This window comes from Brachionichthys hirsutus, chromosome 18, assembly GCF_040956055.1.
Source record: "Brachionichthys hirsutus isolate HB-005 chromosome 18, CSIRO-AGI_Bhir_v1, whole genome shotgun sequence".
Classification (NCBI taxonomy): Eukaryota; Metazoa; Chordata; class Actinopteri; order Lophiiformes; family Brachionichthyidae; genus Brachionichthys; species Brachionichthys hirsutus.
The window spans coordinates 1,438,546-1,507,682 of NC_090914.1; the positions used below are offsets into that span (position 1 = coordinate 1,438,546).

Here is a 69,137-nt window from a genome sequence, read left to right on the forward strand (position 1 = left end):
CCGCCACGCCCTCGATACGCCGCAGGGTGTCCTCCTCACGAACCACGCTGATGTCCAGAGCCTGAAACGGGACAGGGAGACACATTCAAATGCGTTTACAGCAAAAAAAAAAAAAAAAGGATGCCAACCCATGGACATAAAAACAAGAGCTACGGGAAACCGTTCCACGCAAATTAAAAATGTTCCAAGTGCAAAATAATGCATGATTTTATGTCAAATGAAAGACTCTCCGATTCTCCCCAACACTTAATTAGCAGCGTTAAACGATTTATTATTATATATAATTGCCTTATTTCTTTTATTTGGGTGGTGTCGTCGGGTGGATTATACAGCTGCGAGTATTCATCAAAAAACGCCAAACAATATTATTCCTTTCCCCATTGCTGAAGAATAACAACAATGACGGGTTCGGTGACCACAAATACGCGACAGGAAGTGAGCCTCACTTGTAAGGCTTTGAGCTTGTCCTCGGCTGGATCCTCCCGCTCCATCAGCTCAGTCAGTTCCTTGCTCTTTGACAGCAGCCACGTCTGGAACCGCTGAACGCAGCCTTGGTACGCCCGGTGCTCCCCGGCGACCTCCTGAAGCAGCAACAGGCGCTCCTGGCGCAGCAGGAGACACGGCCTGGGGTCATTTTTTAGCAGCACACTGTTCAGAATTCAAAGCACACGTCTCGATGGCTAACATGGGAATCTGCAGCGTCTTTGATGTCTGCTGCTTCTGCCGCCTGATTCCTGACAGGAAGGCAACGTCTCCAGTAAGAGCAACCCCATAAGAAACACGAAGGCGCCATTTTAATCAGAACTTTCCAATATGGAGTCTAAACTCCAACTTTACCAGCCGATTTGAACGTGAACATGTGATGGATATTAACCACAAAACGACCAACGAATGTAATGGCCTGTATAATATTTACATTTATCTGCAGGAATGTGGCGTTTCTAGGAGCACGCCACCTGCTGCTGCATCCTCTGACACCCGGCATACAGCAGACTGTGGCTGGACCGGCTCACCTCAGCTCCCTTTCTGACGTCGCTGTAGGCGCCCTGCAGCCTCTCTTGGGCCTGCGGCGCCACGCTGGGGTCTTGCGTTCTGTTGTGCAGCGCTGCAGCCTCATCCAGCAGCCTCTCCAGCAGCGGCGCCTGGCTGTGGACGTTGCTCACCGCCACCCTCTGCTGGTCCACCTGCCAGAGCTTCTCCTTCAACCCCAGCTGATGCTCCACCCTGACGTCCAGACTGCGCTGCTGCCCGGTCAACCACAGCTCGAACTCTTCATGGGCCTTCAGGTACTCGCTCCAGTGGAGCCACACCCACTCAATCCGACTGGGGGGGGTTAAACACACAAGGACAAGTTTTTGGGTAGCCTAATATTTACGTCTGTGCCGCACGCAGAACATTATACACCCTAAAATAGAAATAAACTAAAACCTGTGACAGTGGCTGATGTAGGTGCAGGTCTCCTCCCACAGGCTCTTCAGCTCTTTGAGCTTTGTGTGCGTGTCGTTCTTCAGCTCTTCATCGTCGCCCGTCAGAAGGTTCCCTGCTGCCACCAGTGCCATGTCCAGCTTCACACGACCTTCATGTTGTGACTGGTGGATTTTCTACAACAGAAAAGTATAAACACAGAATAGCTGCACGGTAAAAAAAACAACAACAACATAAGCATTTCACGCAAAAGCTTTTCATTTCCTGTCACTTTTTAGATTTCCGGATTGACTACATGGTACACGCATTCGGATCTCCGTTAGTCCGCCTCTTTCACACCAGAACCTCCGGCGGGCCCCACGCTGGCACTAATAACAGACGACTAAAGCAGAACGGTGAGTCATCCATCGTCTCACTTCTGTCTCTCGGAGTCGGGCTTCGAGGGCATCACGGGGTCCCTGTGTGTCGTCTGTGGCCCTCAGCCTGTCCTGGGTGGCATGCATCCAGGAGAGGGCCCCCTCCAGGCGCTCCATGAACTCCTGCTGCTCCTGTTTCATGATCGGCACAGGGTCTGAAAATGAAAACAGCACAGACATTCACTGATAACAATAACAGCAACACAAAACGTTAGTTTGGAGGAGAGACACTCTGTTGCTGATTTAAGAACTCTCAGCCCAACTGGTTCAGAGGAGGAGGAGGAGGAAGAGGAGGAGCGCCGGCTCGTCATCTCTTAGAGGGAAAACAGCCGGAAAGGACCATGAAACTGAATGACGAATTTCTCCCGACCACAACATTCTTTCCACACAAACGCTCCTTGTATGAAACAGCTTCTTCATTATATTGCTCAGAACTTTCTGGCCGGACTGTGAATGTCTCCACAAGCATGTCAAATATTTATACCAACCTCAAATGATGCATTTTCCTTTGATGACAATGAACCCGCCCAAAACTATAGATTTCGATTTCCGGATTTACGGTTCTTCTCCTCTAGTTTGGCAGTAAGCTAATTTTCACTCGATCTGTTGACTGTGGTTCCTGTACACAATTGTCATACAAGGACGTTTATGAATATTTACACACACGCTAACGTTCCGTTAGCAAAAGGTGAAGATTCACTTGTATATGACAACTGCAGCCCATTTATATTACAGTAGCCTGATGGATAACTTCATGCTAACTGCAGCCCTCATATATTACTGTAGCCTGATGGATAACTTCATGCTAACTGCAGCCCATTTATATGACTGTAGCCCGGTGGATAACTTTATGCTAACTGTAGCCCTCATATATTACAGTAGCCTGATGGATAACTTTATGCTAACTGCAGCCCTCATATATTACAGTAGCCTGATGGATAACTTTATGCTAACTGTAGCCCTCATATATTACAGTAGCCTGATGGATAACTTTATGCTAACTGTAGCCCTCATATATTACAGTAGCCTGATGGATAACTTTATGCTAACTGTAGCCATCATATATTACAGTAGCCCGGTGAATAACTTTATGCTAACTGTAGCCCTCATATATTACAGTAGCCTGATGGATAACTTTATGCTAACTGTAGCCCTCATATATTACAGTAGCCTGATGGATAACTTTATGCTAACTGTAGCCCTCATATATTACAGTAGCCTGATGGATAACTTTATGCTAACTGTAGCCCTCATATATTACTGTAGCCTGATGGATAACTTTATGCTAACTGTAATCTGTGGTAAATCGTCCTTATTACTGTACCACAGAGTCGGAATAGTGACGGGCCAGTTAGCCTTTAGATAGCAGCATTTATACCGTAAGTACGAGTGAGGGACAATAAACGGGATTTACCGCTCCGTCCTCCTCGGTGTTGTTTTCTGTGGACTTCCAGGAAGCTGCGCGACGGACGGCGTGGATCAGAGCCGATTTGCAGCCTGTCGCGGTGCCTTCAGGGACTCGAACAAAAAAAAAAAGTTGATGACTTGTTGTTCTCTGATGGTTAAAATACAGCTTCAGATCTTTCTAACAAGCCCCTGATTGTCTCTGCGTGTAAAGAACTCGGTTTAATAACCCCGTGCGTAAAGTGTGAGATGTTTTCATCAGCATCACACACGCTCTCACGCTCACTCCGCTTGCGCGTACTGCTTAAACCGGAGCACAGCGTGCCAAAATGTCTATCTTCGCTTCAGTTAAAAGCGTCTCCAACTCGCTTCCTGTAAAGTTCCTCCTTTTTTCCGTGCCTCTTCCTTTTTGTTTTAAGTTTCTGATCGCGCAGAACAGAGGATCTCGTGCGCAGAGGTCATTTAAATATCATTTGTGTATGTAAATGAAGGCGTTCAAATGGCTACTCCAACATATGCGCTCAGTTCCACGTAGATTGGGACACACGTAGGAAATGTGCTTGGTTTACGCACGATTTCATACATCTGGATTTTTTTTTTTTTTGCGCAGGACGTTTTCTGGATTTGAGCGTAATCCATGTTTCAGTAGGAAATCCACGTTCAACTCTGTACATGAGGCCCATGCGCATCACCGGACTAACTTGAATGGATGACTTTACGCACCAAGAAGCCGTCCATGGCGCACAGCGCCAGCCGGTAGCCGGTTCCCAAGCAGGCTGCTACTCAGAATGTAGGAGTCGTGTTGTCGAACCATGCAGGCCGCCTCGCTGCAAGGTTTGTTAAATGCATTTGTCCAGATCAACACGATTGATCTGTACATTGATCGAATGGTTCATTCTTTACATCACACCATTACAGAAAGCAGCAGAAAAAGAAGAAGAAGATACTTCAGAAAAACATGACGCTGTCAGATAGCCGCTCTCATTTTATTTTAAAAAGGACAATTCAATAAATTTACATTCAGCAAATCCTACTTCCTTGTAATTGGGACGTTTGGATGAAATTGACTTGATTGAAGATCTCTCATCCGGGAGGCTGCTTCAAGTTCTTCTTCAGAGCTGAAGAAGCGCTGTTGCCCCACAGCAAGAAGGTCACAGGTTCAAATCCGACTTTGCAGCCTTTCTGTGTGGAGTTTGCATGTTCTCACCGTGTCTGCGTGGGTTCTCTCCGGGTTCTCTGGGTTCCTCCCACCACCAAAAAAAAACACGCTGATTAGATGAATTTGTTGCCTTAAAATGCCCAGAGGTGTGAATGATTCTGGTGTGTGAGCCTGCGATGAACTGGCGACTTGTCCAGGGTGTGCCCCGCCTCTCACTGGAATTCCCCACACGCGTTCCGGATGTTCACCAGCGTTGCCTGTTGGGCAGTGGGTGAATCATCCGAAGGAGAGAAACTTCAATCAACGCATATCAAGTTACGTTAATAGTAAAGGTTACAGAAATGCAGAGGTCTGCCCCAGAACGACTTCTACGTATCGTCTTTAAAAAGACGCCAGTAATGATATTGTGTTATTTTTGTGTTTATATATATATATCAAGTATATGTATACCCAGAGTGGGCGGCACCTGAATCGGATTCCCTTTAGGGCATCAGTTTGGCTGCTGATTTTGGTGTGAACACATCAGATCACATCCCTTGGGGGTGACTTTCGGGCAGGGCCTCGCCTTCCTGGTCGGTGGCAGGCCTCTTCTCAGAATCAGTCCCATTTGACATCGTTTTCAGGCGTTGATGTCTCTGGCCTCGGTCCTGACTCAGCAGTACACGGACCAGTATACAAGGTTGAAGAAGATGTACGAGCCGGGGAAAATCATCCGGGAGTATTTGTCGATCACATGCGTGTTCTGGATGATGTTAATGGCTCGCAGGCTCTTTTTCTTCTTCGTGGCGGCGGACTCGCTGCTCACTGACATATGCACCACCATGTGTTCAGGTTTTTCTGAAACCTCGTGCAGCTCCTCCTCCGGCGCCATAGGCTCCTCGGTGTAGCCGGCCAGGCTGTTGGTGTCCGCCTCGCTGTAGGTATCATCCAGCATGGTCATGGTTCTCGTCTGGGAGATGCCACAGGTGCAGGGCAAGGACTGACAACAAAGACACGCACAGAAAAATCATTAGTGGGTTTGTTGCTTTGGAGGAGCATGTTTACGCCCGTGCGTCAGTGCCCGTTGTCAATGGCTTCCTTTGTTGAGCCAGGCTACTACCTTTTCCGTCCTGCTAAATATGGAATTTAAATACAGAAATGTCCAAATATTTCTTAATTTCTGGCATCATCTTTTTTTTGAAACAATCTTTTCATTGATTCCAGGAAGCCTATGGTGGTGGTGGTGGGTTAGGGTTAGGGGCGGGGGCTCGACTGAATTCTTGTTTACTGTCAAACTTCAATATAAATTGACAGAGAAATATTAACAGTACTCATGTACAGTGCCATGTTGTAATTTGCAATGCAATCTGGATTTCCAGAGCCAGCCAATGATCCCGTTTGTAAAGCCCGCCAGTGATCAGCTGCCATCAAATCGCAAATACATCTTGACGCTTCCGTGACACGCCCCCCCTTTCTCGGTCACATTTTTCAAGGATAAAGATATTTTGATGACGAGCAAACAGAAGGGATAAAAAATATTTAAGCGAAATCGTTTTCATTACTCAGTTTGTAGGTTTTATGGCCGAGGAACTGAGAAAATATGCAAAGTGCAGCATTCACTTCAACCTGATATCAAAAGCAAACTAGAAAAACACTCAGCGAGTGCAGATCTCTGCCGGGCAGCTCAGTCCCCTCCTAATTGGGTTTACACCGTCCCCATGGGGATCTGGATCATCATCAAAAGGTTCTAAATTGTTCTTGGTATCTTTATACACCAACCCTGAAAAGTTAAAGTGAATCGGACTTGATGTGTATTTTTAACAGGTTTTTAAAACCAGTAATGCGGTTTTCAATGTTTTTTTCTTACGTCATTCTGGATCTGATCCGGATGAAATTTGATGGTGAGATTTGCTTATTTTCACAAGTTTACTGGCTTATTTTGCGTCTTTGACAGGTCAAGATTCGCAGGCAAATGCTACACAATATTATGATGATGATGATTATTATTACGTTCATATTGCAGTCCTGTGCTTTTTGACTGCATTCAAGTAGCAAACAAACCTGAGATCGCGTCTGCTCTCTGAGCTTGCGCTCCCGGCGGTCCTGCACAGTCGATAGGTAGTTGACGGCGGCATACTCCAAGACAGACAAAAAGACAAAAACAAAGCTGACCCAGAGATAAATGTCCACTGCCTTGATATAGGACACCCGAGGCATAGACGCATTGACTCCAGTGATGATGGTGGACATGGTCAGCACTGTGGTGATGCCTGAAAATAGATAGAACAGCAAGATTTAAATGTGCAGAAAGTGTTACATTCCCAGTGCAAAAAGCACATTGACCTTCATACGCCAATAAACTGAGTATGGCTAAAGTTACAGGGGCCAAACATGGCGCCTCCTGAAATATGATGCAACGTGGGCCATGCGGTCTGTAACAGTCAGCACGGCCTCCAAGATATTCAGTTGAGAAGTGAAAAAGTCAGAGCTGTGATTTAGGTACCGGTACTCACTAATACAACACGCTACTTAGAAGGAACAGGTAATCTGACAACAGCATCAAGTTTGCGGACATCACATCAGCGATTGGCCTCATCATTTCACACAGACATTTTTGACAAGCAATTTTTTTTTTACCCAAGGAAACTCTGGCTGGCACAGCCCGCCGGTCGATCCAGAACGACACCCATGACAGCATAACCATTAATGTGGCAGGAAAGTATGTCTGCAGCAGGAAGAAGAAGATGTGTCGTCGTAACGTGAAGTTGATATACAGACGATTGTACCAGCCTGCAAGCAACACAGAGCAAGAGAACAGTTTAGAGATGGGTGTACTGATAGACATTCAACTATTTACTGTATTCGCTTATACTGGATTTTAATAACTGGTACTGGAGTCATAATCTCCTCGTCCATACACGACTGGATGAAAATACACAAAACATATCTGGAGCCTCACGGCAAGCATGTCAGCATTTTCTGAAAGTACTGCAGAAGATGGAGAGGACTTCAGGTACCTCGGGTCAACAGAGCAGAGTGATGGAGAGAATGTGGAAAGGAGGTGAAGAATCGTGTGCAGGCAGGCTGGAACGGGTGGAGGAAAGTATCAGGTGTGCTCTGTGATAGGGGAGTGTCAGAGAGGATGAAGGGAAAGGTCTACCAAAGAGGACAAGGAGGGAAAATACCATGCTTTAACAATGTGCACCTGTGCTGCTGTAGAAAGCCAGGCGAGACGTGGTGTGGAACTTCTGGATGAGGAACTGTGATAAGGAGATGTGATCATCTGTGCTGAGTGACTCATCCCCACTCTTCCAATACAGCATCAGATCTTCATCTGTGTAGGCATCTGCAGGACAGCACAAGGTCCAATCAGCTCTGACCAGAATGAGAAATAATATACTGTAATGTCTCCCAGCATGTTTACTGTGAACCTTTATGTGGTCTTTATGGCCTGTGATCTTCTTCGTGTATGAACGACTTTGTTATCTTCGCTCAGATAACTGTATAAATTAAATTACGGTTCATTCTAACAATTATAATGACCTCAATCGTCTGGTCTGCAGCCGCTTTTATGCACCTTGCTGGTCACGGGTTTTTGCTAGAGACTATCCAGATGACTACGGGCAAGTGAACACCCCGCACGTTAATTAGAACAGATTAAAACATCTAATGGTGAAGTGCTGTTTCATCTTAATTGGGATGGCGCTTTAGGACAGGTTGTTGGTTTATTTGTTTTATTAGCAGTACAATTAGAACGAGTACTCACAGCTCTCCAGCTCCAGTGAGCAGGACTGAGAATCCAGAGGGAAGCGGCTGAAGTCCATGTTGCAGGCTGCCGTCACCGTCACTCTGTCCAGCAACGGCATGAGCAGACACTTATTTTTAGGTTAAGGTTCATTCTCTCCATATGCATGTGATATCAGTGTGTATATTTACGATGATGCTTCGTTACAAAAGTATTTAAGAAACGCTATTATACCCTATTATGATAGGCTAAAATGTATGTACTGAAAATATTCTGAAAGAAATGTAATCACTGAAATGCTACAGACCTCAAGCTATAGAGGACATGCCCATCAGGAAAGACACGCAGCATGATGTTATCAGTGGTGGTATCATGGATGAAGGACCTCTTAGAATGCACAAAGAACACATCTGGGACCCAGATCTTTTTCACCAGGCGACCATCAAATGTCATGCTCTTGTTGGTGCTGCTGGTGAACGACAGGCGCTCATCCTTCCAGTAATGCCTCAGGTACAGGGTCATAGTGAAGTCCTGGTGGGGTTAAAGGAGAACAGCGTGAGAAAGCGTGTCAAAACCACAGAGATGTGTGAACAATCATCAAACCAGATGACTGACCCTCAATCCATTTATCAATAAGAGGGGCACAAGGAGCGCGTGCACGCCTAAGTCAACAGCTCATTATACACACCCACCAGCAGAGGGCTGTAAAACTCTGAAAACGCTCTGAATGCTACTCAAGCTGCAGAATAAGCCATGAATTTGCCAAATGATTTGAAGGTTCTCCATCATCCTGCTGACAAGCAGGCAAACAAATCAGAAAATGAAGTACGGAATGGAAGAAAAGTCAACAACAACACAGACAGACAGACAGACAGACAGACCTCTTCTTTATGCCGTGTATTTTAATGTGTATTTTCGGTATTAGGGAACTGACAAATAAAGCCACTTTGACATTGAGGTCTTTCAGATCAAGCTTGTGCCTCAGAAAAAATATGCACTAACACTTTCATCTTAAAGGCTACACAGGAGATATTAGATCAATAGTATCTCTCCAGAGCTTCTGCAGGCTTAGATGTTGCCATGCCAGCAACATGGAGTCAGTCTGGGTTGTTTTTCTATCATTAATAAATGATTTCAGATGATCAGATGTGGGGAGCAGAGCAAACTCTGGGCACCTGTAGTGTCTCCTCCCCGGGGGAAGTTTTCTTGTTTGTTTGATTTAGATTTTCTAATAAAATGTGATCCTCACCATGTCAACTTCAGAAATGCTGTCCAGACTCTCCACCTGGACGTCCACTCCGACTGGGATAGCGGGACCTGCAAAAAAAAAAAAAGAGGAACTCGTTAGCAAGCACGAGTCAAAGAATATACTTGGAGAAACATTACAATTAATGCCAGAGTAGGAAATGGTGACAACATTCTTGTCATCTTGGGACAGTCCTAAAAAGGTCAACTATCTATTTCCCCTGGCGTCATTGCCACACTTTGGACCTACTGTTAGGTTAGACAAAGCGTAACGCGTCCCAAGTGGTTATGGAGGCAAAACGTCGGGCTTGGGGGGAGAAGGACTACCGGTCGGCCTCGAAGAAAGTCTAGCAAACCATCCGGGGCCTCAGGAGGGGAAAGCGACGCTTCACTAACACCGATTACGGTGAAGCTGCTGACCTCGAGGGCTGGATGAGATTCTGCCTGAGTATCTCAAGTCTCTGGATGTGAAGGGACTGTCCTGGTTGATGCGTCTCTGTCACATCGCATGACAGTCGGGGACTTCCCCACTTTCCTCATGTCTTTGATGACGCTGCTAACAGATGGCTGCTCCGGCCCCAAACGCCGGTGAGCTGGGTGCGTCACACCCAGAATACGTTGCGATGTAAGCAACAATGGCGACCTATATACGTGCAAAATACGTTTTTACAAAAATACAACAAATGGAAATTATTTTTGACAATTTCATTTTATAGTTGTTTTACTGACAGCAAAATAAAATCATATAACACGCCATTATTTTCGGGGTTCCTTTAATATTTTACGATTCATAGTTTCATGTAAACATTTAATATAGTAATAGTTTTATAGATTCTCAGTACAATATCTAAATATAATAATAATAATAAACTGTAATATATGGTAATAATAATAGTAATCTGAAGTGTAATATGTAGCCTCACAGCGAGAAGGTACCGCGTTCGATTCCGTTGTGTGCTGAGTTTGCATGTTCTCCCCCCTGTCTGGGTCCAAGGGTCTCTCCGGGTTCTCCGGGTTCCTCCTGCTACCTAAAACATGCAACTTATGCTAAACTGTCTGAAGGTGTGTGTGTGTGTGTGTGTGTGTGTGTGAGATTATCAGCATACCGGGTCAAAAGCACACAAAGTATTGAAAAGTAGAAAAATTGGGAAAATATAAATAACCATAAACATGGGACAGCCAGCAGTAAATAGATATGTATATAAGTATGTGTGTAATTATGTATTGCACTGTTGGCTGTTGCTATTTCCCATCCTCTGTCTTCCTGTTTCTCCTCCGCCCCAGCGAGGAGCTGTGCAGTAATTTTCCACACACTATCCTCCTCCTGCAATCAGCTCATCTCTCATCAGCCCTCACTCGACACATTCTCTGCTCATGTCCCTGCCAGATACTCTCCAGCACTCCTGTTCTCATTCCGGTTCATGTGTACCTGCCCCTGCTTGCCTTTGGATTCCACCTGTCTGCGTTGTGACAGGCAGCCCGTGTCTATTTTTATGTTGTATGAACACTGCTCGGCTGCTTTTCAGGACAGCCGTGTACCTCTGGGAGTTGAGATTGCACTTTCTATTCCTCTCACTGCTCCATAAGGTCTGCGAAACTCCGTGTGGAACCGCCTCCATATGCAGGCAATGCACACTGACCACAGAGCTAAAAGCGCTTTGAACCACTTTGCATCATTTAGCTATAAAGTCTGTAATCCAAGGCGATTATCAGAGACGCTAAACGCAAGATTAAAGTCACCAGAGCTTGTAAAATGAGGGGCCGTCGAGGGACCGCTTCATTTGGGATTACTCTACACTCGTTGGGACAATACCGTCAAATGGGCTGCATTTCATACTCCAATAGACTCTCAAGAGTCCTGAAGTAATTGAGTATAAATGTATTCATTAAGAGGTCCAAGAGTAGCAAAGATCAGAGCACCTCTCCTCTGATCAAAACGTTTAATTATACCATCCTTACATGTTAACGTTCAACTGATGATGATGAATATATTTATTAGATAGAATGTTAGAGTACAAGTACAGTCAAACAGTAGCATGTATTACAGTACAAGTACAGTCAAACATCCTGTCTAAGAGGAGCATTTCTAAAAAGCCCTTGCGGTCTTGTTTCCGTTGAAAGTCCTTCGTACATAAATCATCGACATTTAACAATACAAATAAAACTAATATTAAATTACTCAATTGATGTAAAATAACAATAAATTAAAAAGACACATACTATGTACAACGTAGGTGGACAAAAAAAGGGGGGGCGGGGGGGATTGATCCGGAGAGAGTCGTGATGACTATCTCTGTTTCTGCCCCCTGAAAGGTGTATTTTAGGGCCGTTTTGAATGAGGCCAAAACTTTATGATTAATAGTTTCATGTAGACATTGAATATAGTAATAGTTTTGTATAATGCTGAATTAATGTGTGGTTTTATTCAAATATATTCTCAGTACAATAATTATAATATATATATAAATATAATATACTGTAATATTGTATATCGTAATAATAATAATTGTAATATGCAGCCTCACAGCAAGAAAGTACCGAGTTCTCATGCATGTTCCTCCCTCTACCAAAAACATGCAACTTAGGTGACTTGGTTACGCTAAAGAACTGTCTGAAGGTGTGTGTGTGTGTGTGTGTGAATGATTGTCTGTATATATGTGGCCTCTGATGAACTGGCGGCTTGTCCAGGGTGTAGCTTGTGGACAGAGATAGGCTGCAGTAGATCCCGCGACGCAGATAAGCGGTCAAGAAGAAGAACGAATGAATGAATGGATAAATATAATATAAGAACTATTCTTTTAAAAATGTTTTGTCCCTGTCTGTTATTTTTTGCCGACACTAGATGCACTTTTACAGGATCGGTTCTCCTTCCTTTTTGTGTGTCTGTACTCCAGTCGGGACAAAGTGTCATTTGCAGAGTAACAGCTGCCTGGTGGCGTAACAGACTGCAGCCTGTGCTAATCTGAACTGTAAGCAGGAGAACCCGCCACCAGGTTAATCCGGTCATCGCTGCTGGAGTGGGCCTGACACGCAGATAGCCACAGAGCTATGCTAGATTGATGCTCACGCCAAGATGTGAGCAGCTCGAGCTATGTGTCAGTCACCCTCAATGTAAGCCCACGTCTCCAGATGCTATGGAGATGCTGCTGACCAATCCACAGTGAGCACTGCTTAAAACCATAGCTGCTAAAAAAGGAAACAAATTGTGGTGCTTATTTTTGCATTCCTATGACACACATTTGGTCATTATATCGATTATATCTCATTTGATTTTGGCCATTTAAGTTGCTGCAATCAAGGTCAAATGAAAGGGGTGGCAGGGGCTCAGTTGGTTGGGCCTTGGTTTGACAAGCGGAGAGTTCACCGGTTCAAGTCCCGGGCCAGACAAAATTTCAAGTGGATCAGGCGAACTGTCATCTAAGAGATGTGCAGGGATTTTAAATAAATAAGAATTTCAATGGGGACTTTCTGTATGCGTGCAGGACAGTAATGTAATAAGATACCTGCAACTGCACCTTTGAGTTTGTCACCTCAAGTAAATCCTCTCCAATGCCAAGTCTCCACATTTCACGTAAGGCATGCTGTTGCTTCAGTATGCATTGAACACCAGCCCGTAACTTGAAACCAAGCCCATGCATCAAATGACTGACAGAGATTGCCTCCATCTCTCTTCACTGTGGATTAGCATCAAGCTTAATGTGTTATCTCGCCAAAGATTAAGCGCAATAAACCACGTTAACCCCAATCTTCATGCCGTCCGCTGAAAGAGATGCATCTGATTCGGGCCACGCAGTTCTGAATGTGTATGCACTTAAACATTTACATGAACATATTTATCAGAATGACTTTGTGAGATCAAGGGTCAATTCTGATGGTTTCCATCTTTGGACATGCGTTTAAAGTAGGTAGAGACTGCCATGGGCAAGAAGGGTCATGACTGACCCATCACACCCTGGTAATGCATGGTCACTTCAGGTCCCTTGGGAGCCAGACCAACAGATCGGGGAGGCAGAAGGGAGGAGGTCAAAGTATGGAAGGAGAGAGGAGGGACAAGTGCCAAAATAAAACAGGAAGTGGGAGAAACACAGACACAAGACAAAAAAAACTAAACATAACCTAGCATAATTTCCTGGACATGACATAGACCTCCCTTTTTCTGGACATATGTATTTATACCATTTACCTAAAGGATAGTATTTTTAACAGATTTTTGAATCTGTAAATGTTTTCAATGTTATTTATTTATTTTATTTATTTATTTGTTTGTTTGTTTCAAGCAGAATAAAAATTAAAAAACAAAACAAAACAATATAATACCTTTTCGTGTACAAGAAACCATATATCGACCAAAAAAAAACAAAAACCCAACAATATGTTTTAACAATGTTAAAATGTAATGTTATTTCCTAATATCATTCTGGATCCGATCCAGATGAAATTTGGTGGTGAGATAGAGATCCCCGCCCTACATGACTGGGTCAAATCCCATAAGCATCGGTCAATTGACTGCAATGTTACAGAAAATGTCTGATCCATAATCCAAGAACTCTTCCAGATCAACACCAAAATTGTATCAACTGTTCCTGGTAAGATTCCCAACATTTCCTGAATATTTCCTCAAGATCCGCCCACGAGTTTTTGCTGTTTGTCAGAAGCATGCAATAAGTTTGTTGTACTTTATAAAAAGCAACCAATCAAACTGTCCTCGGAAGTAACCAGGGCCTCAAAAGGACTTCAACACACACATAAATATAAGCAAACCCCAATAAATAATGATGTCATTGTGGGAACAGCCCACCTTACCTCCAAACGCTGGCCTCATCGTAAAGTCATGGTCATCCACTTTGAGCAGATGCTCCGTCTTAATTTTGCGAGATTTGGTCACATCTGGGGGCTTCTTTTTCAAGGAGCTGTAGGAAGACACAATTCACCGTCAGAGGGGGCGTCGACAGAGCGACTACACTTTGGTGTAGAAAAGACGAAAAGCTCCGATATTGGAGAATACTGATTCAAAATAGTTCGGAAAAAAGCGGCAGTTTTGGGTTTGTTTTTTAAGAGCACAATAGTCTTATTCTTCTACGATGAACTGGCAGCTTGTCCGGGGTGTGCCCCGCCTCTCCTGGGATAGGCTCCAGCACGACCCGTGACCCGGTAACGGACAAAGCGGTTCGGAAGATAAATGAATGATTAGTCTTATGGACAGGGGTTTAAACCGTCTTAGAATCTGGATGTTCTGCTCGTCACACACACACACACACACACACACACACACACAGAGTTGAGCGGCGAGAGCAGTTTGTGGTGCGGCTCGAAACATCTGTTCAGTATTTTTCCCTCTTATAAAGTTAACTTGTCGTATTATCGCGGTCAGAAAATGTTCCGTCTTTAGGGCTCTGCCACACAGTGGTTGTTGATGTATGATGCAGCGCTAAAACAGTTAGCTCGCCGCACATCGCCGGCGCACCATCTGTCGTTAATCCGGCGAGTTCATCCCACAGCAACTTCATTTCAGTTACACATTTGGAAACCCCTTCAGAGATTTCCTTTCCTGTGGTTGTGCCATGCGTTGATTTTAATCCCAAGAGTTCCTCTGTAACACAGAGATTTGAAGACTGACAGCTGGGCAGTATTTGTGCCGCAGCTCTCTTAATATTCATTTGCAGTTATAAGTGAATTTGTTTTGGTTGTACGAACTCATACACTTCACTTTGTCTAAAAGCCTTAAAGCATATATTTAATATATGTTTAATATTATCAGCCATCTTGTTTTAAGTGATTTACAGACTACAAGTGAGCAGAGCTGCCGCATTTCTTTTCGTTATGTTTTCCCATCCTTCTGTTTGAGGATTGTCGATGAACTCCGCTCGTACTGGCGTGCCCAAACACTTACGCGGACACCACGGCCATGTCGATCTATAATTTCATGCTCCGTCGTCATGCGTCTTTTCTTGTCACTGCCATCCTCACCACTCGCTTTCGCTTATAAAGAATACTCACAGATGCAGCCAGAATCAACTAAATAATGGAAACACATCGCAGAAGACGAGTACGGAAGGCGGTCAATACCTGAACCGAACGAGTGAAGCAGTGTCTCAAAGCAAAATATTGATCTCGGAATGTGGCATCACTCGATATATGCGATCAGCCATAATCTAGAACTGCTTGGTCCCAAAACTTGACATAAAACCTGATATATGCGCCACTGTAGCCAGTCTTTTTTGACAATCTGTGTGGTCCTCCTAAATCTCGAAAGCTCAAAAACCCAGCAGAAAAGCATATTATGAGAAGAAAAGCGTGACGTGTGTCTCCCAGAGACTCACAACAGCGTTTTCTGATCATTCTGCAATCAGCAAAACCAAGTTGACTGTGAGATCCTCTGAGGCCCGTTGGGTTTGAGCAGTTTGTTCTTATATAACTGCACTTCATTTGATGATGATGATGAATTCATCCTTAACGCCTGACTATCATCATTACTGCTTGCTCATTATCTACAACATGTCATCTTCGTTAGAAAGCCATCTAAATCCACCTGTGGCCAAACCTCATTTAATGAACACAAAGTTCACATTTGAATGCTAAGGTGCGGCGACAGTTCCATTTCAGGTTAGAACTTCTTCTTCATTGGTAAAGGAAAATGATTTTAATTATCATACGAGTCCGTAGCATCCTAAACGCATCAGCTCGCTGCTGCGTGAACATCATGAAGACAAATCACAGAATGTCTGTCTTTAACTTACCTGCCATGTTTCTGGGTGTCCACGGTGCCCGTCCATCTCCGCACCCGGTGACCGTGCCTATGGCATTCACCGGTAATGGCCAGACATGGGAGTAAAATCAGTAGTTTGATCATAGAAGGCATCGTGACGGCGCAGATCCACAGGTGTGTCCCTTGGAAGCCCTCGTAATTTGTTTTAATCCAGCAGAATTCAGGTGGCAGCGCATGATTCTCAGCCGAGGACGCGCCTCAGTCCATCATCACTCTCCTCACAAGGCTGCAGGAGAGGGAATGTGTGTGTGTGTGTGTGTGTGATCACACACTGTCTGCACTTATCCTCACGAGAGAGGGGGAGGGCGAGAGAGAGGGAGTGCGAGATAGTGAGGAGGCAGACGGAGACAGAAAAAGAGAGACAGAGGGAGGGACAGGGCGAGGGAGAGGCTGAACATCTGTAGCCTACATACTACCCGCCTCAAAACACCCACCCACACACACACACACACACACACACACACACACACACACACACGGGGGGATTATTTGCAGCCTGGTATGACACAACGGCAGAGGCAGATTATTGGTCCCTGATGTAAATACAAACCTCATCACAGAATCCACCATTTCCACGTAGTGCCAGGTTGAGGCCAGGATTTACCAGTTCAAACCGAGTACTGGTTTGATTTCCAGCTCCCCGCCATCGGGAAGTTTATCACTCGTTTCGGTTCTGCGTTCACACTGTGAAACTTCCTGAGCAGCATCACGTGGTTGAAAGGGCCGCTCGTCGATTGGACAAAGCAGGAGGGGAAATCCCTCCCTCCCGGCCCGGAAAAACAACAGTATGCATGGAGCATACTGTGTTTGGGCCGGTGAGCTTTCACACTGTATACGAACCGAACCCGGATTCACTTGCAAGCAAATTGTTTTCAGGCGGACCAGAGTTCGCTTGTTTGATCTGCACCAGAGTTCGGATGAGCTTTCACACCTGCCCAAACGCAGCGGACTATCCGAGGAAACGAACTCTGGTCCGTTTAAAGGGGACCGAACAGGCGAGTGTGAAAGCAGCTTCACTCTCGCCTATACCACGACCTTTCAGTCACCAACCTCCTTTAAGCTGCTCCCTGATATATACATATACACATATAGATATATATAAAGCGCTTACATGGGGTGTGTGATTGTTTATTTACCATCAACTTTTCTTTTCTTTTTTTCTCGGATGAGCTCTTTCAGTGATGTAAAATAAATGATTGCATAGGAGGATTGTTCCAGTCCTTGAAACAAACACATGACGCAATACGGAGTGTGTGTGCATTACGAGAGTGTAACCACGAGAGTGTATGCCACAGGGGACTTTAGCCTCTCTTGGGTGGCTTCAGCCTCCAAACCACAGAAGACGGGCACAGACAAGCTCACAGACAGCCACTAGAAATAGGACTTGTGTCCGTGGGCGTGGGTTAACGTCTGTAAGGGAGAGGCCACTCTGATTGGTGGCAGTTCGGAGTTAGGATGGGGCTTTTAAATTTCAAGTTTAACAGAAATATTTGAGTGATGTGTAAATGTTTATCCTGCCTGTGGGGGTTGTAATTCACAAAGCACAGGGTCAACAGATGAAGTCTTTCATATTGCTGTGTCGACATTCATTCTGTTTAATTAACTGCCTGTTAAAGTCGAGAGATTGGCCGAAGCTTTCTGTAACGGTGACAGCACTACACAAACGATGAGTAGCAGACAGAAAGTAGTACAGGCATGGAATATAAATCAGGATCTATTAAACACTCGTATGGCTGCAGGGACAAAGGATCTTCTCTTAGTTCAGCACACTGAGATGTGTCTCTCACCTGTAGGCGCATCCAGTCTGCTGCTCATCCTGAGTGAGTTTAGCCCCCTGCATGAAACACAGCGTGCCTTCTTTCCCAGATCGCCGATTCACCTGCATGTTTTATGACTCATTCTGTTCCCCGGGAGGCAGCAGGGTGACGCAGTAGTGCGTGGGTTCTCTCCCGGTTCTCTCCCGGTTCCCTGGCTTCCTGCCACCACCAGAAACATGCAAAGTAGGTGAATTGGTTACCGATTAAGCGGTTCAGAAGATGAATGATCAGTCTGATAGAACACATACACTCACACAGCATGGCACTGCAAACCTTCAGACTTCTCTTGAAGAAGAAAGAGGTGGCTCCGCCCCATCTTGTACATCTTCTCTGTTTTTGAAGACCAAATGAAGTCAAGATTCTCATCCATGTACTTGTACTTGGATGCATTAATGACCTCGCCATCCATGCCAAACGTTTTAAGTGCCAGAATGTTGTCTGTTCAATTCTCAGTCGGGTGCGTTTTAAGCCTTCCTTGAGCAGTCACGGCAACAATACAAATATTCTGCATGCACAAATATTCGCCCGACTTTTATGACTATGAATAATGAGGACACTAACTGAAACTGCTGCAAAGAAATAAAGCAATATCACAGACAATGCTTTCTGCACACCTGGTATAAGCTCACCTTCACAAGGGTAGACAGACAGCACGCTGGGTTTATTCATATTTTATCACTTATACCCGGACCCGAGGTGTTGGTACAGTTTACAGGAGAATCGTAAAAGAAAAGCACCTCAGTAAAACAGATGCTGGATTCGACTAAACACTTTCTTATACTCATTCAATGTCGCGTCTGTGGGCTGAGAATAGCTACGGTGATTGGAGTACCACGCCCATCAACACACACATGTGATGGAGATTATGTTGTTTGCAACCTTGGCCACCCCCCCCCCCCCCCCCCCAGCAGAGCCATAACAGGTAAATAGTCACTTTAGGTCAGATGTGGCCTGCTGAGGTTCAAAGCTGTGGTGCCTCAGATGACTCAAACTGGTCCAGAGTAGCCTCACCGGGCCCGAGGGGGGGCCTCGTGACCGACCACGCGTGTCCCCGACCAATATTACACAGAGCACAGAAGATACTCAACAAAGCATTTTGGAAACGCACTTGAAAGTTAAAAGAAAAAAAAAGAAAAACAGGTTACCTGTACTTCAAATTAAGAAATGTATTTTTATTTTTATGGTAAAATTACACAAATTGAAGAAATATAATGCAATTCACAGTATTTAACTAACTTGTAACACAAGAGTAATAAACGTGGGATTACTATTATATATTTTTTGGCATCCCATAAAGGACATGGGAACATGAGGAATTATTTTTGTTGCTTACTTTTCAATATTTACCATTTGTCTGTCTGTCTGTAAATGTCTAGGAGCGTTGACATGGTGGTAGTGGGCTGCCAGTGACTATTTGTGACAGTATGCAGTACTGCAGTACTGCAGTACGGTTGATCAGGTCCCTTTTCAACAGGGTCTGTATTTTTGACAAGAAGTCCGGAGTGATCTTTTCTATTTTGAGCCCTCTATTTGAAATTATTTTTATGGAGGAAACCTGAAAACAGGTGCAAGGATTGTGACCTTGTCGCTCTGTGACTTTCGACTGCAAGTGTCCCCTGGACATTGTTTAGCCGAATGTGAGGCGGCAGGGATGAGACAATCCCCGAGGCTGCTGTCCTCTACTCGCAGCACGTGAGGGCAGCAGTGGGCGAGTTGGGAACCGGAGGCTATATGACATGTAAAACATGCTCTCACAAAGCTCAGCAACTATCCTGCCTGTGAATCTGTGTTCCCGCCCCCACATATGGGTTGAACCCTGGTTAATGGCAGTAATAGAGCATGCGTACCAGATACTGAATGAGGTTTCACCATCGGCCTCACCCTACTCATCAGGCGGTTTTGCCATAAGTTTATTGAGGCAGAAAAATAATCATCGTCGATAACCTCCCATATTCAGGCTAATGCTTTAATAACAGCGGAAGCTACTGCCCTTCTGGCCTCTCGGTACCCGTCCCTGGGCAGATCGCCGTGCCAACCAGACCTCCCGATGCAGTGTGTGTGTGAGCGTGAGAGTGGGAGAGATCCACATATAATGTCAAAATGGCTTTGACCTTTGACGCCCTCCCAATTCTGTCCTCTCCTCTCCCAATAAATAGGATTATATTAATTAATTAATTATTAACGTAATATAAAGAATATAATATCATATGTAACAACGTGACTCACTGAAGAATAACAGAAATCCTTAAAGTTTGGTCAGTTGACAAACAATTTTTTTACCAAACCAAAACCAATGCATATACACACATATACATATTTTCAAAGCCTATAAAAAAATTACATTTGTCCTTACTTTTGGTTTCTTAAAACATGCTGCTCTTCTCAAGTCAAATAGTCAAACTAATGCGATAATTTGACACACTTATATTATATTATTTATAAAAATGATATATTAGAATCTCTCCCTCTCTCTCATTCCCCACCCATCCAACCGGTTCAGACACTATGAGCCTTAGGTTCTGTCCAAGGTTTCTGCCTGTTAAAGGGAAGTTTTTCCTTGCCTCCATTGCCAAAGTGCTTGCTCTTGTGGGTCACGTTGTGTTCTGTCTTTGCCTGCAATAAAGTGCCATGAGACAACTTTCTGTTCTGATCTGGCGCCTTAGAAATAAAAATGAATGGAATTGCCTCCTCATGTCTCCTGTCTGCACAACCACCTGGTCCTTGACACTTTTTTGATGGGTTAAGTTCTGATGTCAACAAACAGACTCGACAAAGTCTCGCCCTTGCGGTCAGTCAAGCTGTGGTTGCATTGGGTTATGCCTGTGGTTGCATAACCCAATGATCCTGCTGGGACAAGGGACGTTTGACCTGATCGAATGAAATCAATAGTTCATTGACTGTCAGCACAGATGGAAACCTAATCAAAGGGCCTGCAGGCACGGCTGGTCTTTTAATGCAGCCCAGCACCAGTACTACAATTCTGTTTTGAACTTGGCCTCAAGGACTACGAGGAATTTGTAATAGTTTCAGTCTCCGTATGTGCAGTCTACAGAATTTATGAACATTGTGAAGACATTTACAAGAGAAAGATCTCCGACTGATCAGCTGTACTCCATCAGTGGGGCTTGCATACTGTCTACTACAGTGTGTATTAATAATACATCTTGTCTGCTACAGTACATACTATTGCATACGCCACCAGTGTATACTGCACAGTGTCTAAAACGGTGCACAGTCTCTTAGGGTGTACTGTGTAGATTTATAGATGAATGGTTGTCAGTATCTTGAGGCTGCGCCGCCCTAGAGGCCGCTGGAAGTGAGACAAGTCGAGAGGTTTAAATTTAACCAAGGCACTGACTAGCTGTCACACTCCATCCTTGGGGACCGGAGGGTGGCTGGTTCAAGATTAATCACAGAGTGGAATGAAGGCTGATGTCTCTCCCTCTCTCTCTCTCTCTCTCTCACCCTTTCTGTCTGTATTCAGCCCTATACGTGAAGAACATGCTTGTATTGAGTGAAAGAAAATGTCCCCATGTGTGATAATAAAAGGATGGAAAGTCACCTGATAATCTTAATATGAGCATACAATTCTTTTTTTTACTGTATTTATTTATGGAAATATATTTTCCTCAGTCAGGGCAGCACAGTGGTGCAGTGGTTAGCGATGTTGCCTCACAGCAAGAAGGTCACACTTTGAATCCGACTTGGGGCCTTTCTGTGAGGAGTTGGTATGTTCTCCCGGTGACTAGGTGGGTTCTCCGGCTTACTCCCACCATCAAAAACATGAAATTTATAACTTCTCCAGATTATAATGCTTCATCGCTGCTAAGTACTCTTCTATGCCCATCTAATCCAAGTAGGAATCATCACTGCAATACTCTGTTGGATTGAATTTACACTGCAAGGTCCCGGGCATTCACTAATGCATGCAAACGAACTGGCATGCATAACCCCCCCCCCCCCCATTCCAAATGTAAAACTGATTGCAAGATGGGATTGAACCAGCAGCTTTTTATTCAAATGTAATTTTGATATGTGATATTGATGCCACCGGTTGGAGTTGGCACTGTGTTGCTGTAGGGAGGGGGGTTGGGGGTTATTGTCCAGTCAGGAGATGATCAATGCTCACATCCTGTGAACCCTGCATGTAGCACGGCAGAGAGCTCACCAACACACCAACACGACAGCACAGCAGTGGGATGTGGACTGGACTATGGGACGAGTACAAGAGGACCCTCATCACCTCCATGGGGTAGCCAAAAAGACACGGTTGGCTCCTGCGATTCAAATACGGCCGTGATGAAGTCCATGTGCAAAGAGGGGGACTCACCAGTAACAAGTGCTGTAAGTGCTGATGAAATGCGACTGCGTTTGTTTCTCTTTACCCCAAACCTTCTGACGGAAAATGACTTAATGTGCACCATTCATAGTTACTACGTTGTTACTACGTTGTTACTGCGTTGTTACTGCATCGTTACTACGTTGTTACTACAATGCTGCACAGCTGAGGTTTGGTGCCGGTTTGAGACTCTGGGTTGTCTTGTGTTTTGCACATCATTATTAAACAGCAGCATATTTGAAAAGAGGATAGTAACACAAATCTCAAATGATTTACTTGCAACATCACCAGATGTTTTGATCACATTGTTTCGGAGCGCGGAAAAGAACAGCTGTGGCTCAAACATCTGAGATGCAATCATATTTTTAGGAACTAACCGTCTCCAAATAGCTTCATGCTACAGTCAACCACAGATTATACAGTAATGTCTCCTAAAAGGTCACATTTTAGTCGATAGGATCACAAGAATCCAAGGGCTCTGTGACAGCAGCCATTGCTGCGTATGCCCTTAAACACAGCCCATGCAGTGAACACCGAATCTCACCTTCGTCAGATGATAATTCTGATATTCTCTACATCCTCAACCTCTTCATCGTTTCCTTTTTCCGGAATGCCATAATCCACATAATCCCTTTGTTGTAAATAACGTGCATCACAATGTCAGACAACAATTCAGCTTTTCAATTCTTAATATTTTTGGGCCTGACCAGGCTTTTGGTTCCGTGCCTCACTATTTCATTATGTAGGCTGTGCAACACCGAATTACAGTTACTCCACTCAAACATAAGCCTGAATCCTTGAACACCTAATTTTAGGACAATAGGAGTTCAATGCCATCGGTTTTACGAGACATGCAGGTTTGGTGGCGCAGTGGGTAGCATTGTTGCGTCACAGCAAGGTTGGAGTCCTTTCTGTGCGGAGCTTGCATGTTCTTTTCGTGTCTGCGTGGGCACAACGGATTTCTCCCACCTCTTAAAACATGCAGCTTATAGCTGAACTGGTTAGGTGGGGCTCATTCTGGTAATATTTAACTTGCATTCAGCAAAATTCAGGCTGCCTAAGAATTTATTTCACAAAGCCGACGGTGTTTATCTTTCTCTCCATCTAGTCACACCATTATAGGTACTAATGTGCCCCTTCACTATCTTGTATGCAGACACTGCATTTCTTATCAACTCAATCCAATGGCATCCTGCAAGCATAAAGTAAATGCCCTATGGAGGTAATAAGAGAGAGATTATTGAAAGGGTCCAAAATAAATTTGTTTTGTTTGGAACATTGACCCCAATTTCACCTGGATCTGTTTCCTGAGGTATTAAAGATAAAACGAGGGAATCTGAGACGACACATAGAACAGGAGAGCCTGAAAATACTGAGGAACCAGAGAGGATGTTCTAGCAGAGAACCGTCAGAGCGGCAGGAGCTGATCAGGTGAGACGTGGAACAGGTGCGACTCGATGCCTCCGCAGCTGTGCAGGGCAGAATTCAACCTGCAGCAACAGTCACCATAGCAACCCTCACAATTAGGATTTTAATGTTGAATTTTTTATCTCCTGACCTCATTCTGGATCAGATCCAGAATTGAATTCAATGCATATTTTACAAGCCTTCATCATAAATAAATGGAAAAACCGGATCACGACAGTATCCGCATTCCGCATCCGATCTGGATTAACTTCAGTGATGAGATAGAGCCCCCCCCCCCCCCCCCACACACACACACACACACACACACATCGGTCAATAATCCACCGAGATATTGAGGAACAATTTTTGAAGATCCATTGACTGCAATGTTACAGAAAAATTGAAAGTAATCCAGAATCCAGGATCAACACCAAAATGTATTCAACTGTTCCTGGTCGGATTCCCAATATTTAAATTGTAAATGAGAAAATCCGGATATGTTTGAGTACTTTGAGTACAAGTGCACCCCCATTTTTCTACTAGGGGTGCACTTAATACCAGATTTATTGTTTGAAATGTTGCACACAAGCGCTCATGATCTGCACTTCCTGTGTGTTTCTCCACAGTTTGACGACATGCTACTCTGATGTGGTGAGAAGCTGACCATGGGTGACTGGAACCTGCTTGGCAGCATCCTGGAAGAGGTTCACATTCACTCCACCATTGTGGGAAAGATCTGGCTCACCATACTGTTCATCTTCCGCATGCTGATCCTGGGTGCAGCCGCTGAGGACGTGTGGGATGACGAGCAGTCGGAGTTCGTCTGCAACACCGACCAGCCGGGCTGCAAGGCAGTCTGTTACGACGGCGCTTTCCCCATCTCCCTCATTCGCTTCTGGGTTCTGCAGGTGATCTTTGTCTCGGCGCCCTCGCTGATCTACATGGGACATGCCCTCTATTGCATCCGAATGCTGGACAAAGAGCGGCACCGCAGACGAGCCCAGCTGAAGGAGGAGCTCGACGAGGCCGAGTTAGCGCTGGAAGAACATAAGCGCATAGAGAGGGAGCTGAGGCGGTTGGATGAGCAAAGGAAAGTGAAAAAGGCTCCTCTTAGAGGCTCCCTGTTGAGAACCTACGTCATCCATATCCTGACACGTTCGTTTGTGGAGGTCTGCTTCATCCTGGGCCAGTATATACTCTATGGGGTCCAACTGAAGCCACTTTATAAGTGTGAGCGGCTGCCTTGCCCCAACAGCGTGGACTGTTTCATCTCCAGGCCCACAGAGAAAACCATCTTCATGGTCTTCATGATCGCCATCGCCGGCGTTTCCCTTTTTCTTAATATTCTGGAAATTTCCCACCTGGGAATCAGGAAAATCAAGCAGATACTGTATGGAGAGAGATACACAGAAGATGACAGTTTGATTTACAAGTCCAAGAAGAAGGCATCCTCGCCACACCTCTGTGTGATGAGTAATGTGTCGCCTCACAATGGGCCTCTGACTCAGACCTTCAAAGTGATTCCAGAGGTAGACATGAAGCCTCCTCAGGACGGCACCGGGCCCGCCAAAGTGCACCAAAACACTGCAAGACAGAACATCTCGACTCATTTAGGACACAGTCCCATCTATATCTGCCCTAATCCTAGGTCTATGTCGGGCCAGAACTTTGGCTACCATGCCCCCCAGTCCCATGAAGGTCCAGAGATCCATACAGCCACAAAGGACCACAATCCAGGCTGGGTTTATGCTGGATCCATCGTTGAGGAAAGTACAACAAGTCAACATGATGACCACAATGAGGTGGGACACCCTCATCCTGGTCACTTTGAAGCTCTGCTGTCAAGTTGCACCTCAAGGCCAAGCACCATCAGAGGCGTGGTGGAAGATGAGCAAAGGGATTCAATAGGAAGCGAGTTCCTGATCTCCAACCCCAGGAAGGCCAGCTTCATGTTCAGGTCGCCCTCTGAGAGCTTGTCCTCCATCAGTCGCTCCGCCAGCTCGTCCCTACATACCTCCGAGGAGTCGGACGAGCTGGGCTCCCTGCAGAGGGACATGCCCATTATGCCACCAGCTGGGGGGAGAAGAATGTCCATGGCAAGTAAAGAGCAGAAACAGTTCTTCTGAAAGAGAGGGAGAGACAAAAGAAAGGATTGAGAGAAGCCTTTAGCCTGAACATTCAAGTAGCATGTTACCCAACGAGTCAGGGAACGAAGACTTGGATAGAAGAGAAAAACATTCGCGTTCTGTCCTTTCAGTGGACGCATTAACTTGGAGTCCGTGTATCTATTGGCTATTTGGCAGACATGGCACAGACAGCACAACAAATGTTTAACATCTGTGACCACATACTAACAAAGATATTATAAATCAAAGTTTCTTAACAATTCTCACAATTTATAAAATTACGAATTGACTTGAATTTTTGATATCGGGCATTTCCTATGCATGTTCAAATTATATATCTTCATTCACAAATACAAATCACTACAAATGACAAAAAGTACTCTAAATCAATTGTGCATTCACTGAATGCTCAAAGATGATTAATTAACAATTAAACTTCCAACAGACTTGTGTCTAATATTACATTCAGTATTCTACAGAGGTACTCAACGATTCAGGATTCATAGAAATACTTCATTCACTTTTAACTATTGAATAATGCTAGGTTATTTTGTTATTTTGATGTTTTTAAATAGTACATTAGTAGTATTCTATAATTGAATTACTCAAGTAGCAAGGTTGACGAGCTGTGTTTTTTGTGTGTTGTGTTTTTCAGAGCATGTTTCTGGATATATCCTCAATCATGAAGAAGTGACATCATAGGAATGACATCATGGCCATAGGAGTGAGATTCCCCCGCCGGCTCACAACACAGAAGAAACTTTATTAATGATGCATCAATCAACATTGATCCTCCATGAAAGTCCCATGGAAGTACGTCCTCAGTTCGTGTTGAAGCACCTTATAGTCCTGTCTGTGAGGACAAACAAGACAAGTGAGGACAAACCTCCTTCCTTGTGTCTGATTTCTACATGATGCACTTTAAACAATGTATGCTGAGGCTTCTGTGACACGGACCTTAGAAGTCTAAAATACTTTTTTACAAGTTACCAGACTTATTAGAATATGTGTGTGTAATAACATTTACACACTATTGTTTTGAGGAATTATTATACATTACAGATTACATATGATTTGTAAGCAAAATAACAATCATTTGGTGAATAGATATTTAGTAAAAAACCAACACAATGACATGTACTCATGCTTTTGTTTTTATTTACCCCAAAATAACAATGAAATGCCACAATAACCCAGAGTACAGCATCCTTTACTGTATACTGTCACTGCAAACTGAAAGACCTGATCTCAGGAAGAAACATTTGATGCAACGCCACAGTCTCATTGGTCGTTTTAAGTGTTTATCTTATTCGTCTCTGGGTTTTGCTCCCCGAGAAATTGAGAGCTCCTCAGTCAATTCATGCTTTTAAAACTGGACTTAAAACCTTCCTTTTTAGAAAATAATTTCCTTAATTCTTTAGGTCTATGCTTTGTAACGTTTTTTATGCCTGGCCTATTTCTGTTTTTATATGATGCTTACTTTGTTTTTTTTTTACTTGTTTTATTTTACCTGTAGCACTTTGAGATTCCTCGGAATATAAAGTGCGTTATAAATTAAATGTATTATTATTATGATGAAATTTAAACATGGCCAGATGATCGCCGGCACTGCAACGCTCAATGCTACATGTGATGCCATAATATGAAACCCACTGTGGTCAAAATGTCATTAAAGGGACTGAGAAGCTGTTGTCGTAGTCACACTAGTGCTTTTCTTTGCCATCAGTCAGTGTCAATGTGCAGAAGCCTTTCCATCCGCCACAGTGAGCATCATATCAGTTCTTAATCCTGTATATTTATTTATCCTTTATCATTAGAGTGAATCTGAAATCACACACTATAGATATTTTATGCCAACTGTTCAGCTACTTCTGCTCGACTCTGATGACTCTTGCTGTTGTATACTGAAGAATGTTTGTGCCAAAAGGTCAGAACAATTCTGATTCATTCATGTCTCAATTTGATATTTTGTCAAGTGCGAGATCCGATCAAATTCAGGAAAATCACAGAAACATATTTGTCAGTGCCATGGAGTGCACATTTCATACATATCTATTTTATCTTTTAATTTACTTATTAAACATTTTTGGTGTCCATTTGTGATGAGGACATTAGCGGCGAGAATGCTGCCACAGTAGCCCACGCAGAGACAGAGTTCTCACCTGAGGAGGCAGCCGGTAAGACTCTGAAGGTAAGAACGTTAAAGCCCGACGCGTTGAGGCGCAAACAGGATTGTTTGGCAGGACTCTAAAGGAATGTTGTTTAGAATGCGTTAAAGAAAATACTGAGAGTTATTTTTGAAGTGATAATTTTCAGATGCCTAAGCAAAGATGGCCTTCCTTTGATTGAGTGACTAATTGATTGTGTCCGGGAATCTCACATGGGACGAAATAACATGTTGGTTTGATTCAAATATCCAAGTTTGCTTCAGACAATCGTTTTTCAACATCACAGTTGGAGCGGCCGTTTGTTTTAGATTAATTCATTTGATGAATGAAGCATATGCTTCTGTCCAGTATGAGGAAGGATTTTGTGGTCAAGAAAGTGGACGGCTGGACGGATGCTCGTCTCATTGAGGCGATGGATGACTCCGCTGTGAGACTGGCAGCACTCAGCCCTGACACATGCCGCACCATTGAATTTTCAGCAGCAGATGAATTTGGCATGTCCCTAAATCAATATTCGTCAGCGTGGATGTTGGTTTGTCAGGAGAAATGTATAATTTTGGACGGGTGAATGTAAAATGTATTTAACACCAATATGTGGTACAAAATATATTCAGTATGTGTTTAATAAGATAGCGGTCATGTTAAATGTATGAAAACAAGTTATACGTATTTGCTACTCATAGACCATAATAATCTAAAATGGAATTTTTAAATCTCCGTTTCATTTATAGCTCTAAACTAGTCACCCAGGTAACTGGCTCATATCCTGGGTGTGTCGAACTTGCTTTGTTCTATAGGCCCCTGGTCACATGACACAATACAGACAAAATACAATTAAAAGAAAAAGTTGTTTTATTTAGTAACGACATAACTATATCTGCAGTTTATACCATTTAAAATGCTTAATCTATAATATACTGTACTGAAAATACTAGTTCTACAACTACTACTACAGAGACTGCTGTTGGAGTACAAGGACAAAGTAAAGTAACCCACTGCCATGGAAACAAGTGACAAATGATCGTTCAGCCAACTAATGGGGTGCAGAACAGCACATATAATTCAGTGAAATGCAACCGTGGGTCAAAAGGAAATATGTGATTAAAAAATAAAATAAAATTCTTTCTTTCAAAATGTTTTCCTATAAAGATTTTCTTCGGCTGTCAGACGAGACGTGCAGGACTCGCTATATAACGGTTTCAAGTGACATTAGCCACACTGGAAGGTCCTGTCTTTATAATATCACCCCCCCCCCCCCCCAAAAAAAACCTATACAATCTGAACTTTTCAATAATTCTAAATAGAAAATAGAAATCACTGGCCTCTACATGTCTACTTGAGACTGGATCAATAATACCTTCATCAAATGCATCTCCCACAGTCACATCGATTTAATTTAAGACAACAAAATGTGCTTGTATTTATCTTGAAGTCAGTCACTGATATATATTTGCTGATTGGGTGCATTCAACCCTCAGATTTCCAAAAAGAAGAAAGTCACATTTAAACCTCATTTCTTATTGGGAGTGTTCAATGAAATAAATATTTTGTCAGAAATTACTTGGTCAATCACTTCACTCACCCACAGTTTCAATACCCAAAAGTGAAAATCATGATTATTTGCTACGACAATGGACAATCAGGAGAATGTTCTGGAGCTGCACAGTGTTGTCTGAAACACCAGAAGTACCATCGATGGATACTAGTAAAAAATATGACACATAATAAACATATAAAATGCTTTTATACAATATCTACACTTCCATCGCAGTAACTTGGTTTAATTTAGTCTCATCTACCGACACGTGCACATTCGAGCTCATACGCCGTCAAGAAAGGCACACGCTAAAACTTCCAGGTCAGAAACGGATTCAGTAAGACAACAGCAACACTTTGTGTACCTCGACGATATGCACAATTCTCAAAGAGGAAGCTATAAAGAACACAAAGCCTTCCAGAAGCAGAACTATCATGTCTAAGTTCATGTAAGAGTACGTGTAAGGTACAGTTACTGTATAAAGTACCGTCCAACCCCCCCCTCCTCGCACGGCACCCCACAGTTAACCGCTATTGTTTGTCTCGAAGGTAAAACTCATTAAAACCACATTTTAAATTACAGTAATACTGTAAATAATTATTTATATCATTTTGCTGGAATGGATTACATTTTCTGATTTTTTTCTTCAATGGACAAAATCGATTTGACATACGAGTAATTTGGATTACAAGCGTTGTTTTAGGAGAGATTTTGGTTTTTGTTTTATGTCCCTATGTGTGCCTGAAGCCGTGGGCCTTCACACGATTTTGTCATGTTAGCGTAACGATAATAAAACTCTTGAATTATACTAGTATGTCAAGGTCTTCCTGTACTTTGTTTACAAAGACATGTGTTTTGTTCGTTTGTTTAAAACCAGTCTCCTTCAGGTGCTGTGATGAGAGATCAGTGGTTGAACTGTCGAAGCTTTGAGAGTCAGGAGAAGTTCAGATCACACAATGAGAATAAAAGCCAGGGCGAAACACAGGCGAGTTTAACGCCAGCCTACATGCCTTGGGGCGCATCCTCTCAGAGGCATTCACATGCTGTCCAGAAATACGCCCGAATCAGTTTGAAGGATTGCCACTACTTTATTGTAGTGCCAAACTGAAGTTTAGCGTGACTTGGAATCCTGTGGCCCTGCACTACCCAATCAAGTGCATGGCGATCCTGATTTTACAGTGAATTGGACCGCGTGCCGAGTCCTGCCTCCCGGTCTAGCTCTGGTGCTGCTCACTCTTGATCAGGCTCAGTTTGCTCCTCAGGCCCTGATGATGGCTCATCAGGCTGCTGTTGTCCTCCAGCAGCTTGCTGTGCTCCTGAACGTGTCTGGATGAAGTGTGCTGCTCCTTCTGCTCCTGCTCCAGCTCGGAGACCAGGTCCTGTCTGAACGGGGGGGGGGGGCACAGGCCCTCATTACTGTCAGAGAGACGCTCTCAACAGGCGGCAGCGTGTTATCTGAAGTGTTAGCATCTTGTGATGTGTAGCATGAAGGGAGTTTAGATCTTAAATTAACCCTTTAATACTCTACCAGTGAAATGTTTGGACACTCGTCCTCATCTAATGGTTTCAGGATTATTTACATTGTAGAGATTCTCACTGAAGGCACCAAAACCATGAATGAACTATGAATCGGGAATTATGTCGTAAACCAAAAAAGGGAAATAACAGGTTTAAATTAATTAATTCTCCTTACTGCTTTATCCGAAACCGTGTCGCAGGTATTGCTGGAGCCTATCCCAGCAGTCTACAGGTGAGAGGCAGTTTTTATTGTATTTTAGATCATTTAAAATTAAAACCCTTTGCCTTGATTACTTCTTTTCACACTCTTCGCATTCTCTCAATGATCTTCATGCGGTAGTCACTTGAAATGGTTTTCCCAACAGTCTTGAAGGAGTTCCCAGAAGTGCTGAGCACTTCTTGGCCCCTTTGCCTCCACTCTGCAGCCCATCGCACCCCATACCACCTCGACAGAATCTGTGACACTTTTGAAATCATACAAACAATTGGGATGTGCTTACTTCCTCTGAACGAGAATAGCAATCTCTGACTGGACCTTCAGGAACTCCTGGGCCATCCTGATGTGCTGCTCAAACACAGCCATGGACTCCTTGGAGTTTGGACACGGAGCCAGAGGCTGAAAGCACACGCGGTCCACAGACTTGCTCAATGTTCCACAACAAAATCACATGTCGGCGTCAAGAGAAGCTAATGTTCCCATCAAAATACTCGTTCAGGCTCACTCGCAATACCCATCTCTCAGGTTCACAATAATAATGGTAGACAAACATGTATTTTACCTGTAGCTGGTGATCCAGTTTGAGGTAGGCTTTCATAATGCAGTTATCCATACCATTGGCAGCTAGGGACACAAAGATTAGCTTAGTGATTTAAAGTGGACACAATATCCAAAGAGGCTGGCCTGCTGAAGTAGGAGTATTCAGGCACTATGTTGACAGTAGATGTTACCTCTCGCCTCAGATTGTCCATTCCTGCCTACCTGTGGAACTCAAAGCCATCGTTAGCTCCGACTGGCTGCTCATGGTCATAGGATTGGTGCAGTGGGTTGAACTTTGGAAGGATCCTGGTTGACTATCTGTACTGGACACTCTGGACAGAGCAGTGTGTTGTGTACCAGCCTGAGGAAGAAGAAGAGAAGATGAAATGATGGAGAACAGATGTAGCAGCGCAATTGTGCCATCTAAATGTGATCACCTTGTAGGGTTTGAACTGTGACGGGAAGCTTTTCAGGGTTTCTTCTCTTCCAACAGTGTTTCTGCATTGCGTGTTGCTGTCACTCCTGTTACTGGTGATCGTGTAATCATTCAAGCCTGACACAAATAAAAGACAAAAACTCTATCTCAGCTTGCAACACATAATAACTGAACAGACATGGAACCCCTAGTTAGGAGACAGCTTCTTATCACCTGTGCTTGTGTCTGAAGACTGGTGAGGCAGCTTGAGTGGTTCGTCTGAACCTGGGAAGTACTGGAATAAACAAATACACCAAACAGCACATTTAGAAAAGAGTTTTTTACAATTACTTACACCTGTTGACTGCAAGTAATCATTAGGAGACAATACACTGAAGCATGATGTTAATTTTGTTGGTGAAGGAAAGGGAAAAAAGACAAATAACTCAGAAATTGGATGTCAACAATGACTTAACAAAAATTACAACAACGGAAACAAGACCGCAATGGCTTTTTTGAAATGCTCCCGTTAGACAGGATGTTTGACATTCTATCAAATATATTCATCATCATCATCATCATCATGTCATCTGTACAGAAACAGATGTGTACCTTCATAAGATGGCTCATGCTGTTCTTCACCTCCTCCATGGAGGGTCTCTGGTTGGGTTCTTTGTCCCAGCAGCACGTCATTAGTGTCTCTATTGGCTCTGGAAGGTCCCTGATCAGAGGAGGTCGGGTACCTGCATCGCAGTGAAGTCCAGATGTAGATCAATGTCAGAAATGTGCACCCATATCACAGACTCAGAAGCAACTTCAAGCTCCAACTGACTATTTATACAATGAACTTAAACTTGAATTAGCAAACAGCAGGTCTGTAAAGGCCTCCACTTTTTGGATGACCATATCATTGGATGCTCAGAAAAGTACAACCATCTTTTAAAATATCACAGCTTTCAATTGCTGATGCAAAATGTTTTATTCTGTTGCATCTCATTTCATCAAAAGAGGACCAAAGAGCAAATCAAGGGAGCAGCTGGGGGTGGCCAGTGCAGGGCTTCGCTCACCTCTGTGGACAGCCCACATTATACAGAACGCAGAACCACCAATCTCATCAAAAGGTTTCTTGCGTGTGATCACTTCCCAGAGGATGATGCCCCAACTGAAGACGTCACACTTTTCACTGTAGTTGCTGCCTGGGGAACGCATACCAATGTTCGTCATTACTTTGAATATCAATTACTTAATTCCTCTCAGACCTGAATATAATCTAAATTATGTCCTACTTTGTACAGAATTTCAGAGCGAATGCAAATATTACAGATCCTATTCCACAAACACGGACGGAACCAGAAAGGGGATTGAAGCTCGGGTTTGTGGCTCACCTTCGAACACCTCTGGCGCCATCCAGGCCGCACTGCCTTTATTATTCGTCATGTAGGTCTGGATATCACACGCGGTTCCAAAGTCACAAATCTTCAGCACAGTGCCACGAGACACCAGGAGCAGACTGAAACATGCAGGGGACAGGGGTTGCCCATTTAAGGAAATACGGTGAGGAAATCCATCTCCTGAGGAAGTGGAATGTTGTCTATGAACCTGACGCATCAGCAAGCATGTTTATTTGCTCTGGAAAAAACAGCCGACGCCCTCCTGTTCCCTGGCATGTTACAGGCCAATCAGAGTTCCTCTGCCAAGAGGAGGGTTTTACTATGTACCAACACCAGCAATCATAACAATAGGAATAATTTAAGCAATACTACTACTACAGTAAAATGGGCATCACTTTAATCATCCAATTTGATGTCAGCCCATTCAATTGTTTGCTGTGGCAGGAAGAAGAAGTGGAACCTCGGTTTGTGAATTCCTCGTTTCACCAACAAATGGCTTTTACAAGCACAAAGTAAGAAGCTGACAACCCGGCGAGTAACATCTCTGCAGACCTTTCACCTCCCGGCCACAATCCCAAACTCCTCCCCTCTGGTCAGCGTTACAGACCACCCGACACGAAAGCAGTTTCTTTACTGCTCCAATGATGAACTCCTGAATACTAATGCTATGCAACTAGTATTGCATAGCATTAGTATTCTACCTCATCTACCTCACCGTTTACTGTTTCATTTAAACCTCGTCTTTTTTCCGGCGAGTCACAGAGATTCCTTCTTTCCGTGCACAGACTTGGCCAATGAAGCCGATTCGGATTCTGCTCTTCCAGAAACTCCGTGGTGTGAAGCTGAAAATCGGAGTCTTACTTTGGTGGCTTGAGGTCGCGGTGGATCAAGGCCTTTGGCTTCATGGCATGCAGGTAAGCGACTCCTTGTGCACATTGCAGACACCAGCTCATGGCGTGGGCTGCTGTGTACTGAGGCTGCGCTGCACTGTGCAACACTTTGAACACATAAGAAGCAAAAAAAAAAAAAAAGGCAATCGGAGAATTCTGTGAATTTATGATCAGATCCATGGTGCTGTATAAAACCATACATAACCGTAAATCCACTGATTTACATCTAGAATTATGCTTTGAGTCTGAGCAAAGTGTTAAGGAATGATAAATTGGTCATCTATGCAAATGGATGGAATTCATTTAAGACGTTGAATGACTTACGGTTATATAAGGAGCCACATTCTGCGTACTCCATGACCAGACAGACCTTAGAAGACACATCATGTTCAATTACTGGTCAAGACGTCTGCGCTAACAAGAAGCTAATCGGCTAAAATAAAGTTTATTTTTTCTTGTGTGTCAGTTTTCACCTTCATAATTTGGTTTTGGTTTTTAAAACGTTTACCTTGTGAACAAATACAAAGTGAAAACTAAATTTGCAGCTCGTCACAAATCAACCAGAGATAAGCCTCCTCGTTTCCCTGATGCTATCTGGGGTACAGTTTTGTGTCTGAACGACATAGAAGGTCCTAAACGGCATGTTTGTGGAGGCGGGAAGACGCAAGAGCATCAGGAGAAAACCCACACAGATGGGACTCGAACCCGGTACCTTCTCTTGCTCTGAGGTGACTGCACTACACACTACGCCACTGTTTAAGACCAATGCATAAATAAATGGGGGAGGTTACCCAGACCCAGACTTATTTGCCATTGTGGTTTCCTAAATGAATGAACAGGGACAGTCTTTAGTAAACTTACCGGATTATCACAGGAGCCATAAAGTTGAACGATGTTGGGGTGGTTTACCCGCGAGAGCTGGCGGAGCTGGGCACAAAGAACAAAGCATGGGTACGATTGATCCCTCAATGTGGAGCAGCTGACCACTGCAAAGAGAACAACGGTACCTCAACCAGGAATGCATTCCTCTCATTCTCACTATCGATGGTCTTGATGGCCACATCCTTTCCTCTCCATATAGCTTTATAGACAACTCCGAAGGTCCCTCTGCCGACAGCCTGGACAAAGACGCCATTATTTTCCTTTTTCATTTTATTCATATGCATAATAATAAACACAAACAAAACATCACAAAGGCAAATAATGGTGCAGGAGAGGAAAAGAAGCCGAAAGGGCTCATATAAAAATCCTCCCCTCAATTTCAAATTAACTAAACAAAATCAATCAATATATATATAAAACAAAAACAAAAAAAAGAGGAATAATCTATAAATGGCCATACAAGCTGACACAAAGCCACTAATGCCGTTAACCATTATTATTCTATTAATAGAACAGAAACAGAATGTAAAACATTCATTTGACGTGAACTCCGGTTTGTTTTTATACGCGTTTTTACGCGTATAAACTCTTTCATTTCTACCGGAGTGGAGAACGAACAGCTCTCCTCCTCTCACTGCTTGTGTAAGAACTTCTTCCCCAGCAAACAATGCGCGTACTTGTTTTTTTTGCCACCTTTGTTGTACTGGATCCAGTTTACGAACTGTCTCTACTCCAGAACAAAACGCGTAAACGCGTCAGCGCGCAACTTCGCAGAGGTCCAGTGGATCTGCAGCTCGGATCTCACGTCTGACCCGTTCTACGACACAAACGCAGCGGACACCACCGAAGCTTCTTCTTCTAGCAGAGCGCAGCTAACGTTACCGGAGCTCCGCGCCCGGTCGTTCCTCCGTCACTCACCGCTTCGACGTGGATGTCTTCATACTGGATGTCTTCGAACAGACAGACCGCCGGAGTCTCCACCATGGCGGAAGATCGGACGCCCTTCCTGGGCGAAGCTGTTCTCGGGGTTAACGGAACGACTTCTGTCACCACGCACGCAAGGAGTTTTTTCCGCGTTCACGAGGAAGTCGTAGCGAGCGTCGATGGGGCCGGGCGACGCCGACGCGTCGGCGCATGTGTGGAGCGCAGCGGCGCGTCGGGTGTGCGCGTCGCTTTAAGACGGTCACGTGACCGGCACGGCCGCAACGGGACGCGTCTCTGCCCAAAAAAAACAATCAGGGATCAACTTCAAACGCAAATCTTCTCTTCTCTTCGAGCCATCATGGAGCCTGAGAGAAAGAGAAAGGAGTTTTATGTCCTTGTTCCGTCCTGTTCCTCCCAGGTGCCGCTTGATCCATCAGAATTCGAGCCCAGTTCAATAATGAACAGATCAATAATTCATATTATTTTGTTATTACGCACGCGTTGGACCAGCAGAGCTTCCTAGTGAAGGACTGACATCCCCTCAGTGTGGTTGAGAATGAGGCGTTCAGGGAACTGCTTCTTGTGTCTTGACAAACAGGAAGGTTTTTATTGGAAATGTCTCGAAAAGTAGTTTAAATATCCAATTAATTTCATATTTAATCTAAATATATTGATTGGAATTGGAATGAGCTGCTGGGCGGAGGACTGGGAGTGCTTTTCCAGTTCTCGTTATTATTATTATTCATGTTAGAGTTCATGGAGGAGGAATATCGGTCAGCCTCAAAGCAACACTGGTTGCTATGGAGACGCGGGAGAAGTGACTGGGAATATGTTTGGGTGGTGAAAAAGAATACTTTGGGGATCTCTCTGTGTGCCATTGAGGAAGAAGAGGCTGAAGAGGCTTTATTGTAGAAAAATGTCAGTCGACTAGATGAACTGATGTAACTATGGTAACTGTCTGGACTAGATGAACTGACTTAACTTTAACTGTCTGGACTAGATGAACTGATGTAACTATGGTAACTGTCTGGACTAGATGAACTGATGTAACTATGGTAACTGTCTGGACTAGATGATCTGATGTCACTATGGTAACTGTCTGGACTAGATGATCTGACTTAACTTTAACTGTCTGGACTAGATGAACTGATGTAACTATGGTAACTGTCTGGACTAGATGAACTGATGTAACTATGGTAACTGTCTGGACTAGATGATCTGATGTAACTATGGTAACTGTCTGGACTAGATGAACTGATGTAACTATGGTAACTGTCTGGACTAGATGAACTGATGTAACTATGGTAACTGTCTGGACTAGATGATCTGATGTAACTTTAACTGTCTGGACTAGATGAACTGATGTAACTATGGTAACTGTCTGGACTAGATGAACTGATGTAACTATGGTAACTGTCTGGACTAGATGATCTGACTTAACTTTAACTGTCTGGACTAGATGAACTGATGCAGCTTTAACTGTCTGGGATGTGCCGGCTTCGTGCATTACGCTGGTCTTCAGCGCCACCAGGAGGAAGTTCAGAGACATTTTATTTTAATCATGATATGTGTTGTTTTTAACTCCAACATAAAACACATGTTAAAGATTGTCTCCTTTCACTTTCCGACGAGAACATCTCAGACCAGAACAATTTAGACGAGAACAGCAGCAGACATTAGTTTTCAATACTGATGGGAAAAATATATATATAAAAAAATCTGAAAACACAAAATACACCACATTGTAAAATTAGCCAGTGTTGATGAAATATGAATCAAGTTACGCTATTTTATTTTATATTTCAGAAGTCTTCCTTTTGTTGGAGAATGTCTAAATATTCCAGAGGTTCAACATTACTTTATTTATTCCCTTGGGTAGATTGTTTTTTTTTTTGTAGAAAGGTTTATAGCATTTAACATCCATTTCAGAAACACACCATGAGATACTCAATCGAGTATCGCGACCACAAAGTGCTCAGCGTTCCAAAATGCACCAATGCAGAAGCAAACGTACATAAAAAGACGATAAAAATAAAGAAGATGTCCCACTGGCATCTCCTTACTGGTTCAACTTGGTCACTGGACTGGTCTCTCTCGCCCGACATCAAAGTTTTCAAAGCGATGCCTCTGTTGTGTTCTACGCTTCATTTTGGACAAGTCCTTATCAAACACCTCTCCAGAACGCAGAGCTGACACCAAGTCGTCAAACTCGCCGTCCCCCTCTTCTTCACGGAACTTCCTTGCATTTTTCTGCCAAAGAAAAAAAGAGCATGATATAAATTGTTTGTTTCAAACTATGAATGAAAGCGTCATTAGCTCCAGTCACTAAAACTAGTTCTTGTGAAAGCAGTGCCATCCAAAAAACACATTTCTAATGTATGTGGAGAAAGTGTGGAAGAGTTTTCATTCATCTGAAGACTGCGACCAATAGAAAAGCATGATGTATTCATCATGCCATGGGTCTTGGAGACGAGCGTTTCCCAACCTGCGCCTCAATGAGCGCACGTCTCTCCTCTTCCTCCTTCTGCCTGGCCATCATCTTGTTTTCCAGTGCAGCCTCTGTAAAAGTGGCAAGGAAAGTGCCGAAGATGCCGAAGAACACATCTGGCTGCAGGTTGGTCAGGTCTTCCCCGAAGTGCCCGAGGGCCTTTACGAACTGCAAGCACAGACACGATGGGCGACAGTCAGCATTTCATTTGGTTGACAGGACAAATGAAATTTAAAACATTAAAGTTTCTTTAAAAGAACAAAACAAATTTTTTTTATTATTATGGGGAAACAACAGGACCTTCATGAAAACTGAAACTGAAATGTCACGTTTTCAACCCAAGCCCAAAAATAAATATAGAATAGAAAACACTTTATTCCACTTTTATTACATAATGTACCAAATTATTACATTTTCTTCATTGCAAAAAGTTTAACATCCGCATTTTGTAATAGCCGGTGCAATATGTAACAACTTTTTACAAAATGCGGCAAACTTTATTACATATTGCATTCAAGAATTTTGTTACAAAATGCGGTGCTGCAGACCACTAAATTTCATGATGATCTTTGGAGACAGAATATAAGACGGGTAAATATGCATCAGTGCTTTCTGCACCACTCACCCTTTCTTTGGCCTCAGTGAGCGACTCCTCTACATCGGAGAAGCTGAAGGAGGCGACAGCCAGGAACTGACTGACCACAGATACAAACTTGTCTGCAGGATCGTGAAAGGACTGCGTCTGCTGGTACTGCAACTCCTGGAGAAGGACGCACACGCAGTCAGATTGAACGAGACATACTGGCACAGATGTCTTTCACAAATGTGTTTTTTTGTGCTTTTCATAGCATAACATTCACAGGCCATTAGTGATGTTACTCAGATGATACTGAACAGACAAAGATTTCTACTGAACCCACTCACCGCCTCAACGGTCTTCAGCCCGGATCTGAGAATCGCAATGTCCTTCTCCAGCTCTGTCATACTGGAAACAATAAAAATGGAGTCACTGTCACTTGAATCAAACACGGTAAATGTAACAGTGTTGCTGTGCGGTACCGGATTCTAAAGACGTAAGGATTACCCATTTATTTTTCACGAGCATTGGTTGATATTGAAGCTACTTTTTCCAAAACTCTCCCTACAGTCTGCGCTCTAACATACATCTCAGCCAAACAGTTCATTCGGATGCACAAAAGTCAAGTCACCTTGTAGGCTTTCAGCTGCAAACCTCAATCAGCTGTTTGGAATGTTGTTGTTTTTTTTTGATGCCCTCCGAGTCCTACACATACTGTGTTTCAATGTGGCTGCTGTGCATTTAATAATGTGCCACATTAGTTTAATGTTTCACAAGTTGTGGGCTGTGAGAGAAAAATATGAATGGACAGCGTGTGTGTGTGTGTGGGTGTGTAAGTGCGTGTGGGTGTGGCCTTGCCTGTGTGCATGCTTACTTGACTTTAGCAGCTTCTGGAACATTCGGTAACTCTTCATTCAACGCTGCCGCATTGGGGAAGTTCTTTTCCAGCGCAGAGACAATATAGTGGAGCAGAGTGAGGTTTCTACAATGGCAAGACACAATGAGGGACAACAGATACAAATTATCTCGAAGATGCAATCTGGGACATCGAATGGAAACATTTATGTTTGAATTGTATGTTCTCTGTAAAAATAAAATACACTAAAAATGAAAAGAGACAGTAGACAAATTGCACGTGTTCCTAATACATGAGTGAAGATTTCTGATGATTTCTTGTGTGACATTGAATACAGAATAGTTCTCAACCAGAGATCTGTGGTTCTTTCGTGTTTACATCTCACAGCTACAGACATGGAACCATGACTCTATTATATATGACTATATTGCTAGTTTATGCTAAAATGTATCATGTCAAAATGTGGGGAAAAAATATCTAACCAATATGTCTGTACCCTGATGCGTAACATATAACCAGATTATTTAACAGCCCAACTAATAAAATGCAATAACATTTATTTAACCATTGTTTCACCAGGAAATATCCGACTGAGATCGCAAACATTGCGTCTGTGGTACTCTTCCTTGGCATAAAACCATACTGCTTCTCGCAAATACTTTTTTCTGTCCTTAATCTAGCCTCAACCCGCAAAGTGCTGATTCATACTTGACAAAACAGATATGTTACCTCTGACAGCAGCCCTCAGAACCCTCAAACTGAGATCAGCCAATTGTCGAAATGTTTAAATGAGAAATACTTATGATGAAATATGTTCTTATAACATGTACCTGTCAATGCTTGACTTGGTGTCAGATATCTTGTTGAGACTAGCCATTTTAAATCCATAGGCATTTCCTCGCTGTCCTCTGTTCATATAGTTTCCAAGGGCTAGAACCACTTCTAGGAGCTGACGCAGTGCATTGCTCTGTACCACCTCCCTGGATGCCAGATTCAGAGCTGAAACCACACAGAGAATATCGTATGTTCACAGACAGCACTCAACATGTATTTTCTTTATTTCTGTATTTAAAACAAAATTAAAGAAACTTAAAGACAGACATGTATTAATCGATGTTTCTTTGGTGCAAATGTAACCATCTTATCATGTGCACTATTGAACCTTTTAGATAAAACACATCACCTTTAATTTTAGGTTTGATGTCAGCCAATCTCTCAGCAAACAACTTCTTGAAGAAGAGACACTGGAGCCTTTGGTGATAGTGGTTGATTCTGGTGAAGACAGAAAACACTCATGAGCATTAGTCGATCTGCAATGAGTGGCGAATCTGTTGGAAGATATGCACAACATTCCATAGTAAATATATCACCACATGCCAGACTACGGTGGCCTGGACGTGCAAAACACATTTCCACCGGCCTACACAAGACAAGTAGAGGCCAATAAACGATATGTTCTCCGTCAATCCAGCTAAGGTCTGCGCTCAGTGGCAAAATCACAGCAGACCCGCCCGGGGCTGAGACCGAACAATCCTGGAAGGGTTATGGTCACAGAAGAGCAACATCCCAGAACATGACCCAGTAGTCATCACAACAGCAGATATCCAGACAAGCGTGTCCAAAATGAAGAGCTGGACAACACAACCAGGTTGCGGATATAGCGTACAGGAACATATGTACCGAAATCGGACTGGAGAAATCAGAGTCAAGATGTGGGACACATCCTAAAGTGGTCGAGAACAATCAAGCCAAGCTCCTGTGGGACGTCCAGATCCAGACGGACAAACTGGTGATGTCCAACCAGCCTGACATGGAGCTGGTGGACAAACATAAGAAGATAGCGGTAGCGATAGACATAGCAATCCCCAATTATAGCAGCATCAGGAAGAAAGAACACGAAAAGCTGGGCTGAAGGAAGAGCTGGAGAAAATGTATGGAGTGAAGGCAACAGTGGTGCCAGTAGTGATCGGGGCACTAGGGGCAGTAACCCCGAAGCTGGGTGCATGGCTCCAGTAGAGCGGGGCACTAGGGGCAGTAACCCCCAAGCTGGGTGCATGTCTCCAGTAGAGCGGGGCACTAGGGGCAGTAACCCCCAAGCTGGGTGCATGGCTCCAGTAGAGCGGGGCACTAGGGGCAGTAACCCCCAAGCTGGGTGCATGGCTCCAGTAGAGCGGGGCACTAGGGGCAGTAACCCCGAAGCTGGGTGCATGGCTCCAGTAGAGCGGGGCACTAGGGGCAGTAACCCCGAAGCTGGGTGCATGTCTCCAGTAGAGCGGGGCACTAGGGGCAGTAACCCCCAAGCTGGGTGCATGTCTCCAGTAGAGCGGGGCACTAGGGGCAGTAACCCCCAAGCTGGGTGCATGTCTCCAGTAGAGCGGGGCACTAGGGGCAGTAACCCCGAAGCTGGGTGCATGGCTCCAGTAGAGCGGGGCACTAGGGGCAGTAAACCCCCAAGCTGGGTGCATGTCTCCAGTAGAGCGGGGCACTAGGGGCAGTAACCCCCAAGCTGGGTGCATGTCTCCAGTAGAGCGGGGCACTAGGGGCAGTAACCCCGAAGCTGGGTGCATGGCTCCAGTAGATACTAGGACCAGCGTCCGACATCTCCGTCCAGTCTGAGCGAAATAGCACAACAAATTGAAGGAGAGAGGGAGCCATTGTGCCTGGCTGCCACTCAGGCTGTGTAATTAGGGTTATATTTACCTGCTCATATCATACAGGAAGCGATCTGCTTTTTCTAAACGATCCAGCTCATGCTTGTGTTCCTCTAGAAGCTCAATGTCACTCTTCTCTGGAACAAACTTCAGGAGCTTCAAAGACACAAAGGACATAAAAACATACAAGGTGATGAGTGCATTTCATTTATCAATCAAGTAGATGCCTCAAATAACCCTAAACCTAAGCCCAACCTTAACCCTAATCAAACTAAGGTGCTGAAAGCATTGTACATCAATGCAGCTTGACTGTGTACAGTACAGCAAATCCTTTTTTTTCATTTCACTTGAAGTATTTTCATTTAAATTCATTACATTATTGTGGCAGATCAATAGATCGATATATAACAAAGCTTTATTCAGCAATGGCTTGCTTTTAACAGACATGACCAGATGCACCTTTTGCAGCTCATTCCAGTCATCGCATCTAATAGTGTGCTGTACTTCAGGCACTGTGGATGGCTGGCACTCCCTTTCCACTTAGTAGTGCTGCTGGAGATGGAGAATGTTTATCGTGTGCTGTTTTTCTTTGTGTGATTCTTGGCACCTGCTCCAGCATGTCTTTAGGCAAGTCTTCATGCTCATCCATGGACAGAATGGCATGTCGGATCTCCTCATTGGCCATCTTCAGGCTGCAACACAAACATATCGATTTCATTTTCAATATTACACTGAGTTTACATGCTTAGGCCAGGATGCACTGTCGTTGTGGCGTGTATGTATAGAATCTAGAAATATAATGCCACAATTTAAGAATTTCCGAGGGGTGAAATTCCCCAAGCGGGGCATTGTCGCAGCTGATCATCATCCCACCTTCTTGCCACAAAGTATCTTACTCTCGTGTGTTTTACTCCTTCATTCAGGAGAGGAAGTAACACATTATACTCGCTATGAAAGTACTTTTGCTTCCTGGTTTAGAGCTTTTCTGACGGAGCTGTTTGAGACAGAAATGACGGACGGTGTCCTGCAGCATCTATTTGCTATTTTGACCAAAGACTGGGACAGATATTTCATATATTGACGACCACAACAGAACTGTAACGGTGACTGCTTTTCTGGATACCTGCTTTATTGTGTCCCCCCCCCGCCCTCGTTTAGAAATAGAAGGACTTCAAATATTTTGGTGAAGACTTCTTTCACTTGTTTTTTTTATTATTATTAATTGTCAAGAAACTGATGAAATCAGCATCAGTGCGATGGTCACTCTTCTTGTCAAGCAGGGTAAGAAAAGAATTTCATTAACGTTTTGGTGGCATTATGTGTAAGTTATTCAGTTTATTAGATATAAGATGTAACAGTGGCACAACGTTGTGGCTGAATGCAGTTGAACGGGAACCCCAGAGTAATATGAATAAATACAATATTCGCACGCTTACCGTGACAGAAGAATGTTACAGTTTTGTGCTCGCCGACCATCGATCACTGACAGCTCCTTGACCTTCTTGGAAGTTTGGTCATCTTCAGCAGTCTTCTGTTAATACATGGGCATATATTAGACGATAATAGAACCTTGCAATGCAGGACTGGATACACTGACAAAACTCTTTCTGTCCAGCTCGTGCAGAAAACAAGATAACATTTTAAAGCACCTTATTTATACAACCTCCCCCCCTTGAGCTGCCATTTTATCGTGGGGGGGTTTGAGTGCATTATGATAATGTGAGCTGGGAATGATTTGTAATGGTACCTGTGGTTTCTGGTAAGCTGAGAAGGTCCGCTGTAACTCTTCTAGATCCAGAACTTCAAACACCTTTAGGTCATCGATTTCTTTCCATATTGTTCCTTCTGTCTTGTTCTGAAAGAAAAAATATTTTTGCAACTTCCTTGAAGTCATCAAAGTCAGTCTAGAAAAAAAAAATGAGGACGGGGGCTGAATTATGTTTTGACCTGTAAGCTCTCAGTTCACAGCTCTTTGGAAGGACTAACCTTTTTGTTAACGAGCAAAAATTGGATTTTCAAAAATACTGTTCCAAGTGCTCCAACTAAAGACCCTTGTTATTCAGTCATGTAAATGTTTTGTGTGTGATAAATTTATTGGGGTATTATAGACAATAAACTTAGTTGGAAGCCACAAATTGAATATATTAAGCATAAGGTGTCAAAGTCAAGTGCAATTTTATGTAAAACAAGAAACCTATTGAATAACAAAGGACTGTATTTGATATTTAGTTCCTTGGTCCTATTTGAAGTATTTTGCAGAGATATGGCAATCAAAATATTAGAAATTGCTTTTCTAGTTAAAAAAATATTATTCCCATATAATTTATTTAAACTAAGTGAAAGTTGTTGCCATCTACGTATTTATTTAGATACATGAATAGTAACAACTGTGTAGCCACAAGGCTACAACAATGCTAGTACAATACAGTAATATTTGTATCGTAATAGGTGTGGTAGCAGTAACATTCGAAAAATACTTGTGGTGGTAAATGCACCTCAGGAAGTTTGTTCCAGTTGAACGACTTCATAGAGTTGGAAGGCTGGGGGATATTCTTCTTCAGGGAAACTTGTACTGGAACCCCTGGAGGAGGAGGAGGAAGTGGTACAAATGGAGCCATGCCAAAACCTGGGGGTCCTCCCGGAGGAGGAGGAGGAGGAGGGATTGATGGGTCAACACCAATTAAACCACCAGATGTCACTGGAGGTAGGCCTGGGACACTGGATGCCTAACAGAAGAGCAAATAGCTATTAAATGACCATGACATGAATAATGGATGTGATGCTATCATGGATCTGATCACCAATACATCCATGAGACATATAAAAGTGTGGATATGCTGTAAGAAAGCGCTTGACCCCCTCCTGAATTGTTTTAAAGTGTATTTCAGACTGATCTGCCTGATTGAAACGTAAACTTAGCCCAAAGGCCACCTGAGTAAACACAAACTGCAATGCATAACCTAAAAATGCATTCATCAAAACGAAAAGGGATTCACCAAAAACCCAAATCACCAGTGTAAAAGTGATCTTTGGCCAATTTAGCCACTAGAAACTACCAAACTGTTCATAACTGGTTGCAGCTGGACTCAGACACTCTCAGACATGATTACCACTAGTACAGTTCATCACTAAATTAGGCCCTTTTAATGAAATGATTGTTTAGTAGGCCTCACCCCCAACTCCCGCAGATTGCAAATCTCAACATCAGCATTTTCCCCTTTCCATAGTATTACAAAAATCTGATCCGTTCAAAACGCATCATTGGTTCCAGGCTTGACTATTAAACCGCCTTATCAGGGTCTACAAAGAATCTCCATCTGATCCAAACGTCTGCAGCTCACATACTGACTGGAACAAGAAAAAGAGATAATATTGTTCCTGTTCTGGCTTCTCTACTTTGACATTATTGAAATCCAGATTTAAACCAATCACAGCATTCAATAAAAAAGAGCATTGAGCACACAACATGGAGTGTGACGTTAAGGGGATGCTTTGCTGCTTCAGGACTTGGAATGCTTGTTATGTTGAGGGAAACATGAACTTATTAGAAAATCCTGAAGGAAAATATAAAGTTAGTTCGTTAGCTGAAGCGCAAGAAGCCACGATGCAATGATCCCAAAATTAGAAGCTCCACCGCTAAATGGCTCAAATAGAATTAAGATAATGGTCTCGAGTGACCTCATCGAAGTCTGGAGCCAAACATCACTGAGATGTTGTTGTGTCATCTGAACAGATCAATTCATATTTGCAAAGCCTTCTATGTTTTTGAACTAGAGCACATCTGAAGAGAAGAGTCAGGGTTTTCTCCTGTGATGTCAGAGACGGGTCTCGATTTGAGTTTGAGTTTATTTAAGCTATCAGATGGGTTTGATTTAGTCGTTGAATTCCTTTAAACACTGGTGATGTTAAATTACGTTTATTCTGAGTGACATTTAACCAGATGACAGCACAACTCAATACTTTGCCGTGCGCTTACAGTGCTGAGTCGCTGCAGCTCAGCAGACAGCTCTGCTGCTTGTAGCTTAGCTTGGCTGTGGCCATTGCTCTCGCGTTCCAGTTGGTTTTTTGTTTTGTTCAGCATCACCATCATGTCTTCCTTCTCCTTATTCCTGGTCTCACACTCACTTTCTTTCTTTTCAAAACTCTGCAGTAATTTGTGATGTTCTGAAAAGATGAGAAGAACTTGAATGTTCATTTTTCCAACCATACATTTTTCATGTTATTGTTTCATCCCTTTCATGTTTGTCTTAGTAAATATACCGGTAGTAAAACAAATATCATAAACTGGTACTTTTTTCCTACTTCTATTATGACTGCTATGAATATTACTTCAATTAAAACTTCTACGTATTACACTCATGTTAACAGCTATCATGAGTACGAACAATGTATTTAAAGAGAACTGGCACGCGAAGGTCGCTAATTCCCTACAAAGTTGTATACCGGTAGTTCTCCAATGATGAAATCCTACTTGCAAACATATTGAGTGTGTATTTACCTTTTCTCATTTTGTCAGCTTGTTCTTTCCATTGTTTGACCTCATCTTCCTTGGCAAGCCTAAAGACACATGAATGTGTGCATGCACACACACACACACATATATGGTCACAAGAGTTCCATGATTTGCATCTAAACTACTACTACTTCTGAGTGTGTAAGTGTGTGTGTGTGTGTGTGTGTGTGTTCTGCTGGATCTCAGCTGGCGACTGGCGAGAGGCGGGGTACACCCGCATCGCAAGGGCACACGAAAGACAAGACAAACTTCCTGTTACAACAAAGGGTCACTTTGAAAAGGTAACGTTAAACTTCCACGATAGAAAGTCTGATCCAACGGCAGTGTTTGAATTTCATCTGTCATAATTGCTAAATGAAGAAAGTCAAGAGGCAATGAAATGCCGGGCAGACAGGATCTCTTGGCACTTACATGTGAACAATACTTTTAACGTTGAAGTCCTCCAGCGGCGCAACATCAAGGTTTTCCCCTTTGTCTGTCTGAAGGACCAGCTGCTGGACTATCCTGTCTAACAACGCCCAGTTCTGAAGCGAGCCACTGCTCTGCATAACTGCAGACACACAGAGGAGTCAGCAGAAGGAAACTTTGTTCATGGATCATTCCATGGTGGTAGCGTAACGTCAAAATAGAGCATCTTACGTGGCATCTTTAGGCAGTGCTGCAGTGCAGACAGGAGGCAAGGGTAGGCATCGGTGTGGCTCAGACTCCTCTTGATCAAGTCAAACATTTGGCTTGCACTTTTAGTGTCAATATGGACCTGAGGCGAGGTACCAGACGACACGGCTTTTAGAATAATTCATTACAGTTAACTTCAGGAAGCAAAGTAATGCTAAAGTGTGTTTAATCACTTACAACATCAAACCGTTTAGACAGCCGAAGTTCATCTTCATTCCGTAACATCTCAAAGAAGTCCAGATGTCTAGAATACATTTATGTAATCAATTAATTCTGAAAGCATCACCAAAACAAAAGTATGTGCTTGTGTTAACACGATTAAGGATCAGAAGAAGACATTAAATGTATAGCATATTAGAGATATTGGCTGAACATGCATAAATTAATCATTTCCATTGACCTGCTCCAGGATTTAAATCTACAAATTAAATTTACCCCCAGAATTAGTCAACTATATCCCTAAAATACTTGTTTCAGCGATTAGGAAGTGTCGTATGGTTTGAGACTCGCTGATGACCGTTCTACTTGTACATTCATGTCACATTATTGATTATGCAGAATTGCAGCACTCTTCGGTGCACTCTTTGTACCTATCCAGGGTGGCATTCTCATGGGCGTGCAGTTTGTCAATGACCGGCTGAATGCCCAACATCAGAAACTCATAACGCAAATGTATACGGAACTCCAGACTGGTCTGAAAGCACACAATCGGTACGAAATATATTGTCAGTATTACAGCCACATTTAATATTCATCAGCAGACCTGAGTGAAGAGTCTTCAGGCGTAACTGTCCAAAACACATGACTGGGCTGTAGCAGTAAAATGATATAAAGAAACTGAGCAACAGTACAGGTGGTCCTAACTTAACGATGGAGTTACGTTCCGAAGACCCCGTCGCTAAACAATTTTGTCATTAAACAATTTTGTCATTAAACAATTTTGTCATTAAACAATTTTGTCGTTAAACAAAATTCCCGTTGATTGACAACTTTAAAGCGCGGGCAAGTCTGTTAATCTCTGCTCAAACTGTTACCTCCATGACCCGGGATCCGATAAGTGGATGAAGATGAATGGATGGATGGATGGTACCATAAGTACTGACTACCATCAACCATTCAAAAAGACTTCATTTCTAAAAGTGTGTTTTTTTTTCTAACTAAATGTAATCTAATCTTTCTTTAATGGGAGACACAGATTATCTTTACCTCTCCTGCTCCCTTACTGAGCACAGCATTGATGAAGGACATAATAGCAGTCTTCAGATTAACTTCATCTCCATAGCGGCCTGTTGATCTATCCATGTCTGTCAGGAGTGTCTGCACACAAAACAGAAAATGTGAAAATGATACCATTAACTCATTCACTGCCAGCTGTTTTCCTGCATTTGACTGATTTGTCAAAACCCACAGAATATTGAGTATTATGTGATTATGTAAAAGCATGGCTTGTCCTGATGGCACAAGCCAAAAGTGGAAGTTGAATAAGAATGGCAACCATCATGAACTGATTAAGATGTTTTTAAGTTTCAATTCATTCAATCTGTCTTCATAAAAAATCACTCCCCACCTAGTTCCACTCCCGAGAACCATCTTCTATTAATCCCAAAATATCATTATCCAGTTGCAATATAGTACTGAAGTACTATATTTTTATTTTTATTGTCAAAGGACCAGTCACTCTGTCCCCGTATCATTGACTAAACATCGAATGGAACAACAAATGAGAAAACCAAAGCATACCTGAAAACGTGTTCTCTCTGAGGCAAATGTCTGGTAATGCTGCATGGCTTCTAGGACTTTCCTATGGCCTCCTGGAACCAAGCACACTGCGCCGAGGATCTCCAGCACTGCAACCTAATGACGATTGTTTACTCGTGATTATACAGGACATTTCAGGAAGTCAATGTTTTTCTTATGTGCAGTGAAGTAATGCACTTTAGCAAGTTGTTTTTCATTAAATAATACAAAGGAAAATCTGTATTCTTCTCACAGTATAACACTAGTATTACTATTACAATTTACAACCTTTTGGTGGTGATCCAGATTACTATGTGGATGTGTAAATCTAATGATGAGGGGAATGAGCTGCTCGGAGGAGGTTTTTTTTTTTTTTTTGTCTTGTCTTTTTGCTGCGGATGTACCTTGGTTTTGATGTTCTCTGTGACGAGGCTCTGTGCAATGATATTAATGCTCTCACAGTGATCCAGAACATGAGCTCTGCCCTGAGAGCTGTTCATCAGAGCTTTGATGCAGCCAATCAATGAGGTGTGGGCCTGAGACTCCGTGGTCTCATAGTCCATTGATTTGAGGAAACTCAGCAGACAAGACAGGCCGTCGACGTCAACGAATCGTGTCACAAATCTGTGGGCAATAAGTCAGAATGTCGAGTTACGTTTACTCAAATGGTCATTCAACTTTGGGAAAATGTTCCCGTTTCCAGACTTGTACCTTATTGGCTGTGTCCTCAATGCTGTCTTTAATTCGTCTATGACCTTATGTCTTCCTTGCTCTTCCTCATCCTCCAGTGCCAGCAGAGTCTTCCTCTGAAAAGACAGAAGTTAAAGAACGAATCACTATATGTTTACATTTCCAAATTGTATATATAACGATGGCAATTATACGCACATGTATATCAGAGAAAAGTGCTGAATATGTGTCGTCCACGATACCAACTAATTTTTACAAACATTTATCAAGTTCTGATATCCCAAATGTATTTACATTTACTATTTAAATTTTGATATGTAAATGTTCATCAGAGCAAATTTTGTAAACAAATTTATTAAATATTCATAAGGATTTGGCGCACAGATTTTCTGGGTGAAGTGCACGGACTTTTCCTCAAGATCATCGACATCTGCTTCTGTTGGAAGCAACTTTGCAGATGTTTTTGTGACTGAACACGAGTTAGACTTTAACCACTTTCCTCAGCTGTGTCAGTCATTTCAATTTGAAAACACCCAACATGATTCAGGACGTGTCAAACGGTGTGAAGTCATTTTGTTTGAGTTTCTTTTCAGTTCCTTTGTTAGTGTTTTACAGCTAGATTCCATCTTCTTCAGGAGATTCTGTTCTATGTTGAAGGTCCTGAAATAATATTTATAATATTATATTTTACTATATTAATTGATTTCGATTTTAAAAGTATTATCTTTTAATTGTCTTTTCAATTCCGAACCGAACCATGGAGTCAACTGTGCGGTGCGTTCGAACCACTCACAGCTGCCATGGACCTGAGTTGGTCGATGTAAAACTCTGGGCAGCTGGTGGCTCCGGTTTCCTCCTCTGCCTCCTGAAACACAAGAACACACAGGTCTGCACTGCCATAACTAAATATACCAGACAAGAAATACGTCATATTTGTGTTTTTCTCTGCAGTATTAATACTACAGAGTGCACAGATCCATTAGCTTTTTTATTAATGACAGAATAAAGGAAATCCCAACCTGCACAGATCTCAAATGTTAATTTTAGATAACTGTCACTGTATTATATTGACATTTTCATTAAATCCAGGAAAGGAGAAGTCAATAATGATTCCAGTTCTGTCAAACAACTACTCCTATGTAGATTTATAGTCCTGAATGCAATTATCAACTACTCAAAATATGGCTATCATGAGAACTTGTGACATCACCCAGAGGTTTCTGAAAGGGTTTTCTGATTTTTCTCTAATGCACATTGGTGCAAAGGAAGGAAGCCACTTAGGAGCTGAAGAGTAGCTAACAAGGTATAGAAAAAAATCATTGGCTGCAACATTAGTCGATTACGCAAAAATGCTCAGTCAAATGTAATAAGCTTTCCCCACAGAACCAAGACTCAAATACCTTCTTTTGTGGCCAGAATCAGAGAAATTAACACCAAAGATTAACATTAAGACGCAAATATGAAGCGACCGCCTTCAGTTTGGCGGCTTTAATAAAATCACCATCTCTCACCCCTTTTTTTGTACAGTAGATTTGCCATTTTTTCTCTGCTGGCAAAGCAAACATGGCTGCTCTGTGCTCCTCTCCAAGGCCCAGCTCATCCTGGGGTGGAAGGAAGAATGAGGATGAGGTTGGGTTATAGTTCAGATTGTTAAATGAGAAGAGTTAAAAATGCTCTTTGACTCACCACCAGCTCAGTGAAGATAACGTCCAACTCTTGAGGGGGGGGCAGGGGCAGGGGGGGCTCCATTGCAGCAAAAGCACCAATGTTGTCATGGCAGTGGGTGATCTCTGGTTCGTCGCGTCCTCTGAAGCAGCAAGGAAATAACGAGGACAGGCAGCGCCCCTGCGGATGCTTCACTCGGGATGCCATGATTAGAAGGAGATCCTCTCCAGAAGATTTTACTTGTTAAAGAACAAAACGGTTATTTGTCATTATTGACCACAACAACAAAATTACATTTAAACCTAGTAGGCCCTGGAAACAATCCACACACACGTAGGGGCCCCGTAGCATGTGGCGAAGGCGCCGCTGTGATCGGCACGCCTGGAGCAGTAGTGGGGGGTCGGTGCCTTGCTCAAGGGTATCCTGGAGGTAGCGCACACTCCAGATTTTTGTCTAGGCCAGGACTTGAACCGCTGGTGGTGCTGATACTGGGGCTAGTTGTGATGCGTACTGCAGCATTTCCGATTACAGTTGGTCGGATACTGAAAAAAAGGAGCTCTGATTTCCCTGGAGAACCCACGGGGTCAGATTTGGTTGCCGTTGCTTGCTGCTATCCAAAGGGTAAGAGAAGGGTTCACGCGCCTTCACTTCACTCATTTCCCCCCACCCACCTGTTTTCTGTTTTGTGCCTGGATTGCTCCACGGCCTGCAGCACCTGATCCTGATTCCTTCCTCATCCGCCCTGCTCCACGAATCTCCTCTCCACCATCGCACCTTCACCAGATTATACCATCCACAAGTTTCATGCCCGTGTCTCCTGCTACTTGCTCGGCTGTGATTTTTTGATGTTGTTGTTTTTCATTTCATTTCATTTTTTCATTGAATTTCATTTTATTCATATGCACAATAATAAACATAAACAAAACATTACAAAGGCAAATAATAGTGCAGTGCAGGAGAGGAAAAGAAGCCGAAAGGGCTTATATAATAATCCTCCCCTCAAGTTCAAATTAACTAAACAAAATCAATCAATACAAAAAAAAGGAAGTTAAGTTGTTGTTGTTAGTTTCGGACACTAGCCAGCCCTTTGACGCTCATTTCTTTGAACTTTTTATGAAAGTGAAGACTATTTTCTCTTATCTCTGACCGAGTCTGCACATTATTTTGAGGCCCACTTGCTCGTCTGAGCCCTGACATTCTTTGCAGATATGGTTCCAAACAAGGAAGCTTGAGTCCATTCAGGAACCAAACTGAAGCTCGTTATGTAATTTTTGTTCACCTTGAAGGTGGAAAAGTGCCAAATAAGTGCAATATAGCCAGCCAGAATATGTTCCACTGATGGACACAGCCATGCCACATCAACAGGGGGCATTACTAGAACATACCCCACGATCACAGCAAGCGTGGACGGTCCTGGAAGGGCAGGGTCTTCCTCTGATGGGCGTGGCCTGCATCTGTGAGATCCCTGAAGGTGAGAGAGATAACATTTACACAGATTCCTCCCCAGCAGTCAGAACCTGCTTGGAAGATGCGAGTGCATGGCTGAGAACAGGCTTTACAGCCACCGCAGGTGAACCGATAAAGCCGAGACGGATGGATAGAGGCACATTTTGCTATAGATGAGATTGACTGATGAATATAAAAATTGTGAAAAATTATACTTACCTGGTAACACATCAAAATAGATCGATAATAGACCTGGACGATGCAGTTTAGCGTCTACATTCCTTATTTCGCGTGTTGCTGATAATGCATGTTCACGCGGTGCCTTCATCCGCGTTCTCAGCCTCCGTGGGGGATTTTTGGGTTGGAATACATTTTTTCTGAGGTAGTAGGTTGTTTAGGATGTCCCACCTTGTGCTCTTAATTAAATAAATATCGATACATAAAGGCAGAAATGGCAGCGCCTCCACATTTTGGACATGAACCTGACAGAACTTATCCTGGGACAGACCAGAGCTTGTATAATGGAGTTCAAGCGACATGAAACTCGACACATAAATGCGTAACTGCAGCGGCACAAGATCTGAAGTTGTAGTTAAACAACATATCTCCAAGTTCAGGGATTAACTTGGAGGGGGTGACAGTGAGCTAAATTAATAAACAGCATCTGTGCATAACTGCTATTGCGGTTCAGATGTGTGAGCCTCCCAACATTTAAGAGCCAATATAATGTGATTACTATTCCACTGATTGCTGATTCAAAGACAACGACAATGTGAAAAAAAATGTGAAGTGACCCGACTCCAGGCTGTGCGGCTCATCCTGGCCTCTTACCTTTGTGATCCTATGTGACCCCGTGAGAAAGCACGAGTAGCTCCAGCAGTCGAGCGTCAGCTCATTCCAGCGTTCTCACAGCTTCTCCAATGCATTTGTACACAATCTGTCAAATCCACGGAGTTCAGAGTCTGACAGCTCGTGGTCCATCACAAAGGCCCCAAACAGAATTAATATGCACGTGAGTTTGTTCTGTCAGAAAGTTAGGGAGCACAGAGATCCAGAAGAGCTAGAAACATCACCCAGAACACCCTTCTGCGTTCTGCTGTGTCCAAGAGTCAGCTAAGTGTCGGTGTCCCTGTCAGACTGAGAACGAACTGAATGCAGAGCGTTCAAAACACACATTACTGCATTCCTGCTGCAGACAGGACCTCGCCCATTGCATTGTGTGACGCTCTGCTGCAGTATCTGTACAGCTTCTCATCATCAAAGTATTTGGGCCAATGCCACGTTCAGACACACGTTTCCTTCTTTCATCACATTTACTGGTTGTAGTAGACAGACTGATGAAGACGTGGGCAGATAGAGTGAACCGGAGACACGGGCAATACTTATAATATTTATTTGCTCGACAGCAAATATATTTTCTTTGTTGTTGAATTTTTATCATTGATGTATGTATGATGGATTCTATCCCAGCAGTCAACGGCCGAGAAGCAGGATACACCCTGGAAAAGGCGCCAGTTCATCACACACACACACACACACACACACACACACACACGCACGCACGCACACGCACACGCGCACACACACACACACACACACACACACACACACACACACACACACACACACACACACACACACACACACACACACACCCTATCGACAATTTTGTGAAACGATTTGCACGTTTTTGGTGACGGGAGGAAGCCGGTGTGATTGGCTATACATATGTGTTGACGGAAGTTGTGACATGGCACTCGTAAGGTATGATGACGTGGCAGACTGTGATTGGCTATACATATGTGTTGACGGAAGTTGTTACGCTGGAGCAGATCTGATGCGATTCATACCCCAACACAGTAGGCGGCGGTAAGACGAAAAAGAAGTATACGCCGTTTAAGAAGAAGAAGACGCAGAAGAAGAGGAAGACGGAGAAGAAGAAGAATTGCGATTTCGCTCTGATGTGAAAATATGATCACAACGTCACTATATTTACAAGTTACTGGTTGATACGATGAGTAAGTTGAAATCACGCCGTTTGATGATCGTGGATTTGTTGAGCTGTCTAACGGTGTCGCAGTAATTGCGCGTATATTTTCGTAATTGACATTGTATCGTAATTGCTGGTTAAAATATTTGTTTTTTTATTAATTACCAATAACTAGCTGGCTGCCGAATAAAGGCAGACCTGATCAGACGCAAAATAAAAACAGTGACAGTTCCTATTCCGGCTTTAAAACCCTTACGCTTACCTGGAACAAAATGATCCTGTTTTTTTTTATTTTACTTTTTAAATCCAGTGTCCAGTTCAAACCGCTGTCAGAGGCATTTGTGATGTTTTGCAGCTGTGGCCATGAGTTCAACGTGTCCCGGCCTGTACTGCGGGAGGATTATGGTCAACGGGTCAGTGGAGGGAGACTGTGGGGTGAGGATCCGGCGTCACACCTGTTTGTGGAGCGGATGGTCCTCATGCACCTCATTACGGCTGCACAAGCTCCTTCCCTTTGAAGTTCATGGCAGAGTGTTTGGATATGGCTGGATTAGACCCAAGTATAGGGAAGAGAGGAGGGAGTTACGCTGTTGTTGCGTTACGGATCGTGTTTGGGTTCGGATAAGGGAGAAACCTTCACCGACCTCGCTGTGCTTGTGGCGGCTCTGTTTAACGGCAGGTGTGTCCTCGCGGCGAGCGGACCAGCCTCCAGAAGGTGTGCCAGCGCTGCGCCGAGTCCCCCGAGCTCTACGACTGGCTGTATCTGGGCTTCATGGCCATGCTGCCACTGGTGCTGCACTGGTTCTTCATCGAGTGGTACTCCGGAAAGAAGAGGTGGGTCTGCACGGGGCTGCTCTCTGGCAGTCCGCCTGTCTGAGAATCAAACGCAATGACTCGTTAGAAATGGCCACTGAAATCCTATGCTGCGCTGTCTTTTTAAAACATGTCTGTGTACTCTGTGTACTCGTTCAGTTCTAGCGCTCTGCTGCAGCATGTCACGTCCATGTTGGAGTGCGGCTCGTCTGCAGTGGCCACCCTGCTGGTCACGGAGCCCGCAGGGACGCTCAGCATCCGTTCCTGTAGAGTCCAGATGCTGTCGGACTGGTACACGATGCTGTACAACCCCAGCCCCGACTACATCAACACGCTGCACTGCACCCAGGAGGCCGTGTACCCGCTGTGAGTACGAGGGCGTGTGACATTTAATCTGTCTGGCAAGAAATATGAAAGAGAAAGTCCAAACCATGAAAACCAGAATAGGATTGACGTGTTGCAGGGTGGAAATCTGTCTTTTAGTAATTGGAGTACCTCGATTACTAGAAGAGCTGCGATCAAAACAATGACTCGTGTGTTTTTTTTGTACATAGATTTTACTGAATTTGTTACAGAACATAAACAATAACAAGCACTCGTAATCACAAATATATCAAAATACAAAGAAATATACACCACCATCCAAAATAAAACTCCATACCATACCAGTTCTGGTGGGCGCCCCTCTGAATATCAGACTTCTGTGCTGTTTATGGATCGGCGACCGGCGTTTACTACACGAGAAGGAGGAGTGATAGCAAAACTTAGAAAATCCAACCCCCCCCCCCCCATAATCCCTCAAAAAACTATATTTAATCCACCAAATCATGCCAAATATGTCTCCTAAAATATTAGTCTGTTGTGGCTTAACACTTTGTGTGTGTCTGTGTGTGTGTGCTCGAAGCTACACCATCGTGCTAATCTACTACGCGTTCTGCCTGGTGCTGATGATGCTGCTGCGCCCCCTGTTGGTGAAGAAGATCGCGTGCGGCCTGGGGAAATCGGACCGCTTCAAGAGCGTCTACGCTGCTCTGTACTTCTTCCCCATCCTCACTGTGCTGCAGGCCGTGGGAGGAGGGCTTCTATGTGAGTGCTAGCGAGCCGCTACCGGATGCGCCAGCCTGAAGGTCGCTGTTTTACAGTGCGTGTTGAAGTGCCTGCTCTCATTGCAGACTACGCATTCCCCTACATCATACTGGTCCTGTCTCTGGTGACGCTGGCGGTTTACATGTCTGCCTCTGAGATCCAGGTAAAGGTCTCCGCCGTCTGCAGGCCTGTGCACGTGCACGTGCACGGCGATTGTACAGGCGCAGAAACTGTCAGTAAAACAAAAATACCAAGGGGTCTGATGAAGGTGCAACAAGCAGGACTAGTAATAAAGACGGAGACCTTGTTCTTGACGGCTCACTCGTCCTCCTCTTCTCTGTCCTTCAGTCTTTTAAGAACCTGGTCGTGAAGAAGAAGCGCCTGGTGGTCCTGTTCAGCCACTGGCTCCTCCACGCCTACGGCATCATCTCCATCTCCCGACTGGACAAGCTCGAGCAGGACCTGCCGCTGCTGGCCCTGGTGCCCGGCCCCGCCCTCTTCTACATCGCCACGTCCAAGTTCACCGAGCCCAGCCGCGTCCTCTCCGAGGGCAGCAGCGGACACTGAGCTCGCCGCCCGGCGTGGAGAACAATCCGTCGGCTGTTAACGGGCCTCCTTTCTGGTCTTCGTCACTAGTCCAGGTGTTGTGCGTGTAAACAGCTGGACAGAGTCAGCAGTAAAACAGAACTGCTGCCAGTCGGGAGTATTTCAGCGAGTATTTAAACGGGTTCTAAGCTGCTGCTGCCGTGCAACATCGCAAACGTGGCTTCAGCAGTTACTGCGCTGTGTGTATTCCTGCATTTTTATAGTGTGTATTTGCTCATCGGTTTAGTAAATCTTTGATTCGTCATCGGTGTGGTGATTGGTCAACCACGACCTCCAGAGCGCACTAGCCTGCGTCCGACTCCTCGAGCCACACCATCTCGATTTACACAGAACATTTACAAATTGAGTTTTGCTGCTTTCAAACTGCATAAATGACGTGACTGCTCAGAAACCGCAGAGCTCTACGGCAGCGTTGACCAGATTCACTGCAGCCGCAACGGTGAGACAAGCCATTCTTTTTTTTTGTTTTTTTAATGAAATAAAGATATCAACAGTCATAGATTCTGAAATGTACAGTAGTAGAGATATTCGTAAATCATTTATTTCACCATCACGAAGCCCCTTCCTCTGTGTTGTTTCTGTTTTATAGAAGGAAAACACTGTTGAGATGTTTGTGGTGTCGTTAAGAATAAAATCTTCGCACCAAATTCGATGTTCTGCTAAAACAAAAAGCTTGTTTCCTGTGTTTTTTGGTTTCGGCTCGACTCCCGGTAACAAAAGCAACAACATCCCAATAATATCGTCTTCAGGCACTAAAAAGAAGTTCCATTCATTCTGAAGGATTTACCATCAGCTGGAAGAATGAGAATAAACACAAAGATAAGACTCAACTCTTAATAAAACCCTTTTACAATACTTCAATAAAAAATATTTCAGTAGCAGTTATTGATAAGAGTTTAAACATGAGCATTGATTAAAATTTATTTTTGAACAAGTGAGGTTCACATTTTTTGTTGAGTGCCGAGATTTGAAAGGAAAAGTAATGGTTGTTTTTTTTCTGGGGGGGGGGGTTCTAGTTGTCCTTAACTTTAAAGGCTTTTCTCAACCTTTCAAACTATTAAACACAATTTTCATAAATTACTGAACCGAATATTGCATTTCAAATGTATCATTTCAGTGCATCGCTGTGAATCACAATAACAAAATAGATGTTAGCTAGTCTTTAAATTAATTCCGAAGCCCCTGAGTCAAGCAGAAATAAGACAAGTCCTCTCAATATCATCCTTTTCACTGATCAATGACAAGATAATCAGCGTACGGAGGCTGGAGCTCCTGTCAGGATGCTGATCAAGTGATTTCCAGCAAATGAACTTTTAAAACATGCCAGGTTGTCATCGCTAGTTTAATACACATCTCCCTTCAGCTAAAAGCACAAACCCACCGCAGAGTCAGACGATGCACGGGTTGGTAACCAAGGAAACAGCTGGCACCACCCCAGCGGTCCTCACTGTTGAATGTAGATGATGATGATGCACAGAGTTCCCACCAGCCCCAGGGCCTGGATGCCCAGGAACCACAGCAGCAGCCAGAAGAACACAATCACCACCGGCTCCACGACCTTGTCCCCAAAGTACATCGGGCTCAAGCCCAGCCGCGTCAGGCACTTGTTGAGCATCCCGAACAGAGTCCCCATCCTCTCACAGTCATCCGGCCGAGGCCGCCCGGTGGGGTCGTCCACGTGGGGCCATCTTGTGCTGTCATCGCCGAGGCCCCGAGGCCTGGTCTGGCTGTCACCGAGCTGTAAACACACACCGATCAGGCCCCGGACACGCCGGCTGGGTTTGACCGAAAGGCTGCTGGTTAGCGTGGACAGTTATGCAGGAATTAAGTGTTGTCTTCATGGCGTAGAGAACGTCTCAGCCGGTCTGAGCCAATCACGATGCTGACAACTGACAAAGTTACCGCCCACAACCTGTTCGGATGAGTCGCTGCTAGCAAGTTCAGAAGTTACAACGATTAAGTTAACGAGGTCGGACACGTTCCTGTTGCGTGTAAGAACGGGGAGTATATTAAAGTTAACCGTGTGTTGAATGCCCACCGTGGAACGGAACGAGTCCCGACTATCCCGAACCAGATCCACGGCGTTAGCTTAAAGCAGCCTCCGCTAGCCCGTCGTCGTACCGTGCCTTACCGGATTCCGCTGGAGGTGTGCTGCGGTCTGCAGCGCATCGTCATGGGGCGGCTCGCCGACGTCATGAGGCCTGTGGATTCTCTGATTATCGGGCGGCATTACAGCTGACATTTTACTGCTGTTCACAAACTTTCATGAATCAAAACACACGAATGGACTAATTTGCAGGACCGCCCCTTTGTCCGCCTGCGCATTCCTATTGGCTAGCGCTTCGCAATGTCTTTCTCTCGTTTAAACCTTCTTCTTCTTCTTCTACTTACCGCCACCTACTGTGTTGGAGGATGAATCACACCAGCTCTGCTCTAACGTAACAACTTCCGTCAACACATATGTATAGCCAATCACAGTCTGCCACGTCATCATACCGTACGAGTCCCATGCAACAACTTCCGTCAACACATATGTATAGCCAATCACAGTCTGTGACGTCATCACACCGTATGAGTCATTAATTAATGGGTTTTCCTGTGTTAATACGGTGTTTGTGAACAGGATGAAGGTAAACATAAATAAATATAAATATTCGCATGCATTTATAGTATGAACATAAACAACAAATAGTGCAATACTCATTAATATTCCATACCTAAACGTTGCTTATATTCGAATGTAGCTTTGCCTACTCCCTGAGAAAGAAGCAAATAATGGACATCTAGGGGGCCGGGCTGGTAAACCAGATGCACATTGTTTATTGCTGATCAGCATTTCAGCCTTCGAATAGCATGTGGAATGAAGTTATTGATCAGTTCTACATTTTATGCAACGGTGGCGAATGTTTTCGATCTCTTACTGCACTCTTACTGGAACCAGCCTGACCCCAAGCTTCTTCCTTATAATTTATCTTTATTGACTCCAGAGAAGTTTCACGGAGATAAGACTCCGTACATTTTGTGCCTCCTTCTCCTTGACCTTCATTAAACATTTGCATGACAGAGGGGGAGACAAACAAACAAAGCTTCTAAACGTATCACAAATTCTTCCTCTGGTGTTCTTTCGGGTCGCGGCTTGTGCTGGGGCCGCGGGGCCACACACAGTAGGATGTTTTTTCACCTTCTTACTTGTCTTTGGCAGTTGAAGCCTGATTGGTCTCCTCAATCTGTTTTGTTTTCTCTCTGTCTGCATCCTAACCGTCCTCTCTGGACATGTCCTTTCTATTTAAGCGTATCTGTTGCACTCCAGAGGCTTCATAAAGTGTAAGAGAGAAGATGAGGAAACAGTTGAGAATGGGACTGTTGAACTCGTGTGTCCATTTCCACAAATGAAGAATCCAGGTTATGGCGTTCTTCTCAGCCTTTGATGTTCTAGAGTGCTAATATGCTGATGGTGATATGACTGTACTTTTACTGTGCTTTCCGACACACAGAGGCTGCTGTACACTGTGCCATCCATACTTATGATCTTTATTCTTATGGGAGCGTTTCCATACGAATGTGTATTTTCCTGCATGGACACACACTATCTTTTATTTTCCAAAATATTTATTTGGAGCTTTTCTTTCTCTCTGTTTAAGATGGGGAAGTCGTAGCACTCGCTGAGTCTGAGCATCTGGCCAAATGGAGCCTTATCTCTCACTATCTAGTTTGACCTATATATGCTGCTTATTGCTTTATGATACACACAATATATATATATATAGCTAGTGACCTGAGCCATGCACCACACACAAAGTTACACTCCAGTCTCTTGGGTCTTTGTCTGTAATTTGCTTCACTTTTTCTTGTTACCCTACTTGAAACAATCAAAGACAACACCTATTAACCCGAAAAGATGCAGACAAAGTTGTCCATGTTTCTGTGACTTCCAGACTGGACTACTGCAACTCCTTCCTGTCCGGCTGCCCCAAAAGGTCTATTAAACATCTCCAGCTGATCCAGAATGCAGCAGCTCGTGTTCTGACAGGAACCAGACTGAGAGAAGACATTTTCCCTGTTCTGGCGTCTCTGCATTGGCTTCCTGTTAGGGAACAAATTGAATATAAAATCCTTCTACTCACTTTTAAAGCCCTCAACAGCCAGGCCCCTCCTTACTTTACAGAGCTCATTGTGCGGTCCCGAAATGCTGGCCTGCTGGTTCTGTGCCTTTTTTTGGCTCTTGTCCTCTTAAAGAATGCACTGATGTTGATGGACTTTTACACTCTTTTAATTGTCAGTGTATACAAGCCCTGGACCTAGTTGCTCCTTTTAAATTAAATATTGTTGCTCGTAAGCAGTCATGTCCCTGGACTAATCAAAGTATTTTAACCTTGAGGATTCTGTGCCGCAAAACTGAGTGATAATGAAAGTCCACAAAATCCGAGGTCCATAGACTACATTTTATAAACCTAATCTCGTCATTAAATGATCTTATTAAAGAAGAAAGATCCAAATAGTTTCATAAACTGATAGCGTGTAAAAAGGGAAATTTGAAGGTGCTTTTCAATACAATAAATTATCTTTTGTTCCGTGTTGCTCCTGCTACTTCTGTGGTGTGTAAGGCAGATAGCGATGACTTTATGAACATATTTATTGATAAGGTCAGAGACATTAAAGATATAAACTTTACCACCCTCTTGCTGTGGCCCAGTTCAAGTTGAACGACCCACACAAGTCTGGTCCTCCTTCAGTTCAGTGTCTTTGGAAGACATTGCAGTATTGACTACTAAAATGGATTCTACCTCTAGCTCTTTTGATGTTCTTTCCTTCAAGCTTTTTGTGAATGTTTTTAACTCCATTTGTCACCAAAATGTTTAACACGTCATTTTTCCCTTCATCTTTCCTTTAAACACGCTTCTATAGGGCCGAGATTTAAAAAGCCAGCATTTAAGAACTTTCGGGCAATTTCGAAGCTCCCTCACCTGCAAAAATGTTGAGAAAGGTGGCAGCTAAAAAATTAACATCTTTCCTGGACGCTCACAACATATATGACACTTTTCAATCAGGATTTCAGAAATACCACTCTACTGAAACAGCCCGACTGAAATCATGATGGCTGCTGACTCAGGGAGTTGTATGGTGCTGGTCCTGTTAGACCTGTTGGACTGGTTTACATTCTTCAGTGATTCACTGAATCTTGAATTCTATTATCATGCATCTACATAAGAAAACTATGCAGTATTTCTGAAACACTCATACACGCTGAACTTTAGATGCTGGATTAAAAGGATTTTATGAATCATTAACATGAAGAGGCACGTCAGCAGCAATAATGACAGAGTGAATCCTGCTGTCTTCCTTAACTCCACCTTCATCTGGCATCGCAGAGGCAAGCCTTTCAGTCATTCGCACAGTGCGACTGCAAAGCCCACAGCCTGCAGCTGTGAATTCAGGTTCGGTATACATCCATTTGCCTGGAGAAACGTGTGTTTTTGACCCAAAATCTTTCAAAATTTGGGACTCATGTTTGACAACATGGACTTGGAGAACCAACAGAAGCGTTACTGCATCCACACTAAACATGTAGTCATCATCTGTGTGGCGGTAGTGGTTTGCTCTACAGCAGTGGGACTTGGTGTTGGCCTTTCCAGGAAAGACACCACTACCACTCCCACGCCATCTCCAACAACAGAGCCTACCCAAGTGCCTCCGAATGTCCGGGGGCCCTGTACACCCTCCATGGATGCCAGTGGGGAATGGAGGAATTTTCGTCTGCCAAATTACGTGAACCCGGTCCACTACAATCTACATCTGGAGCCAAACCTGGATGACGACACCTATATTGGAACTGTGGATATCCACATAGAGCTGAAAAAGCATACCCGTCACCTGTGGCTCCATATTCGGGAGACATTTGTCAGTGCCATGCCCAGATTGAGGATGCTTAGCAGTCAGAAGGGCCAGAAGGAGTTGACAGTAAGCAGCTGTTTTGAATACCAACCTCAGCAGTATGTAGTACTTGAGGCTGCAGAAGACCTGCCTGTCACTGGCCCAGGAGAGGTGTACGTAATTAGCCTGGACTTCCAAGGTTGGCTCAACGGCTCTGTTGTCGGATTCTACAGGGTCATCTACAATGAGAATGGGATCAGCAAGTGAGTTTCTGGGTTTATTTTGTACATACACCACATTTATTTACAAGGAAAAAAAGAAAATAAACTGATGGTGGATTATTTGTTTTGTTTTTTTAAGAAATACTGAAATATAAAACATTTTGGTTTATACTTTCCAGCATTTTAAGCAAGCTACAGAAACAAGTCGTGTTCATACCGCACTAATCGTTGACTTTTTCAGCAATGCATTTGTTGCCTTTCATACAACGTATGAGATAGTGAATGGTTTCATGATAACAGGGGCAAGGGCAAGAAGTAAAACAAAAATGGACATGACAAAATGCATACAGAGAACACTAAGTGGCTGTAGATTGTAAATGAAAATCAACCTTGAGTCAGAAATTACAGGAAAAGGCATAAAGCAACGTATTCCTCCATTTCCCCATCAGAAAGATTGCTGCGACTGATCATGAGCCGACAGACGCCCGCAAGTCCTTTCCCTGCTTTGATGAACCCAACAAGAAGGCCTCTTACAACATCTCTATCACTCATGATGCTAACTATAACGCTTTGTCCAACATGCCTCCAGAGGTACGACTCAAATCACCAAAATAGCATCAGCACTCCAACTGCATAGATAATACTTTCCTTTCATAATTCCAGAATAGAATGCGAAAAGCACTCCGAGAGCACAAACCTCTGCCAAGCAGCTCATTCCCCTTGAAATTGGATTTGCACTGAATACTGCAAATCAGTTTGTAAATAATATTTGAAAGTTATTTACAATAACAGGTGCAATGCGTATACTATGTGTTTATATATCCTAATATATGATATGGCTTCCCAGGAAATCCTTTGTTTGATCAGGAGCGTTGATCTGCATCATCATCATCGGTTATGTCTTTTTTTTAATGGTAGGGAAGATTAATGAACACGTTAGAATCATTCAACAATTATCAAGCCAATTGAAAAATTGGCCCACTTGATTAGGTGTATTTTCAAAACCTGTGGAGTCCCCATCCATCCAAAAGAAAAACAAAAAATCACAGCTGTCCAATCACCTGGACAGCTGTTATTCTGTAATCCAGAGACACTGTCAAAAACATAACTTCCTCGGCAGAGGTAATAAAATCCCTTACTCCAACGCCTCCACTATACCTACTAAATGTTACTTATATGAAACCATATAATCATTTACTTCATCAAATTAACTGTTTACAATCAAGCTTATTGGCGTTCTATATGGAAGGAGGATAATTTCTCAGTTGTTCCCATGGTAAAACAAAAAAAACAAAAACAAAGGAAGTCAGACGTTAAGCAAAGATTTGCTAGTAAAGGCAGAACAATCACCCTTGTACCTCTGTCATGGGGGCACCGATCCACAAAGTTCCGTTATCTGAGTGACATCTCATCAACACACTCATTTGTCCTTTGCCCCTCCAGATAAGCCACAGATTGCATGGCAATAAAGTGAAGACCGTTTTCCAGAAGTCTGTTTATATGAGTACCTATCTTGTCTGTTTTGCTGTGCACCAGTTTGGATATGTGGAAAGAACATCTGCGAGTGGAATCCCAGTGAGTTTGCTGTTAGCTGTCATCATCAGTCAATTTATAGTAACTTTAAATTCATGAAAATATCTGGCTTGACATTTAAAGTTGCCGATATGCCAATATATTGACATCCGTGTGCTTTATTTTCCTCTGCTTTTATAGTTGAGAATCTACGCCCAGCCGAGTCAGATAAAAACTGCATATTATGCTGCCGACACAACCAAGGTCATCTTTGACTACTTTGAGGAATATTTCAATATGTCTTATTCCATCTCAAAACTGGGTATGTGTGAATAAACGCTTAAATTGTCCAGGAGTTAGATAGAAAATCACCAGTCTCTCAGAACTGAAGAAGCCTCTTTGATGAGAGGCGAAACCTCTTCGATCTAACGTGAACATATCTGGAGTGTGGCTTTGGAGATAGAGTGGTTGTAAGTGGTCTAGTTTGCCATGCTGTTTCTCTGATTTAAAGTTTTTAAACGTAATTTATAGTTGTCTATTTTTCAGCTATTTATCTCACTCAGACATACGATTTCAGACTCATGATGATTTCCAAGGAAAAAAATGTACATGCATCAAAATCAAATGGACTCTTGGGTTAAGATTGGTAGAAAACCGTCTCGTCGAATCACTTTCAGCACGGGCGTAGCTGGAGAGAAGCACCAGAGAGGGTGCAGTACCGGTACTTCCCCTGAAGATGAACCTTTTGCTCAGTGTAGAAACAATTCCCAGCAACTCTTCACACTGCGATGGTTGGAAAAAATACTGGCCTCAGAAAAAAACACTTTGTGGAGAAAGACCACAAAAGATCAACTACAGGCTTTATTTTAGCCTTTGCGTGAGCATTATACTTCAATGTACTGTATGCTATAGAATAAACAAGCAATGCACTAGGGTGAATGATTTTATAAATATTTACATTTCTACCCAGATAAGATAGCCATCCCTGACTTTGGCACTGGCGCTATGGAGAATTGGGGCCTAATCACTTACCGAGAGACGAACCTGCTGTATGATGAGAACCAGTCATCCTCCTACAACAAGCAGCGAGTGGCCAGTGTCATTGCCCATGAGCTGGTTCACCAGGTAAGAGGGGTGGGTGGCTTGATCACAACAGTTTATTATAGCACCAATACTCCATCCTTCCTCGAAATCTCCATCCTGACCTTAATTTGATCAAGACGAAGGAATTCGTTTCAGCTTCAATCTTTGACATTTCTCCCAGTTACACATTTTTATTACTTCATGAGTCGAGCTGTCTAAAAACCTTGCATTGTGGTTTAAATGTCTTCTTTAAAAGTATATCCCTCATGTTGGCCATTTTGAATTTGTCTGATTTACGTCCATTGTGACTTACGGCCAGGTGAGACCATGAGCAGAGCAGAATGATGGATGGCTGGACAACCGCCTTCTGATCCCAAAAATGTAGAAATAAATAATGTAGACTGAAGACATTCATTTTTAGTCAAGCTTTTAGTTAATCCTTACAATTTTCAAGATGATGTCATGGGCCTAGATTACTGGCATAACCTCCTATGACATATTGAGTTCCTCCTTCTCCATCTGTTGATTCCTCTTTTCCCGTATTTGTGTGCTCTCCTTCTGCTTTCCGTCTTTGTTTTTCAGTCTGCAGGTCCTTTTGATATTTGATATTATTTTGATCTCATTAATATTTTATTTTTCTAGTGGTTTGGGAATATTGTGACTATGGATTGGTGGGATGACCTCTGGCTGAATGAGGGCTTTGCCAGTTTCTTTGAATACATTGGTGTGGAGAGGGCTGAGTCCGACTGGGGCATGGTGAGTTCATCTTCTTTTTTTTTACTTTTGAATGTTTAATATGATGCAACTGGAATTATGTTTGGGTTGCTTGATTACCCCTAAAGACAGGTTTGTGCATGACTACTCTATATTGCAATAGAGTGTTAACAAATGGACTACTGGAATTGAGTAATTTTGGTGAGTGTAAATGGTCTACTGGGAGCAAATTGTGTACAATTATAACAGCAGCAGGAATGAAGGACAGACAGAATGAGGTGGGACTTGTCGTCCAGGTGACTTCCTAGGACAGCAGGCCTTCCTAATCGGTTGAGTCTCTACCTCTCTGCAGTGCTGATGGCACCACATAGTTCAAAAAGCTCTTTAAAAGTGCCCTATGCACTCTAAAGACCTGAACCTCCTCACATTTAAGTCCACCAAAACTGTGAATTTATCTTATTATTAAACGATTTAAGTACCGTGAAATTGTTTCCTCCTTTTTCGCACAGCGAGATATTATGATCATCAATGATGTGCTTCCTGTAATGGTGGATGATGCCCTCCTCTCCTCTCACCCGATAATTGTGAATGTGTCGAGCCCAGCAGAGATCACTTCTGTTTTTGATATCATCTCATATAGCAAGGTACGACTATTATAAAACATCACAGATAATGCTTGAATGTGAGGTAATTTACTACGCAAAGAGTTTCAGTTGTAACGAACATGATTTAATCTTACCTAGGGAGCATCCATTCTCAGGATGCTGGAGAACTGGATGGGCAAAGACAAGTTCAGAGACGGCTGTCGGGTAAGCCAGTAACCACTGCAGCTTCGTGAGTCCCACGGGTGCTGCTGTTTTGTTAATATATATTTTCATTTACTCCTTTTTTCAGAAATATTTAAAAGATTACTGCTTCAAGAATGCCAAGACAGCCAACTTCTGGGCATCTCTTGCCAATGTATGTTTTAAAAGGATGTTCAGTGTTTTTTGGAAAATAATGCTTATTTGCTTTACTAAGTAGATCAACTAAGCGATCAATGTTAAGGCTATGTGGTAATTTCAAAAGCTGGAGTTCAAGCACCGAATGTGCAACGATCCTGTCCTGTTGTTCCAAATCAATCTCCTTTTCAGAGCCATAAACATGATTAAAAAGACAAGGTCTTAAAACATGAACTTCTATCTGAAAAAAGATATCAAGGACAGGTAGGTACAACACTAAGGAGCAAGAAAACACAATGGCAAACTGAAGGCCTAAATGTCAGCCGCCCTCACTGACACACTCTCGTAGCTTAAGGAGCTTCAGCTGCGGACGAGTTCCCCTGATTGGTGGATAAGGGAAGGAAGGACGCCACCAATCAGTAGGCTGACAAAGTCCACGCCTGTCCTTACTCTATTAGAATCTAATTATGTTTATTCATTTATATAGTTTAATATATTTTTAATTTTATTGATCTTGTCACCATGAATCCAAGTGTTTAGTTGCATCTTTCCACCTGAATAATTGTCAGAGAAAAAACTATTCTTGTGCCGAGTGCCATTTTGTGCTCGGCAAAAGACAGAGCCCTATGATAAGACAGGCTGACCACATCCTGTATGCAAGCATAAACATGAACGGCCCCAAAACACCTCCC

General features: G+C 43.4%; 8 protein-coding genes across 9 annotated transcripts in view; 3 read left to right on the forward strand and 5 right to left on the reverse strand.

Annotated features, from left to right (window-relative positions):
* syne3 (spectrin repeat containing, nuclear envelope family member 3) overlaps positions 1-1,982 on the reverse strand; it is an 8,261-nt gene extending 6,279 nt beyond the window's left edge. The window contains 5 exon segments of the mRNA XM_068752028.1: positions 1-61; positions 447-602; positions 1,014-1,323; positions 1,429-1,601; positions 1,842-1,982. The exon segment at positions 1-61 is cut by the window's left edge and continues 299 nt beyond it. Of these exon segments, the coding sequence (XP_068608129.1) occupies positions 1-61; positions 447-602; positions 1,014-1,323; positions 1,429-1,601; positions 1,842-1,982 (841 nt within the window).
* A 3,054-nt stretch (positions 1,983-5,036) lies between these two features.
* On the reverse strand, positions 5,037-16,247 carry gabrr2a (gamma-aminobutyric acid type A receptor subunit rho2a). Its single transcript, XM_068751581.1, has 9 exons — positions 16,111-16,247; positions 14,177-14,283; positions 9,378-9,445; positions 8,436-8,659; positions 8,150-8,232; positions 7,589-7,729; positions 7,021-7,173; positions 6,445-6,653; positions 5,037-5,383 (listed from the first exon to the last, which is right to left on the reverse strand). The coding sequence occupies exons 1-9, from the start codon at positions 16,230-16,232 to the stop codon at positions 5,057-5,059; spliced, it is 1,434 nt and encodes a 477-aa protein (XP_068607682.1). The 5' UTR covers positions 16,233-16,247; the 3' UTR covers positions 5,037-5,056.
* An 8,120-nt stretch (positions 16,248-24,367) lies between these two features.
* Positions 24,368-26,522, forward strand: gja10a (gap junction protein alpha 10 a). Of its 2 annotated transcripts, XM_068752408.1 has the most exons (3): positions 24,368-25,389; positions 25,474-25,798; positions 26,484-26,522. In XM_068752408.1, exons 1-3 carry the CDS (start codon positions 24,368-24,370, stop codon positions 26,520-26,522), a joined length of 1,386 nt encoding a protein of 461 aa, XP_068608509.1. The 2 variants fall into 2 exon arrangements, with proteins under 2 accessions (XP_068608509.1, XP_068608508.1); XM_068752407.1 differs by having other exon boundaries at positions 24,368-25,798.
* Positions 26,523-28,830: 2,308 nt separating this feature from the next.
* Positions 28,831-36,373, reverse strand: LOC137907893 (mitogen-activated protein kinase kinase kinase 7-like). Its single transcript, XM_068752254.1, has 14 exons — positions 36,305-36,373; positions 35,512-35,622; positions 35,366-35,431; positions 34,829-34,874; positions 34,476-34,611; positions 33,609-33,733; positions 33,291-33,419; positions 32,836-32,966; positions 32,458-32,518; positions 32,246-32,361; positions 32,031-32,169; positions 31,831-31,892; positions 31,552-31,667; positions 28,831-30,916 (listed from the first exon to the last, which is right to left on the reverse strand). Exons 1-14 carry the CDS (start codon positions 36,368-36,370, stop codon positions 30,748-30,750), a joined length of 1,473 nt encoding a protein of 490 aa, XP_068608355.1. The 5' UTR covers positions 36,371-36,373; the 3' UTR covers positions 28,831-30,747.
* Positions 36,374-37,520: 1,147 nt separating this feature from the next.
* LOC137907892 (disheveled-associated activator of morphogenesis 1-like) lies at positions 37,521-52,369 on the reverse strand. Its single transcript, XM_068752253.1, has 25 exons — positions 52,184-52,369; positions 52,009-52,098; positions 51,291-51,362; positions 50,519-50,613; positions 50,212-50,431; positions 49,811-49,924; positions 49,277-49,387; positions 48,661-48,764; positions 48,248-48,314; positions 48,035-48,152; positions 47,807-47,945; positions 47,381-47,439; positions 46,859-47,046; positions 45,378-45,608; positions 44,630-44,737; positions 44,319-44,413; positions 43,490-43,574; positions 42,932-43,038; positions 41,415-41,503; positions 41,062-41,230; positions 40,250-40,357; positions 39,723-39,783; positions 39,424-39,558; positions 38,766-38,966; positions 37,521-38,560 (listed from the first exon to the last, which is right to left on the reverse strand). Exons 1-25 carry the CDS (start codon positions 52,367-52,369, stop codon positions 38,387-38,389), a joined length of 3,126 nt encoding a protein of 1,041 aa, XP_068608354.1. The 3' UTR covers positions 37,521-38,386.
* Positions 52,370-55,533: 3,164 nt separating this feature from the next.
* On the forward strand, positions 55,534-58,068 carry jkamp (jnk1/mapk8 associated membrane protein). Its single transcript, XM_068751766.1, has 7 exons — positions 55,534-55,626; positions 55,954-56,033; positions 56,278-56,432; positions 56,571-56,777; positions 57,316-57,497; positions 57,584-57,660; positions 57,846-58,068. The coding sequence occupies exons 1-7, from the start codon at positions 55,623-55,625 to the stop codon at positions 58,062-58,064; spliced, it is 924 nt and encodes a 307-aa protein (XP_068607867.1). The 5' UTR covers positions 55,534-55,622; the 3' UTR covers positions 58,065-58,068.
* Positions 58,069-59,538: 1,470 nt separating this feature from the next.
* fam241a (family with sequence similarity 241 member A) lies at positions 59,539-60,333 on the reverse strand. The gene is made up of 2 exons (XM_068752030.1): positions 60,235-60,333; positions 59,539-59,841 (listed from the first exon to the last, which is right to left on the reverse strand). Exons 1-2 carry the CDS (start codon positions 60,331-60,333, stop codon positions 59,548-59,550), a joined length of 393 nt encoding a protein of 130 aa, XP_068608131.1. The 3' UTR covers positions 59,539-59,547.
* A 3,275-nt stretch (positions 60,334-63,608) lies between these two features.
* Positions 63,609-69,137, forward strand: part of enpep (glutamyl aminopeptidase) — a 10,957-nt gene continuing 5,428 nt past the window's right edge. Inside the window, exons 1-9 of the mRNA XM_068751970.1 lie at positions 63,609-64,237; positions 64,645-64,786; positions 65,639-65,770; positions 65,909-66,029; positions 66,678-66,832; positions 67,433-67,546; positions 68,014-68,148; positions 68,248-68,313; positions 68,399-68,464. Coding sequence (XP_068608071.1) covers positions 63,609-64,237; positions 64,645-64,786; positions 65,639-65,770; positions 65,909-66,029; positions 66,678-66,832; positions 67,433-67,546; positions 68,014-68,148; positions 68,248-68,313; positions 68,399-68,464 — 1,560 coding nt within the window. The remainder of the gene's footprint in view (positions 64,238-64,644; positions 64,787-65,638; positions 65,771-65,908; positions 66,030-66,677; positions 66,833-67,432; positions 67,547-68,013; positions 68,149-68,247; positions 68,314-68,398; positions 68,465-69,137) is intronic.

What these genes read in the sequence shown, in the direction of transcription:
- LOC137907893 (XM_068752254.1), bottom strand. Translation starts at nt 36,370, where the DNA reads ATGGTGGAGACTCCGGCGGTCTGTCTGTTCGAAGACATCCAGTATGAA. An exon ending in CACAGTTCAAACCCTACAAG is followed by an intron (nt 32,170 to 32,245) that starts GTGATCACATTT and finishes CTTCTTCCTCAG; the next exon opens with GCTGGTACACAACACACTGC. An exon ending in GCTATTCTCGTTCAGAGGAA is followed by an intron (nt 30,917 to 31,551) that starts GTAAGCACATCC and finishes CCCCCCGTTCAG; the next exon opens with ACAGGACCTGGTCTCCGAGC.
- jkamp (XM_068751766.1), top strand. An exon ending in TGGTACTCCGGAAAGAAGAG is followed by an intron (nt 56,433 to 56,570) that starts GTGGGTCTGCAC and finishes GTACTCGTTCAG; the next exon opens with TTCTAGCGCTCTGCTGCAGC. An exon ending in CAGGAGGCCGTGTACCCGCT is followed by an intron (nt 56,778 to 57,315) that starts GTGAGTACGAGG and finishes GTGTGCTCGAAG; the next exon opens with CTACACCATCGTGCTAATCT.
- gabrr2a (XM_068751581.1), bottom strand. Translation starts at nt 16,232, where the DNA reads ATGCCTTCTATGATCAAACTACTGATTTTACTCCCATGTCTGGCCATT. An exon ending in GATGAGGCCAGCGTTTGGAG is followed by an intron (nt 9,446 to 14,176) that starts GTAAGGTGGGCT and finishes TTTTTTTTGCAG; the next exon opens with GTCCCGCTATCCCAGTCGGA. An exon ending in CATGTCCTCTATAGCTTGAG is followed by an intron (nt 8,233 to 8,435) that starts GTCTGTAGCATT and finishes GTTGCTGGACAG; the next exon opens with AGTGACGGTGACGGCAGCCT.
- LOC137907892 (XM_068752253.1), bottom strand. Translation starts at nt 52,369, where the DNA reads ATGGCATCCCGAGTGAAGCATCCGCAGGGGCGCTGCCTGTCCTCGTTA. An exon ending in TCTACTGTACAAAAAAAGGG is followed by an intron (nt 51,363 to 52,008) that starts GTGAGAGATGGT and finishes CTTGTGTTTCAG; the next exon opens with GAGGCAGAGGAGGAAACCGG. An exon ending in TCAGTAAGGGAGCAGGAGAG is followed by an intron (nt 48,765 to 49,276) that starts GTAAAGATAATC and finishes GTGTGCTTTCAG; the next exon opens with ACCAGTCTGGAGTTCCGTAT.
- gja10a (XM_068752407.1), top strand. Translation starts at nt 24,368, where the DNA reads ATGGGTGACTGGAACCTGCTTGGCAGCATCCTGGAAGAGGTTCACATT. An exon ending in GGGGGAGAAGAATGTCCATG is followed by an intron (nt 25,799 to 26,483) that starts GCAAGTAAAGAG and finishes TGTGTTTTTCAG; the next exon opens with AGCATGTTTCTGGATATATC.
- fam241a (XM_068752030.1), bottom strand. Translation starts at nt 60,333, where the DNA reads ATGCCGCCCGATAATCAGAGAATCCACAGGCCTCATGACGTCGGCGAG. An exon ending in CACACCTCCAGCGGAATCCG is followed by an intron (nt 59,842 to 60,234) that starts GTAAGGCACGGT and finishes GTGTGTTTACAG; the next exon opens with CTCGGTGACAGCCAGACCAG.